A 72,089-nucleotide genomic window follows, 5' to 3' on the forward strand; every position below is an offset into this window, starting at 1 on the left:
ATGTTAAAGGAAGTAAATGTGAGAGACTGAAAAAAAATAAGCTATGACTAGCTGTTAGGGGAATAGCAAAGATTTGGAAACATGCCAAATTTCTTGATCCTTTTTCTGGCTCAAACTAGGGGCATGGAAATGAGAGATGTGTCCTTTGCTCTCTGGCTGCATTGGTAAGAGATAGACATCTAAGTAAAGTTTCTGTTCCTTAATGCATGATAGTGTCGGAAACATAGCAAGTTGTGGGTAGGCCTACTGTACATAGCCCAGGTAAAGACAACCCCTGCTGCGGAGAGGTAAATAAAGCCAACTAAATAAAAAGACATGACAGACTTAATGCGACCACTATGGAAAAAGTAATTAGTTCCAACTCAGATAATGGTCCACTTAGATAGAAAGCTTACTAATTAAAGCAGCAGAAAAAAAAAAGATAATGCAATTATCTAAATAGGGTCAACTGGTTGGCTGTTTAGCTTCAGCGGTAACTTCATAGCTGTTAGAAAATTATTAGCAAAGAAGTCTGATGTTGTTTTGCCGTAATAATGGGCATTATTTTCACTTTTATGTGTTCCTCCTACAGAGAAAATAGGCCTGATCTCTCCCTTTGTGGTTGCTCCAACTGCTCACTTCCACCACCCACACAACACATTTTCCCAGGCAACAATGTTCCTCCAAAGTTTACACACAATAAATAACGATATGCCCAAAGCAGTTAGCAGTGGCCCCGCTCTCCGTTTCCTGGCTGGAGTTGAAATGAAATGGTAATTTTGACTTGAGGAGGATTTCAAAGGGATGGCCTCTACTTTTCATCTTGGTGCATACCACGAGCTCGCCGACACATTCACGCTGGGATTTGAAGGGAAAAAAAAAAGAAGTGAATTTTAAGTTTTTCTATGAACTTCCTTCTTTCTTTTTTTTTTCTGCCATCTCCCCACAGAAAGAGAGATGTAACGTTCCTGAGATATCTCCCCCAGATGGACAGCGTTTATGTAAACAACCACCCCCGTTCAGGAACATTTGATTGATGTGTCATTGTCCAAAGATTGTTTCCAGGCATTTGAATAGATAATTCTGGGCATTTGATGTAGACATTTTTCTTCAAAGGGGCAAAGGTCAGCTGTGGGGGTAGAGCAGGAGTGTCCTCTATCTCCCATGCTATTTTTGAATCGAAGGCTCCAACCAGCCTGTCTGTTTGTCACAGGGGAGATTGACTGACACTTCAATCGTCCTTCTGCTCAAGATTACAAGGTGGTTTCCAGTGCTCCATCTAAGATCTGCTCATTCTTGCGTTGTGTTATGCAAAATATCTTTGTCTCAAACAAAAACCTAACGCTGGGCGGATGTGTGCTGTGTCTGATTGTTTTCCAGATCTGCCTGTGCTGCCGACTGTCTCGCAACGAGATTGGAGCGAGACCAAAGATGCAGTGGAAGGATGGCCGATGAACTCCATTATCTCAGCAAAAAGGAATGAGAAATGGAATTAAAACGCCCAAAACAAGGTCTGTCACACATCATCAACAAAGGCTGCTATCTTCCCCGGTATATAACATCTTCAGAAGTGCATCTACACACACAAAATACACACTGAAAATAACTGGATGAAAACAGCGACCCACTTTGTACAGTATCTTATTTCCTGCATCACAGCCATACCCCGTCTGACCCGCTAGCCAAAGCAATATTGAGGCTACACTTTCCCTGAGTCGGCCTATCACATTCCATTGTCAGTCAGCCATGAGGAAGTGTCAGGGTGACAAAAGCTGGGTGTGAAAAAAACGTTGGTGTCTTCATTATCTCCTAGCTTCCCGGCCCATGAACGAGGCCAGGGTTAATTGCTGTTGATTAAAAGTCAGCGCGCATGGTTGAGCAAGCATACAGATCGCATTCAGGGGGCCACAGAGGGAGAAGGGGAGAGGATGAGGTCGCTCACACACAATGATGTGAAATCAGTGTCAAGTGTTCCTCCTCAGTGGCTTCAGTTGGTCGGAAAGCAGATGAGGAATGTAAATGAAACATCATTTAGATTGTACTTTATCTTGCGTTGTGTGTCATTACTGTATCCCTGTTTGGGTTTTATTGTGTTGGTGCACAAATGAGGAGTTTCGCTCCAAAATGAGATTTGGATTTGGAAAAATGTGATGCCTGCTCTTACAAAATTATTGATAGCAAAAAATTAAAACGAACTATTAAGAATAAAAGGTAACTTGGTTAACAAAATTATAACACTTGAACATGCTGGACTATTCTTGTTTTTTTTTGGATATGTAAGTGGATATGTAGAGTTTGGAAATATAACTCTTCATATTTTATAGTCTTACAGCAAGTATGTGTAAGTCCAGCTGTCACTTTACATCTTATGTCAATTGATGCATCGATGTTTAGAAATTCACACCGACTTACCAAGCCAAAAGTTCTTGCTTGTGTGAAATGTAAACCACCAGCACTTTGTCAACAAAGACTTTTAGACTATAGCTGTTATGTCACTGAAATAATGTCTGTCTCTCAGTCAGTGTTTGAGTGTAACAGTTAAGTAAGGCTCAGGTCAATACTGGGTTATATTTGTCTTTAATGCAGGATTGTATCGCTTTGCTGCTTTTGTAGCCATAATAATCACCACTATAGAGGTGGTTTAGACTGAGGGAGGAGTGACAAGGAAACAAGGAAGGGCAAAACATTATAACCTTCACGCCGTTTGCAGAGTGAGCGCTTGCTTTGTTTAAATTTCCCAGATCAAAGGGTGCAATGCAAATTCCTGCAGCTTTCAAACCACCATTTGATGTTTCAGGGAGCCAAATTATTGTGGTGATTACAGTAGCCGTACACAACCGGTGGAGCAGGCCAAACAAGGGTCCTTATTGTGACTCTCAATTAGTGGTGTGACATCTCAGCACCCAGCGTCTGAGAGGCATCCCACAATAAGAGAGGCTGTTTGGGCTGATAAAGTGATTTGGCTTGGTGGGGCCCTTTCATCTGCGCCGACAGTGGGGTATTTGAGGCTTCTGGGTATTCTCTCTGCACATCCTCACACCTCCCCTTTATTGTGACAATAGCGCCACTGTGTTCAGTGTTTCAAAGAGGCTATAGGCAGACACTCGGTGCACTCTGAACAACTTAAGCTCGATTGATTTTCATATAGAGCAAAGCTACACTGACTTGGGCACACATTCTAGTATGAGGTGTGTGAAATTACCGGGGATATTCTTAAGAACTGAGATTCAAAAATACAAGTCTGTAGGGATGCTGTAAAGTCACAATACGGAATCATCACGGTTATATTATCAGCCTTTGGTTATGTTGTTCTTTTCTATTAGCAGCTTTACCCAAAGCAGACATCAGGGATGTCACACCATTAGCACTGCGGGTTCAAAGTAAAAAATTCACTGTGTATTAGTATTCTCATGTTGTCTGAATATTCAAACAACCAGCCATTTCTGAAGTTGACGACGCTGGCGTTATTTTTGTTTGTGTGTTATTGAAAGCCACAGTGAGTTGAAAGGATAACTTTGCCGGTGGGAAGGACAGAGCACCAGAGGATCAAGTTCAGCTGTATTTCTGATAACACTTTGCATTCTGGAGGCACTAGTGGCAGCTCTGATGCCTTGTGTTTGATTGTCTTCTTCATGTTCTCCTGCCTACAGTATAAACGGCACTGCTGGGGTGGAGGTGAACCAATGGCGAACGGACTACCGCAGTGGAGTCGAAGAGAGAGAGCTAGAGATTGAGATGTGATGTTTTTCTGCCAAGGTGATGGATAGAGGCACTAGAAGGCTCCAGGCTCTGACTCATATGTAGCAGTGAGTTGCAAAAGGCCCTGGTGGTAAACTCTGTCAAGTGCAATTAGCATCATGACACGGATGTTGTGCTGTGGACAACAGAGTGATATGTGCTAGCCCATGATCAAACGTGTCCTGTGTGAGATGAGATGAGAAAAGCGTTGGCTCACTGTGAGATGAGACACGGTGATTGGAGTCAGATGAAGCTTGTATCAAAAACAGGGTAAAGTTCACCATCCAGATACTGTGAGTTCTTTTAATTCAACATCGTAGCACACATCTCACTCTCCCACGCCAGCAAATGCAAGTTTAAAAAACTGGCAATGTCTATTTTCTCGTCTCCTGTATTCCTCTCTATGCAGGGAAGTGGCATTGTGGTGACCTGGAAACGGCTATTCACTGCTGTGAGAAAGAGGCCCCCGAAACGCTCCTTCTCCCAAAGAGAAAAATATAACAGTATTAGATCTAGTTTAATTACACAGGGGCTTGCGGATGGGCCCCTCTTTTCTCTCGGCGGTGAAAACGCTTAGCGTTTGTTGTCGGTTCAAGGCTCTCTAAAGGATGTGCTGGCATGTGTAGGGTTCTGGCAGAGAGGAAACTTGGGGTGGTGGGGGTGGGGGGTGAACTGTTATTGTTTGAAAAGCATGTAAGCGGCCTTCACAACACCGCATCCACGGAAATGAAGCAAAGACAGAGAGAGAGAGGGAGAGAAAGAGGGAGAGAGAGCAAGAAAGAAAAAAAAAACCCTCTTGCGCAGCTTTGACTGACGACTTAACAGGCGAAACCGAATTTTGTCTTTTGCCGGGAGATGTCAGATGCCTTGCCAGTGAGAGAGAGAGATGGAAAGAGGGAGAGAGAGAGAGAGAGGGAGAGAGCAAAAGCACACCACAAAATCTCTCCTGCGTCTTTTTCGCCCTCTCTTTTCTCCTCCGGTTTAAGACGGCTCGGTGAATGCAACAACATCAAAGGCCGAGCACTCAGAATGTACATTGTTGTTCCAGTAACCACATGAAACAGAAAGGGAGAGAGGGGGAGAGAGATGGAGAAAGGCTGGGAGAGATGGAGAAAGGGTTGTGTTTTTTTTTTTTTCCCTTCCTGTACATAAATAGGGAGCTATGGAGGGAATCGGTTTAGAAATGGTAGAAGATTAACTCTTTTATCTCTTCATTTCAAATGTCCTCCTCCGTCTCTTCATGCCTGACCAACAGCACTATAAAGCAGAGGTGTCTCCTGTATTAGGACACATAACTCCTCCACAAACAGAGCTGATGGGAGCAGAAATAGAGCTGTGGAGTTTTGGTGCGGAGGAGGTTTATATAGCTTCAGTCCTGACTCATTGTCATTAAGCAAGCCCTCTGTAATCGGAGCTAAACTTAGAAAGGAACAAGTTCTTACGCTGCCACAGACATTCCACATGTGTATAAAAGAGGGACTCTGGGGCTAACCTAACAAAACAGTCCCAAACTTGTGCTTCAACTTAACCGAGGCTTTATTCACGCTTGCCCTTATCTTTACACAGAGACCACCCAGGAGCAACAAGTCAGTTCTCACCTTTAGTCTGAGTGTGTGTGTGTATGTGTGTGTGTGTGTGTGCGCTTGGTACTTTAGAAGTACAAGTGTATGCCTGTGTCTGTATACAGTGAGCATACAGCCCTGTGTGTGTGTGTGTGTGCGACTGAATGTGTCTGTGTTTCTGTATGTGTGTGTGTGTGTGTGTGTGTGTGTGTGTGTGCGCGCTTCTACCTCCCACCATCTGGGCCCTGTTTGGAGAGATTTTCTGTAAAAATCACAGTCACGCCGTGGCAGGATTACCACTGTGAAAAGCAGCACCTGGAAGAAACTCGGCGCTCCTGCTCCTTTCCCTCAGATGCTCAAAGAAGGTTCTGGCTTCCCAGCTTGAGGCGCAGGATTTGTTTTTGACCTACATGGGCGTCCTAGGCCCCATGTTGCCTTCCAAAAAGCAAAAAAGCAAAAAACGCATCTCAAATTCACACTAGGTTACATCCAGCAAGGTTACAGTATCACCATGTTACAGTAGATAAACGTGTGTGTGTCTCTGTATGTGTGTCTGTGTGGGCGTGCATACTAGCATGTGTGTTTCCACCATATATATCATATTTGTGTTTTTTTATGGCAAACCAAGACACCAAAGGCTGATTATCCACACTAAAATATAAGCCCATGAATGAAAGAGTTCAATAATCCCAGATGGAAATTGAGTCGAAGCATCTTCACTGAAGATTTCCCATTAGAAATAATCTTAGTCCAGGATTAGCCGCAATCAAAACTGTTTTGATGCCCCCCCCCCCAAACCCCCACTCCAACATATACACACACACACCACACCCCACCCCATTATGGTAGCATTGCTATTATATAACAAAGAATGCTGCATCTCTAATTACTAAGACAACATCACTACAAATTATCACAGAGAGAGTGGCCGTTCAGTGGGATGGAGGGACTGTGGTTCAGGGTGAACTGGGGAGGGGTTGGACGTGCTTTACCCTCCCTCTTCAAGTCAGGTCGCCTGTATGCATGCTGCTTAGGTTATGGCCGGATAACGAGTCAGAAAATATGTAGTCAAAATAATGTTTTTAGTCTCTACTGAACATGGATATCTACTGAAAGGTTGTTTCCTCCTGTGAAGCAGACATTGCCCATCTTTCCTTGTTTGTTTTAATACTGCACATTGATTTCCTGACCCTGAGAGTCGCCACTGGAACTGTGGCCATTCTCCGGAGTGAGAGTTGGATAGGGTGACAACACTGTGTCCCTGGATTCAGGCCTGTGTGCTGACAGAATGTGCCGAATTCTGTTCCCAACCGGCCCACATGGTCGGATTATCAGATGCCATCACCACGCTACGCTAGTTCAAAAGCACCAGGCTGCTCCTCTCTCCTCTCTCTCTATCTCTGATCTGCATTGCCTTGATTCTTTCTGTTTGTATGTGCGACTCTGTGCGCAAGTATGTGTATGTTTTGCCTATTGAAGAGTTCCCAATCCCCATAGACATACACACACACACACACACACAGACATACACACACTCCACTTATGTCCCCCAGCCCCTCAACCCTTCATCCCCATGCTACTGTTTCCATTTTGCCATCCGCCCCCAGTTTTGACCTGCTGACCCTCTGGTTGGTGTCTGGTAGTGTCAGGGTCTGATGTTGCTGACATCATCCATCACAATGAGTCCACTGCCACCTCCAGCTCTACTGTCCATTGTGCGCCTGTCAATGAGCGGACTTGTTGTCCCCGAGGATGACGTTGGCGCGGCACGCTCCCTCTGCAAATGATGAAAGAGAGGCTTCTGCTGAAAGTGTGGGCCTTATTTTGCTGACCACATCGGACGCTGAGCTGATCGGAAGGGCGCCTCTTTCCCCCTAACAGTAACTTCTGTGATCTGCGGAGATAAAAAAGAAGAAAGAATGTGTTTGATGTCTAGATTTGAATAAATATCCTGATGCTAATCGTTTTACAGCGCTAATCACATTTGGCGATAACATAGCTCTTGGTATGTGTGTGTGCGCCTGTCTGTCTGTGCCGATGTGAGCGCTATTTATCCTGCATGTGTGCATGTGAGCCTGAGCGTGTTCGGATAATTAGTTGCAGGACAGTTTTGCATACATGTACGCATGACTGCAAGTATGTGAGGATTAATCGTTGTAACGTTTGTGAATATGGAAGTGCATATGTGTGTATTCAACAAAAAGGTAACAATGTTTCTGCAGGCCCTAAATTTTTATGACACTCCCATGTTTGTGTTGTCTTAATGATGTGGGTCTATTCTGGTTAATGGAGAGGCGGGTGATTAGATCTTCACATGTTGCAGCTTCAGCAACCGCATGCAATTAAGACCTTCCTTATAGAGCACAGAAAGACTTTGATGATGCTAGTCATAACAGATTTAAACCAGAAAAGTCAGAAGTCTGCAAGAATTCCCTGTATCTCTGCCACTCGTTGCCGGTGATTCAATTTGCAGGCTCAGTCATCCTAACCTGTTGTTTTTGACACATGTGAGACATACGTAATCTATCCAGTGGATGAACAGCTCAGTGGAGATAGTGTGTTTCCTGGAATTCCACAGGGATCCACATCTGGAATGGATTTTTACTGCCTTATGAAAGCTCCGGCTGCTGAGCTGAAAGCTGAAATGAATAGCAGCAGCTCAGATGTTGTGGTTTTACCCACCTCTCCAAGTCAGGTAGCCTGGAGACCAGCTTCAAGGTGGTAAACTTGTAAGCATCTGGCTAGGATATTCCCAAGCTTCTTTGTAATGTACAGGTCAGAGAATACATGGTGAAAATAATATCTTTAGTCTCTACTGAATGATTGTTTGAAGCAGATGCCTTGTCCATCTTTCATAATACTGTATGTTCTAATGTTGTATATTGATGTTTCACATATTAGATCTGATCTGTCTGTTTCATCATCCGTTATACCTTTGCCTGCTGAGACAGTTGAGGGTCTTTTGTCATGTAAATTCAACAGAGCCTCCCCACATCCTATGGCCCATGTTCTTTGAAGAACTGGGAAGAGGCTTAGACAGACCTAGACAGAGAATTTGCTCAGGAATTCACCATAGGTGTCACACATTTATCACCGAGACAGAGATTGCCCCCCTCCCTTGTCAAAAAAGAAGAATCTTGCTTGCTGCCACACCATATGGAGAATTGTCCCAATTTCTTTTCCTTTATATCAAATGCAACACTTTTCAAGTCAAACCTTTTGTTGCGCATACCACATGCGAATTGGGCTCTTGTGTGGCGACGCAAACTTTGCGACTTTTTGATATCTCGGTGAGTGCCGTCTGACAAGTTTCTGTCACTCACTTTTTTTCCCTCTTTCTCTTTCCACCAGCAAGTATATTCTACCCCATCGATTGATTAGCATACATCAAGCCCCTGTCGTCATGGCAAAACTTCATTTGAATCTTCAGTACGTTCCCCGTGTCTTTCAACCAGCAGCTGTCAGCCACATCAACACGAGACGCGCTCCGCGCCAGACAAAGTTAAATTGAAGCACACTCTAACACTATATATAGATAAAATGTCACTTCTTTCAAGAGACAAGGCACCTTCGAAGTCGTCAATACAGAGCGCTTTATCACGGGCAAAATAACTTTGAAACTGGAGGAGAGAGTAAAGATGAAACGATTATTCTCTCTTCCCACTTTATGCTTGAAAGAGGGAAAAGGCGCGATTATTCTAAAGTGGGTAGAAGCGTTTAAGGGGCTGGCTTTTTGATCTGCCTGTCCGTCAACGAAAACGATGAGCACCTCCTGATGCTTCTGATCGTTAGGTGTCCTCAAAGTGTCTCAAAGTCTCTTTGTTATCGCTGAGTGCGTCGATTAAAGAGAGGAATATCATTTATTCATTTTGCCATTGAGCGAAAGAAAGAGAGGATTCAAGAGCTTAGTGTTCATTTTCGTCAAACTCTGGAGGTGCGGTGATGAAGTCAGCTTTCTTTTGAGAGATGAGCAGAGTTGAGGAAAAAAGATGTGGAGTGAAAGTTTTTGCACTGCAGATTTTGAAAGGCCCACTGATCTTTTTGATAAAATAAGTGATGTTCAAACTTTATTAAACTTTTCCTTTAACAGCAGGCTGCAGGAAGACAGTACTGAGACAGATTCTGTCTAACAAGGTGTTACTGTTGGTTGTAGGTAATACATAAACATACACACACCATCAACACATATACACACAATCTCTCTCTCTCTCCCTCTCTCTCTCTCTATCTATCTACTGTATCTAATGCACAGACACACACAGATATACACATAATCTCGCTTTGTCTCTGTCTATACATTTATCTATATTTATCTCACATGCACGCACTCACCCATGCACACATACACACAGTCCTCCACACACACACACACACACACACACATACACACACACACACAAACACAGAGCATAGATAGAAAGCTTAAGTACATGTTTATTGGGATATGTCAAATTGATTTCAGGGATGTGGACGCACATAGCATGCCAGAGTCAACATACACTATATGTGTCTGGTTCCCCTTTTCACCAGAGGACAATGCCATATTCATCTCCGCTCCATTTTCCAAATGTGGTATCTGATTCTTTAACATGCCTCGCAGTCTGGAAGTCCCTTCCATTCCTACTGTTTCAGGGTTTTTTTTTTTTTTTTCAGATACTCAATCCTGTTGCGAGGTTTCTCTTAGAAGTTGAAAAGTTCTTTTCAAGCCTGAAGTTTTTGCCGTCTTCACTTTTCAACTGGCAAGATGAATATCGGTGGGACAAAGCATAGAAAGGAAAGGCTTTTGACAAGACTTCTGAAGGCCCAGGAGCTCGTCCTGTCTCTCCCTTTGCAGTTTTCCCATAACTGGCTTTCTCGCGTGGCTGCTAAAAAGACGCCGTATCAAATGCAAACTGAGAAGTCACAGTCTTTCAAGATACATCAGTAGGGCCCTTGTGGAGATGCTGCTCTGCTTAGGTTTTTCACAACTTTTGAAAAATGAGAAATTGGTGCATTCTCTCTTGTGTTATCGGAGCTGCTGACAGTAAGTTCATGTTCCGTATGTGCTGAAAGACGATGCCATGAATACATGACCTGAAGCGAGTCGAGTTTAAAGATGCAACTTGTCAGCCTATATCTTATATCTCATTTGATTTTCTTATAAGACAGACAATATTTTGCTGTCATAAATTTACTGAAGTGGTGTTTTACATTTTTATATTAAGCAGACTTCTTTCATTCATAAAAATCACAGGCAGAGATATTCACTGCAAGACACCTATGAAATGCTAGTACAGTTATGAATGGACAAAGGCAATTATGCTGTCGGGCCGCATAAAGGGACAAATATTTTCTTTTCAATTCAGATAGGCAATCATTGCAGTTTGTAGGTTGTGCTGTCTGCACAATCTGTGATGGATATTTGAAGTCTAAACAGTCAGTGTTTTGTGTTCACCGAGGCTGGGGGGCCCGTGGTTTAACACTTTCAAGAAACACTTTCTGGGGCGGCATTGCGGGGCAGCATCAAGAAAACCTGAAATAGCTGAAACTAGACCTCTGTGCAAATAATCACCCTAGGCCTCTGTAAACCATCATGTTTATGCATTGTAAATTGTGAAAAGGAATGCTTTAACATTGTGTGGCATATGTATTTCAAGGTTTTGAACATTGGATGGTATCCGAATTTCACCCACACAACCACAGGCTTTTGCTCTCGCTTTCTGACTGAAGTATCATTCAGATTCCTAAGGGACTAAAAAAAGGAAACCTTTTTTTGAGGCTTCCTAAAGAATGTGTCTGAAACCATTCCCAAACATCTTCCATGCATTTAACCATCGCTGCTGTCGGGTCAAAACTTTTCTCCAACATGTCAACTTTTCAGAAATTAAGAAAAACAACCTTATTTTTAGATTGATGACCATGCATTTTTGAAATTGCACAATAGGTTTTGAAAGGGTCTCCGGAGCCCTGGGGTCATAAAATGCTCTCAACCCATAGAGGACAGTATAATCCTTCAATTCAGGAAAAAAATATGAAAATGACCAAAATTGGACAAGATTTTCACTTACAACAGCACTTTGCTTGTGCTGCTTATACAAACACACAACACAACATATTTTGATGTTGCGTCAACCTCCCTTCCACCTTTTAAGGAGTTTGTAAGTGAGGTTTTTGGCAGGAGTGCAGTCGCCACACCGGTTATCTCCTCACTGTAATTCACCTCGTTCTAACACACCTCCTCCTTTGATCTGTGGTTTCGTAACCTCCTCTTTCTACCTGTTTACCTGCTAAGCCTACTAAGAGAGCAGGAAACGACTTGGTGATGTCATGTCACACACACACACACACACACATCTGAGTGTGCCCACTTCTTGCATCCTCTCCAGGTCACATTACCTACATCACAGGCTCATACACACACACACACACACACATAGACCTCCCTCATCCCATGGCTAGAAGAGGTGTGGGGGGACACCTGGATAGTGTTTCACCTGTATGTTGTGCCAAAACACAGCGGTATGCAGCGAGGCCATGGGAATCAAAGACAAACTGAGGACAGTCACAGACATGGGAGCGGAGGCACTGGCTCTACCTTTGTAAAAGGAAGTGAGTGTGTGGAAACATTGTGTCACCAAACTGAGCTTCCTTACCGTAATCAACCTTATTCCCACAGGGTGAGAAACTCAACCCGGAAGAGAAAGTACTGCCCAGTTATGTCCTACTGTTGTGTACCAACATGCACATCATACAAACGTCAGGAATCGGACAAACATAATTTCCCCAAATTTAAAAAACTTATTAGAAACTAATGGGCCTCAAGAATCCAGAGGGATATAGGTTCACATTTTAAGGTCATATATTTGCCCATATTTGATCCCAGAATCTAGCCTATAGGTAGCTAGTAGCTAACTAACTAGTACGCTAGCTAACTTCCCCGCTAAATTCAAATAGTTGTTGTAGTTTTTGTTCCCAAGATTGCTAGCGACTGCTACTGAACTGTTAGGTCTATCTAGTCCTCACTTATGTGTTGAAGTAATGCTAGTTTTTCATGCAGAGTGTGACGTAAATTCAACATTTTCTTGGAATTCATAGTATTCCCATGACACATGCATTTCCTATCAATATGGCGCTTTACAATACACACAGCTCATTGGCTGTGTTTGTCATTTGATTATAATCACCTGTTAATTTATTACAATCACCTGCTATTTTCCTACCAAGATGGCTGTGTGGTGATGTAACAGAATACTATGAATAAGGTCAGTGACTTCAAATTTGGATTCAGTCATTGACAACAAAGGTCAAACGGCGGGTCACACATTTTCAAAATCTTGAGAAGTGATAGAAATTCTTAATTATTTTTACCTTTGACATTTTACAGTAAATGTTACATTTTGTCATTTCTGTTGCTTGGACCAATCAAATGTGTGGAACCAACCTATGGATGCCTCTATGCTACAAATGCACAGTTATGGCATTCTTCCGGCACCAGGGAAAGCATTTCACTTCCTCAGCTCTAAAGAGATACAGTATATTTACAGAAGGGTCTATTTATGTATGTTCTTACTTGACAAGAAAATCAGTATGTGCAACAAACAGGCATACAATAAAAGTCAAACACAGAGGTCAGTTTGATGTCATCTCTCAAAACAAGCGACAGTCCAAACAAGTCTGTGAGACATAATTTGGCATCGAACTACGAGGCAGTTACGACAGGTGTGTTAAGATCTCAAAAACTCTGCACTCATGCCTTCTCCTGCAGCCTTGATCTAGCCGCGCTGACACAGACACACACACACACACACACACACACATGCACACACGTTCATAAACTCCCACACACATACACGTACATGCACATACACATACACACACACAAGTGAAAAAAGCTCTCTCTTTTGTGAAGCAGAGAGGTGATTTATATCGGGCAGAAAAGCAAGTAGGGTGACATTTTGGAACTTTGGAGCTTGATAGGGGCTTTGAAAGGAAATATGATAAGCTATGTCTGTGGAATGTCTTGGCGAGAATGTGCAAAGATTTGAACTCTCACCTCATCTGTGTAGCTGCTGAACTCCGGTTGCAATAGCTTGTGCATTCCTGTTCATTTGACAACATGTGGCTAGTATTCTTTTTTTTTTCTTTAAATGTTCAAGCCTGCAGCATATCACAAATTATCCCACAGCTCGCTGGGCTACATAGCCAGCTAGACATGAGTGTCACTGTGAAAACAACTGGTATAGTGGGACTTAGATAATATAATACTGAATTTTCTAAAAGATTAGGTCTGGATTTATGAAGATCAGGAGATTTGTAACATTTTGTTCATTTACTTTGCAATTATTTAGTTTTTGTATTTGTTTTTTTACAGGTGTCGGTTAATGTTTTGGAGGAAATACCATACGAATAAGGATAGAGCTTGCATGCAGCAGAGGGTAAGTACTTGTTTATGTGCTGTTGTGGCCTTTAAGTGCACTGGGGAAGTTGGAATGAGCGGGACGGTATTTGGGCTGAGCTTGTTATCAACGCTTGTCACCTGATTTGATTGAAATAGTAAGCTGCAATGATCATTTCTGCTTTTGGAGAATTAATCAGCATTATGATCCCCTTAAAATGAGGCAAGTGCCCATAAGCCCATGGATCATATGGCCTACATCATTGACCAAGCATATTATGTTTATACATGCAATCACACACACACACACACACACACACAGACACACACACACACATACATTTTAAATGCTTTATTTGCATCCACTGAATTAAGCTATAATTTATACAAATACACAGCCCTCCTACAGGTCTTGAGACGTTTGGGAATTGCACACAAAAGTGTGTAAATATATGGAAAAATACTGTTGTTCTGCAATACACATTTAAAACAATCAATGTAGTCTTGACACTCCGTCATTTGACGTAATGTAATATAATCCTCAGCTATAGACTGTGGTGGTCTGGTTGACAGTCCTGTTGCCAAGTCACGCTCAGCATATATCATACTGAACACCGACCAAAGCCTTGAAAGTTAAAATTAAGGTCTAGAAGAGGTATGGAATTTTGGGGTTCTACACACACACACACACACACACACACACACACACACACACACGCCATTAGTCCCCAGAGCTCCAGCTGCCCAAGGGCACTAAAGTCACGTTGTCCCAGTATGATTGAAGGTCCAGCTGGTAGGCCAGCCCTTTTGATCCCTTTCCCTTTTATGAGAAAGACAAACAACTCCTCGTCGTCACCCACACTGGAGTGATTGATTCAGACACACACACACACACACACACACACAAATACACACACAAACACACACACACACACACGCACACACGCGCACACACACATTGTAATAGCAGTTAGGCACACACGTATGTACACACATTCACACAGTGATCACAGATAGACACATGCACACACACACACACACACACACACACACACACGTTTGGTTAAAGGAATAGTTCACTCAAAAATGAAAGTTTTGTCATTATCTACTTGCCCTCATGTCAGTCGAGGTTTGTATGTATGTATGTATTATATTATATTGTATTGTATTGTATTGTATTGTATGTATCCGTGTCTGCCTTCCCCAAAACAACAGAAGTGAAGGGGCTCGGTTTCTCTAGAGCTCCAAAAACAGCAAAACATGACCATAAAATGACTCCAAACAGCATATTCCAAGTGTTCTGAAGCCAAACAATTGCATTGTAGGTCCAAAAGTCCAATATTTACCTCATTATCTCTTAGATTTTCCTCACTGACAATGATTCACCCTACAGTAGCAAACAGATGTTGCCTTCAAATGCTGATGTGAATAATCTCCTCTTCATTCTGCCAATGCAGAGCAAAGTAGCTCTGTACCAATTGGTTTCTAAAATAGTCAGCAAAAAAGCTGCTTTTGTTTCAGGTTCCATTTTGTTATTTCTGAATAAAAAGTACATGAATATGCAACATGTCGTATTTACAGCTTTCAAAATCAGAAGCAGGAGGTTACGAGGAGCACATGAAGGCAGCAAGACTCTTCCACCTGAGCTCTGCCAGTGGGGAAAATCTAGGAGATAATGAGTTAAATATTGGACTTTTGGACTCACAGTGCAATCGTTTGGCTACAAAACACTTTGAGTATGCTGCACGAGCTGTCTGGAGTCATTTTATAATCATTTTTTGTTGTCTGACATGGAGCTGCAGCTAACTCACTGTGTGTTATGTGGACACACAAACTTCACCAGCGTTTCGACTGACATGAGTGTGAGAACATAATGAGTGGATTTTTAATTTTGGAGTGAAGTGTTCCTTTAATGAATGCCCTCTCTCCCACTGTAATCACTCTGCTAATGACCTGTTTGAACTCTGAATGAAACCCAGAGGGCGAGAACAATAGGTGGAGAGAAAGAGAGAGAGAGAGAGAGAGAGAGAGTGAGAGAGAGAGAGAGAGAGAGAGAAAGAAGGAAAATGTGTATGCAGTGTGACTTGAAACCATGCTGAGGGTTTTTTTCGGGTGAGAGGAGTGAGTGATCATGAAGGTGGTTGGAATGACTCCTGTTCTCCAAATGTTATCTGCCAGACGTTTACATTAGAGTTAGGGTGTTAAGAGAGTTAGAATCTGTGATCAAGAGGACCTTAGTAGTTGATTTGAATTATTTATTTTTGTGATTTAGGAGTAGAAAATACCAGTTTCTCTAATCCTAACCTTAACCCTAAAACTGAATTCCCATGTATTATAATTATAAACTAATTTGATTCAGTTAATATTTGTGAGCATCAACAACAATCTCCCAAAGCTAGAAACCAGAGAACCAAGGATCTAATTGGCGATGACATCATGAGACAAAACAGGGAACTGCTAAATCAACAAGTGAACTGTAGACTGATTTTTGCGTACTCAAAGAATGTTTATCTGACATGTGTCATGCAAATGAGTGTTATTGCCTTGCAGCGCCAAGAGTTAAGAACCAGGAAATGTGCCCATATCGTTACAGGATCACTCTGGCCACTGTCCATTACAGCAAATGTGTCTCCTGCTCAATGCAAATGAAGCAGGTAAAGGGTTTGTTTTTCGATGACATCACCAAGAGAGTCTCGGCTCTTTTGTTCCCAGCTTTGGGAAAATGTTGTCCATGTTCACGTATCTAGGCTGAGCTGTCCAAAATCATAGGTCTAAAAATGTCTTACAAATACAGCATTTTAGATTTACTGACAGCTTGAAATTGTTGAGTAGACTCAGCAATGTTTTTCTATTGACTAAAACCTCTGTTACAAACTTGTAAAAGTTACATACATTCAGTGTTGTGCATCTGGCTCCAAGCTTTGCAAGTTTTAGTTTAATGTAGCCGTTTATTATAGGGACTCAGTTGATCCGCTGATAGCATAACAAAGCACAACAGCTCCAGCTTTAACCACGACAATCATCCTGTGATTTACAAGCTAATATCCAACCTTGATGTTTGAAGTTGTTTTCTGCACATCTCATTGGCACTCCCCCCTTTGGCAAACTAAGGGGACAATGGAGGGACAATAGAATGACAATAATAGAGAACGAGCTATAGGAGGGAGTGAGAGAGGGGAAGGAGGGAATGTGCAGCCGGATCTACACTTCCTGGGTCTCTGCTACCCCAGAGGCCATTTTAGGGCCTCCTTTTTTCCTTTACCCATCCATACGTGGGATTTGCATGAAACTGACTTTGATGGGATCTCCCTGCAGCTAAAGCGCCGGGACAGATCCCGCGTTCATATTCACAACTGGGTATTGCATGGTGGATGAGAAAGAACATCCGCTCAGAAACGGGTGTCGTCTTTTGTGCCACAGGGCGTCAGGATGTCTGAGTTTGTTGGGACTGTTAGTGTGTAATGAGAGAAAAGAGACTCATCCCTATACTTAATATGCTTTTAACTGTGCAGGTACAGAGAGAGAAAGAAAGAGAACACAAGAGAGAGAGAGGGGGGGGGGGAGTGAAAGGATGGACAGGATGAAGGACAAATAGAGGCAGAAACAGAGCTACTATAAATAAAGAGATGGAAAGAGAGAAGTGCAGTAAGGCAGACAGACTGAGAGATAAAGGAAAATGTAGACAAAGAGGTCTGGGGGAAAGGAGAAGGACGTATAAAGTAAAAAAACACAGAGATAGAAACATAAAGATAAAGCAAATGAGGGAGAATGAAAAATGAATCGAGATGGTGTGAGTCCTAGGGGTCAGGTTCTCTCTCTCTCTTTTATTTTTTCTTCTCCCTCTCTCTCTTACGGTAATCCCTCCGGTAGCACTGAGCTGTTAGGCTCCACCATAAATCAGCGTTTGTATGAAATACCAGCGGGAGCCAAAGGTCAAAGGAGAAAATTAGCAGCTGTCTTTTCCTCTCCTTTCATGTTAGCCGCGGGGCTAATCGCCAAGCGCGCCATCAGCCTCATTTCCACTTTAAAACAAACTCCCCGACAAGCCGGGGAGGAGCTGTTTGCCCGCTCTTACATTTTATGGCACCGGATTTTATTCTGAGAGGGAGGAGGAGGAGGGGGAGGTATGTGTGTGTGTGTGTGTGTGTCTTTCTCTCTCTCTCTATCACATCATCCTCAGGTGTGGGTGGGCAAACACTGGAGCATGCTCTTTTCACACTGCTTTGTTGACACATTTCAGCAGGGCCGGGGGAGTAGCAGCGACGGGCTCGGCCTTTGCTTTGGGAGGTCTGCTCCGCTCAAAGGGCCGCTACTCGTTGATATGACGCCTTATTGCACACTGGCCTGCTGAACTCTGATGACCTCTCCAGACCGGGGTTTTCAGTCGTTCCCCTGCCCCGCTGTCAGGCCTTCCTGGTAGCTGAAACACCCCTCGCATTTTGCGGATTGTGTTTTTGGCAAATATGGTTTTTATTGGTTTATGGTTTTTATTTTGGAGGATTGGAACAGAAAGTGACTTGCTGTTTACTCTCCTTCTCTTTTTACTTTACCCTTCCTCTATCTGTCTTTTTACCTCTCTTCTCTGTGTTTTTCTCTATCTCTCTATCTTTCTGCATAGGTCTGCACCTCTGTCTTTCTCTTCCTCTCTCCTCTCAATTTCACCTTGTTTTTTTAAGCATGACATGTAAATTCTGATGCTGGGTTCTGTGTTGCCAAAAGCATATAGACAGGGAAATAATGCATAAATAAAGGAACAAGAAAGAGAAACAAATCTCTCCTCTCTTTCTACACCTCTCTTCTCTCATCCCTCTTGCTGCCCCCGTGTCTGTAGCTTTGTCTTTCTCTCTACCTCTTCACTCCTGTCTATTTCTGAACCTCTCCTCTCTCTATATATACCTTCTCCCTCTGTCCCTCTCTTTCTCTCTCCTTTTCTGTCTTTCTCTCTACCTCTCCCCCCCTCTTTCTCTCTCTGTCTCTGTCTCTGTCTCTCTCTCTGTGGGAATGTTTTCCCTATTGGTTGTCAGTGCAGTCAGTGAGGTGCATAGCAGCAGTTCTGCTTTGTTGATGTTCCTTTTTGCCTATCTGGTGTGCAGTGTTTTGAAGCTCACCCTCCCTTTGCACACCTGCTGAGTAGCTGCATGACACTGGGAAACATCCCACTATAGGGTCAAAGCACTTTTATCTTAGTTTTAGTTTTGGATTCAGAAACTCTGTCAGGAATATATGAACAATAAACAGATGGCCGGGACTGGGATCCTAAATGATTGGTCTCTTAGTGTATCTGCAACTCCCTTTATTTATAGTCTGTGGGTTTTACTCTTCATCTAGTAAAAATATGATAACCTCACAGCACAAAACCATCAGCCATGGACCTCATTCCCACGGTGGCCATTATAAACTTACGTCACACTCGGGGTGGGAAACTATCCGGAAGATCAAGTAGCCTACAACCCAGCTATGTCCCGCTGTGTACCAAGATGCACATAATACAAACGCCGGGAATCGGACAAGCATTTACTATTTCACAGATTCCCGACTGAAAAACATAATAAAAAACGAATGGATCTGTAGAATCCAGAGGGATAATTCACATTTGAATATATTTGTCCCATTATAGATAGCTACCAGAATCTAGCCTATAGGTAGCTAGCTAGTGGCTAACTAGCTATTAATCTAGATAAACTTCCTGCTAAATTAATTCAGTTGTCGTAGTTGTTGTTCCCAATGGCTTGCTAATATGATAACTAGTATGCTAGTTTTATAGGTTATCTATAGTCTTCTGGGTAGAATTTCCCACCCTGAGTGAGACGTTCAAAATGGCCGCCGTGGGAATGAGGTCAATAAGGAGTGATTTGGTGTGTCTGTGTCTCTGTGTGCAAGAAAGAGAGGCATACTGTTGCTTTTGATGTTCTTTAATGTAACATCTCAAAACAAGACAGAGGGGGAAAAAACTAAAAACAAAACTGCGAAACCTCACCAACCTCACCACATGTACACACACCTCCATGCACACACGCTCGCTCACACACACGCACACACAGCAACAGCAGGAGAAAGAGGAGCGAGAGTGTGTGTATGAATGAGCATGTTTATGTGATTTAACCGTGTTCCTAAACAATCAATAGGAGAGCTGTTCTCAACTCATATCTAATCGATTTAGAGCTGGCAGAGCCGGCTGTATACCTTTATGGTAAATAAACACAAACCGCCTTCCCATTAAACATGATTGGCAGGCAATCACCTCATATGCCAAAACATCCAGTTGACAGCCACAATAATTATGGATTTTTTTGACAAGCATATCTGTTCCCTGCTGTTTTATAGAGGTAATTTGCATTTGCATACAGGATAATCAGTGGCATACATTGCGACATTTCTCAGCTATTATACAACAACCCCTTTTTCTATTTTCTTTTTTTTTATTCAGAAAAACTTTAAGGATCACTGTGTCCTCAACTGTCAACAAATTCATTGGAGAAGTTGGGGAATTAGTGCCTTGCTCAATGGCTCAACGGTAGTTGTTGAGGGATGGGAGAGCAAAACTCTTCACCTTCTTCTTATTTCCTGCCCAGATATTCCCATGATGTCCGGGGATTTGGTCTCAACCGAACTGAACTATAAGCTTAAGACTCCTGTTGCTATGTCTGCCCTGGGGTTGACCTGAATTTCTTTCACATCCACACACATGCACACACACACACACACACACACACACACACACACACACGCACACTCACTACACACTTAATACATACGGGGGGAGTACAAAATAACAAGAACACCCAACAAGTACCTAATAAGGAGTAGAGCCTCTTATTACCTTAAGAACAGCTTCAATCCTTGTTGGATTGAATTTGTACAAGTCCTGAACTGTGTGTAGTTGGATACTACACACACAATTCTTAAAGAAGGAAATGGCCTCCGGTTGTTTGAAGGATGAACGAGATGGAAACCTACTTCGCACTCTGCGCTCCAGAACTTCCCATAAAGGTTCAGTGGTGACTGGGGGAGGCCATGGAAGGTGTTTGACTTGACATGGTGTTCATGGTGTTTCTGTTTTTCAAGAAACCACTATTTTCTTAAGCAGTGTGTATGGGGGCATTGTCATCTTGGACTATGGGAAAATCATGATGGAACAGTGTGTGCACCTGGTCCTGTAAACTGGCCTCATATTCCTTGTGTGTTGTACAACCATGCAGAGAAAGCATCAGACCTAATGACTCTAATGAGATGGCTGACCATACCAGATACAGATCCACAACCATGTTGAACAGTTGATGACATTGTAGGTTGAAGGCATCCTTTGTCTTTCTCCAAATGTAAACCTGTCCAGATGTAGGAAAAAAGGCGAAAGATGACTCCATATTACTTTTTCCATTGCTCAGGGGTTGAGGTTTTGTGCTTCTTACACCAGGTTATGCATATTTGTGTGTTGGCCTTTGATATTGCGTTACGTTGCTTTGATATAAGCAGTTTATGAATGGCATAAATAGCAGCTTTGTGAAGCTCACAACACACAGTTTTTGTTGAGACTGTGTCACAGAGATGTTAATTCAATTCTGTGGTCATAGTTTTGTGGTGTTTAGCAACTATCCTGTCAGGTGTCAGGTGTCTGTCCATCCCTGTCAGTGAGCTTCCACTTGTGACCACTGTTCCTCTTTGCAGATGCGTATTTTGCCGTGATTTTTGAGACTGCTCCCTTGGCAACATCTTTTTTTTTTAAGTTTTTCTAACTGTTGCATTTGTAATTTGGGGATTGACTATTTGGCCTCTTTGGAACTCTGTTAGCTGCCTCATGTTACTTTGAAAATTCACATATGAAAGTGGTGATTGTCAGACCTCTTTCAAAGCTGACACACACTACTAATTGGCATTCATCTTAATATGACTCGCCTGCGTAGCTCCCTTTGTAATTGTGGTTCAGTTACTTCAAAGTTAAAGTCCTATTTCAAGTGGTGTTTCCGTTATTTTGTCCACCCTCTGGTATATAAACTCACATTGACCTCAGATCTTGTGATTGTTGTTTGTTTTCTCTTTTTTATTTGAACTGTTCCTGTCCTGCTTTTGCTCTGTAAAGTACTTTGTGACAGACACTGGGAAACAACTCGTGCTGAGCTACACACTGATGGAAAACAGTTCTAAAGTGACAGTGAAAACAAAACCTGTGTGTATCACTTCACACAAACAGGTGATAAAGACACTTGTCAGGTTTATGCTAATCACACACTGAAGTGTTTGTCTTTGCCATAGATTCCCACACTGTGTGTGGACATTGCAAACATCCCCACCTTTCTGTTAAGCGCCTGAACTGGCACGATGTGTTCAGTCGATACCCACAACAGCTGGCAGTAAATATTGTATTTTAAACAATGCCCCATTGTCAGTCTGCTGGTTTCATTGTTTCACTCTGCTGTCTCTGTTGGCTTTGCTGCTGTCTTGTCCAGAAGTTGAACACTGGATCATTTGATCAATAGGGCCAATTCATTTGCCTTATCACTGCATGGATTTGCTGTCAGGTTGAGCCTCAGAAGTACCAGAACCTGTTAGCCGAGGCCTTTTGTCAGTTTAGCCTAGAGTTGGTCTGTAACCAGTTTTGTTCAGCCTATTACAGGCTTGAGTACTGCTTCATATCAAGCACTTTTCTACATCATTTCTCTGATGCTCTTTAAGGATGGGCTACTGAGTTCAAAATAAACACGCAAGCATTTCTCTACTTTCAGAACCAGAACATGAATCATCTTATTTGTCACACACAATAAATATCAGGAATTTGTTTTGGTGACTACTGCAGAAACATATCTAACATAGTAACACAGTACATATTGGTACACATGATACAGGGCAACACTACCTCACATTCAGTGCAAGAAGACAGTGCAGGACATACAATAGTAGACTAATCGCTACACTAGTTTGCTTCCTATAGAAAGCCTAGTGCAAAGCTTTAAGGCTGGAGGCCTATGGACAGTGTCAGTGTAGATTACCAATTATAAAGGAACGCATGTAAAAGATTTGTAATTGCTGTCAGTTACACTATATTTAGCATCTCACGAAGCAAAGAGAAACACTTTACCAAGAGGAAGAGTTATTGGTCAACCATCCATGGATGGCGTCTGTCCATTCTCTTCAATTCATATCTTTCTTTTTTCTTTTCTATTTTTGCTGTATACAGCTTTGCACATCAAGATGCACCTGAAATACTGGCAGAGATAAAGAGAGAGAGAGAGAGAGAGAGAGAGAGAGAGAGAGAGAGAGAGAGAAGCCTATGACCCGGTCCAGGACGCACTCTGTCCGTCTGCCTGTCTGGCTGAACTGGCTGGCTTGGCAAACGTTTGCTCACATCAGATAGGGGTTTTGGTTACCACAAAGGTTTGCCGGGCCAAAACGGATTAGGCCAAGCATCACAGGCATTGTTTCTATACATTATTAAACTTTTAAGCCACCGCAAAACAGGATTATAACAAAAAAGAGGGAGAGTGGGAAGAGAAAGTAATTATTCATCTTCAGTGCTCACATGCACCCCCACCCCTCCTTTAGCAAATCCCCACTCAGGACAACAAGTTTTAAAAGATGACCATCAGGGATTTTTTTTTTTTTTTTCAGCCTTCTTGACACTTTTACCCGCCTGTCGCCCACTCTTGACTTATTTAGACTTTTTCTCAAAGTTGAAATTAAAGTTTATTTTCTCAAATTGGGCCTTTTAAAGGGAATGGTCTTAACAAGCCATAACAAGCGGATGAATGGCTGGCTTCTCAAACTTTAAGGGTGTTATGCACCATGTCCGACTTCAAAGCCCGTCTTAACTCCACACTTTAATTGTATCTTCTTCAAGCCTGTCTGCCTGACCGCCATCTGATTCTGCTGACAACTGCACTCCTCTCTCTTCTTCATGCTCATCCTTGTATCTCTCCATTCCTCCTTCTCCGTCTCTCTCCATCCGTCATGACAGATCCCCCCCCCCCCCCCTCGCTTTCCTTTAGCTCTTCTTCACAAGCTAAAGTCTCTCCGCTACAAGTGTCAACTCAGGCACGAGCCCTAAATTACTTTTTTTTTGGATGGGAGTTGACATCTACCACTCACCCCTCAGCTCATGCAAACAGAATGATGCTATTTGCCCCTCTTTCCCTCTCTCTCTCTCTCTCAACTCTATTTCTTTCTCTATCGTTCCTTTTTTTTTTCTATTTCTCTCTGAGCCTACAAACAGACATTCACGCTTCTCTCCATATGGGCTTTAATTTGCCATTGTCCCCCAAGATATTCCTCGCTCGGGCTTGAGATAAAGGGATAATCACTTCAAAGGGAAGCTAGGGGGGAGACTGCCCCCTCCCTCCCAGCTGAAAGGAGAAGTGGACAATACGCTAATTGAGAGGGGGAACTGATCACAGGGTCTGTTCAAAGGGACGCCTGGCCACGCCCCCTCCTCCCTCCGACGCACTTAATTTTATTAGTGTTTATGGTGATGCTTCAGCCAAAATTATCACTCAAACCCACCACAGCCTTTGAACTCCCAAATATTGGGTTATTTGCAATTATCCACCCTCTCCTCTGTTTTTCTGTGCTATTTTAGCACAAGTGTAGGATTTGAGCAGAGGAACGGATGATAAAATGGGCCGTATAGAATTTATTGTTGACATTGTGCGAAATATACTGTGGGCTGCAATATGATGCAAATCCAAAAGTTCAAATGAAAATGCAACAAAAAGAAAGAACACAGGCCTACTGTTTGACTGACGCAACTTGTGCCACATCATCAAAGACATCTGCAATACTGACATAGAATCATACTATATGCGATAGATAGATAGATAGATAGATAGATAGATAGATAGATAGATAGATAGATAGATAGAGAAATTCGGTTTAACAAATTGTTCCTGCATACTGTCCCAATTAAAAGTCTCGTCTAAGATGTCAGTTTCCTTGTATCCTCCTCTGACACCTGTGCTGAGAGCAGTGAAATGTATACTTTCTCTGTGTTGTTTTAATGCAGCCTCTAATTAAAGAGCAGCTTCATTTCCAGTCTGTCGTGATACGGCAGATGCCTTTAATTTCTTCCCAAGCACGAGCCCTCAATTAGCCTCCAGGTCACCCCATTTTATTGCGGGCTTAATAGCAAGATGGTGGTGGCGCTCTCATCCTGTATTGTGCTTTTAAAGCATTTGGATCTTCCTGTGAAATGGTTAGGGCCCCAACAAAGGGGTCAGGCCGGGGTCAACATCAAAAAGGGCTTCTCGTGGCTACTTTACAGCACCCTCTTTCTTTTGTCGCTGCTAAACAGAGGAGTGGGCATTCAAGGGTCAACAGGTGTGGTCACATGGGTTCAGCATCCCAAGAGATTCCCCGAATGAATTAAAACAGGCAGCATCATGTTAAGAACTTGTATTTTGGCTGCGTTTTGATCATCATTAAAGTTTTGGTTGTGGAAATTGATTAAAAACAAGGAAATCATGAATTCTTTAACAGGCTGAACTTCACATGTCATCAAACGCAGACATAGAATGAGCAAAGTATTAACGAAGCTTCCTGCATATCAGCAAAAAAAAATTAAACTGCAATCTCTGGACATTTTTTTTCATTTAGGTTTTTTTTTTTTTTTTTTGCGCAGTGATATGTGCGGCCTAATTTAATTTGAATGAAGTTAACATCTTATCCTGAATGTGAAATATCCCACTTTTAAGATTGTCCTCCACTTCAAATATTACATTTTAAGACCGCTCTGTATCTCAATTCTCCTTTCAAGACTGACTTTAAAGAAGTTGCTGCACAGATAACAATATGGTGACATATTTCATGGCTTAAATTTAGGCTCGCTGATCAAGTTAAGTGCCCCCCTTAACTTCATAGTGCCAACGCCACTGACCCATTTTGTGATTTTGTGTCCCATCTCACAGACAGCAGGCACTTCCCCATTCTGAAGCGTTGGAAGCTATTGTGCATTTTGGGTCCTGGATTGTTTGGATTTGTGGCAGCAATGTTTGTTTTACAGAGCTCTCCAGTATAAACAGTGGCTATGAATGACCTCTGCATATTCACACAGTCACACACACACACACACAAACAGAGAGAGAGAGAGAGAGAGATCATACTATGTGTCTGTTATCCTAGGGCTTTGTGATAACACCTTACAGTGAAAAATTCTTAAAAGATTAGGTTTGAAATAAGCTGGACTCGATTGTCAGACAAGCTCATAGCACATCCAGGAAGTGGTTGGCAGGGTGTCAATGTAATCAACCGGACTCTTATGCTGTACCAACAAAACAAGAAAGGCTTTTTTTGATGAGTGAATTTTGTCTCTGCACTGGCTCACCACAATTCATATTTTGGTACAAGAGTGTGTGAAAATAATTCAACAGAATATACCAAGGCTAAAATATACTATTTGGAAACTTGCGTCGACTAATGCAGTGGGAAGGTATGGAGCATCAAAATTGAAAATTATCATAAGGTTCTACTGTCACTGAACTGCTTATCCATGATAATCTTACTCAGCAGTCAACAGTGACCACATCCAGCGCCAACCCATACTGGATGCGATTACATTTTCTCCTCAGCCATGTAGCCAAGTGCTTGGAAAATTGGACATTAAGTGCAGATTTGGACAAACACTTTATCAGATGCTGACACAACAACAAATCCACATGGGAATACCTATACAGAATGCTAATTTCTTTATGTGTGGTACAACACGAATTAACTAACGGCACTTGCAGGCCTCGAAGTAGTTGGATTTCATTAGTTCCCTTGTCCTGTACCATCATGAGAGTTTTGTGAATTTGAATCCTCTGACTTATATAATTATATTTCTCCTTTAAAGTTGATTTTCAACATCAAAGGGACAATATAGCCTTTGAAGTACCATGGGATTGGATCACTGTCTAACCCACTCTTTAAGATTCTGTCACAATGACATTAGGGAAGTCATGTGAATTAAAAGACTACAGAACAGCTCTTGCCTTTGCTCTCTGTCCAATTTCAATCAAAATGTCATGCTATGCCATTTTCCTTGTATGTGGAACTGGCAAGTGTGTTAGGCTGACGTCTTTGTGGCTGCAAGCGTGTGACTAATATATAAATTATTTGACAGTTACACTCTATAGGATTATCCAATCAGGGGCTATACCTAGAAGAATAACTTTTAAATTATTGTGGCAATTATTTTTTAAATATATTAAACTCTAAATTATTGACTGTCACATCCCCCTTGCCTAAAAGAACCCTAGTAATCCTATAATAACGTAGGAATATTACAGGAATATACATAATGGCAGCATAAAAGGCAAAAAATACCATAAAGTGCGTTTAGGCCACCATAAAATCACTATAGGCTACTGCAGATACACTATAAGCCCATATAGGAATAATATAGGAATACAAGGGGAAGTTAAAATATACCACAAAGTAAAATAAGGTCACTATAAATGAACTATTGAGTACAGCAGACACTCTACAAGTCCCTATATGAATATTATAGGCTAATGATTTTTGTTAGGAATTTAGTTATTATTATGTTATTTCTTAGTTCTGCCATTTGAAGAAGCCAAAGGCAAAGGCAGCTTGCTCTGTGTCTCTGTTAAAACTTTATGTAGTAACAGACGGATTGTAAGAATAATGCTATTGGGGCGGTAGATCACTTACTTCTGACGCTCCAAAGCCTCGGGGAGTTGGCTCTAGATTGCCTGTCTTTGATAAGGTCCTCGCGCGCGAGTAAAAACTTTCCCGCGTTATAAAAGTTTATTAAATATTTATAAACACCTAAATCTATCGGATGGGTGGATGACGAGCGGGCGAGGGGGGTTTATGAGGCATATTCGTGCTGCTTCTATTCGTTTTTTTTGTTACGGCAAAGACGAGTAGTTGTTTTTTTATCTATCTTCCGGGACCAGGCCAGCGGTTCTTTACTTTGAAGTCCACAGTTAAACCTTCAGCCCAGTTGGTTTAGAAACAGCCTGGAGGAGATCTACCGCCTGCCATGACTTCTTGAAACACTACCTGGGGAAGAAAGTCCGGGTTGAAAACGCTTCTCTCTCCTTTTTTTCCCCCGTGGTTGTATTAAAATTGTCCTATGTGATAAAACATTAGGACGCAGAACAACGCCGGCGCAGCCTGTTGGAGTACTTTACTTTCCCGTTTATAATAAGGGAGGCTACTCGGGTACATGGATGGTAAGTTGTAAGAAAGCTGTTCCACAGGCCCCCTCTCTTGGCCGCTTTGATGTGCTGCTGCTGAGCTTTGAAGTTGAGAAATGTGGGCTGTGTTTCTTGTTTGTGGGCGAGAAATACGGTGAGATAGATAAGGAGCTTATCAATTGTGTGTATATATGAATGTATGAATGTGTAGCCTAGATAAAAACCGAATATTTGTTGGGTGGTGTGTCTCTTTAGCTGGGAAAAAGTGGGATGTATTCTTTAGTAAGAGCCCCCCCCTCCCCTCCCTCCTCCTTTACCTCCTCCAGATTTTGACACCCCCAGTGATCTACATAGGGACTGTGCCTGCCTACTCTGAGGTCAGTTGTTGAATGGGACAGGGTACATTAAACTACATTGGTTGTTTTGCAGCGAGATAGGACACATGTGGCACGGCATAGGCTTTAAATAGTCCGTCGTCGCTTTTTGTGTTGGATTACCATTTGGAGAGTTTTGGATTGGATACAGTTCTACGGAAAATGGAATAACAGTTCAACTTTTTTTTTTTTACGGGCTTTACTCTGGATGAATTTGCTCTGCAATGGTATGTGATTGCATGTATGTTGTGTTTTTTTTTCTTTACGCACGAGACGTTTATGTAGCAGTCATGTAGGATTTTAGCATCGGTTACAGTATGATATGTGATTACATTGTTGCACGCCTGTTGAGACTGTAGTAACCATTATGTAGCCTTTGTAACAGCCACAGATATACTTTTCGGCATTTTCGCTGCGTATCATTCATGGTAAAATATAATATTTCAGTCCCTTATGATTTGGCACTGAGTGTGTATTTATGGCTCAGGCTAAAATCACTTCTGCGATGAGGTTTATTCGCAGTTACAACATGTCTTTTTTATCGTGTTGGTAGTTCAGACACGTTGCCGGGGCTGTGGCTTTAATAATGTGCTGTAATATCCTTCTTTGGCTGATATTAAGGCGATTGATCGCTACCAGTTACGCATGAGCGACTGGCTTCTCCCGCGGGGCTTTTTACCCTCGTACATTATAACGTTAAGGTCATTGTGGTGCAGATCTGATGCATTTCCACTCGTCTGTGCATCTCTGGCATGATGAGGACAAGTGTGGGCTACGTGGGAAACGAGTCTCTGTGTGTAATGCAGACAGGAGTAGGGTACGGTCCTCCGAAACAGATTGGGAATTAATTGGAGTTGAAGCCTGTGACATGGACTCGTTAGGAAAACACGTGTAAGCCACAGTTATGAGAATACGGTTTTGGTGAGGAGTAAGGCGCTGTGCGATGATTATTCTTGTAAAATGTTTTTTGATGTGACAGATCAATGCATATTGAGAATGTAGGCTGCAGTTGATCTCTCATTTAGATTATAAATAGATAAATGAAATGAAAAAAGCCTTTCATATTTTCTTTCTCTGTGAACCCGGCGAGGGTTTTTTGAAAGGGACTGTTTACTTGATGTCTGCCTTTGAAGTTCAGCAGGATCTGGCTTTGATTAGATCAATACTTTGTGTTTCAGAGTGAAGAGGAGCTGAGAAGCTCCCCCGCTGCTTTTAGAGAGTGAGGAGGATTAGGTTGGAGCTCAGAGGAGGCACGACGGCACTCTCACACGGCAACCGGAGCTGGAGCCATGAGCAGGGCGCTTACGGAGCACATCAGCAGTAGCTTCCGAGAAGATGCTCCTCGTCCTCCGGTACCGGGGGAGGAGGGAGAGGCGTCATGCTACAACCCCAGCAAATCTGCCAAAATGAGAGCCCAGAGCAAGGTTAAAGATATCCCCGCCGCCGCGCCTCCCGGATCCACACCGAGGAGGAACGAGGATGGACTCGGGGAGCCAGAGGGCAGCGCGTCCCCGGACTCGCCCCTAGTCCGGTGGACCAAGTCTCTGCATTTTCTCCTGGGCGACCAAGACGGCGCTCACCTCTTCAGGACCTTTCTGGAGCGGGAGAAATGCGTGGACACTTTGGACTTTTGGTTCGCCTGCAACGGCTTCAGGCAAATGGACTTAAAGGATACCAAAACGCTGCGAGTTGCCAAAGTTATTTTCAAGCGGTACATTGAGAACAACAGCATTGTCGCCAAGCAGTTGAAACCCGCCACCAAAACCTTTATAAGGGATAGTATTAAGAAGCAGCAGATAGACTCTGCGATGTTTGACCAGGCGCAGACGGAAATTCAGTCCACCATGGAAGAGAACGCGTACCAGATGTTTTTGACCTCTGACATATACCTCGAATACGTGCGCACCGGTTGCGAGAACGCGGCTTACATGAACCACAGCGGTCTCGGCAGCCTCAAGTTGATGTGCGGATACCTTCCACCTCTCATGGAGGAAGAGGAGTGGAGTTGTAATGACCTGAAGGCAAAAACGTTAGCGTCTGTGGTTGGACTGTCTGCGAAAACCCTGAGGGCTACTGCTACCATCCGGACAGCATCTGAAGTGCTGGAGAATGGATGCAGGTAAGAGCTGCACTCACCTAGGCTGTTACCCTCCCGGGCTGCGCCATGGGAATGCATTTGTTGCTTAATGTTGAATTTTGTGTTTTTGAGCATGCAACTCCCCTCATCGCCATTCATTCATTAGTTAAACTACAGGGTAAAACCGCATATATGGCAATTGGCAGTTATTTCACAAATGCCTGCGAGAGATAAAGGCACTTGATCAAAGGGTCTCGGAGGAACATGCCTGTATGTTTGTGCCCTCTTGCCTCGCAGTTAGTCAAGGGGGATGGAGGGGTGGTGGGGCGGGGTGGGTACAAAACATCAATGGATCTGGTCCTTCCTTTTAAGTAAATGGTGTCTCGCAGGCAGCCCTCTGCTGGCTTGCTCAAGTTTCCTGTGCTTTGAAACCCTTCCTCCGGTTCAGGCATGAATTCAGACACCGAGCCTCACGACTGCTGCAGCTACATGAAACTATATGATGCCACTGTAAAGTTATGCAGCATTTCTCTCTTATTCTTACTTACTAAGCCTTATGGTTATTGTAGCCCAATGCAAAATCTCCTAACTCAAAAGAAATGCTAATACAGAGTTAAAGGAACTCACGCACTCACGTCTTATGCCAAGCAGAGATATTGCTCTCTTGGTCAGAGATGAAAGTGGAAGTGTTTGTGGAAAGCATTTGGGCTTTTATCTTAAGAACTCGTCCCACATATTGTCCAACAGCTGAAATCTCTTCAAGCCAGGAACATTTTCAAAAACTGGATTTTATGCATGAGCGTGCATCAAAGAGCACTTTCAAAGTTTTTACTGAACCGCTCTGAGTATTGTCCTCACATCTGGACGCAATTATTACTGAGAGGTCTGACAATGTCTTGTTGCTTTGGTGTTGGTAGGAAAAGTGCGATCTGCAGATAATCCACACTTTTCCTGTCAAGTTACTAAAACATTTTGTGAGATTAGGGATTGAAAATTGTCCCCAGCATGTCATATTTAATAACGCCGTTAACAAGAAAATGATTGAATAAGTATATTAGTGTACGCACTAACTCAAGTTAAACACTCCCTCAAGAGTTTTAACCTTCATAAGAGTAGATTTCAGATAACGCCATAACTTGTTTCCATGATGTGTGAAAGTGTCCATGTTGAGCTGGGAACTGAAAAGCACCGGAATTGTTGACATGAGGGCATCTCCTCAGTTTCCTGGTGTGATCCCCAACATTCTTGTTTTTCACCAAAAGAGAAGCGGGAGAGAGAGCCCCCTCTCTCTCTCTCTCCCTTCCGTCACCCTCTCTCTCCCCCTTTCCCCCTGCCCCTCGCCATCTCTTTAGGTCAACCAATTTCCATCTCAAACATGTGGAACTAATTTTGCCACTGCACAGATTCTTTTTTTCCCTCTCCCATTAAAAACCTTCAGCACTTTTCCTCCAAACTGATAGAAAAACACAACAACAACACATCCTCAGCTCAGCTCAGCTCAGAAAGCCTCAACCACCGTTCCCACTTTGCCTTAGATTGTGCGTGCATGTGTGTGTGTTTCAGTGTTTTTCTTCCACTTTCCTTTCTATCCAGCGCTTTTATCTCTGCTTTTTGAAAAATCTGTCTGACAGAGACTAAGCATGCTTTGGAGGGAGACAGAGAGAGACAAGAGGAGGGGAAGGGGGAAAGACAGGAAGGGGGGGATCATGAAAGAAAGAAAAGAGATGGAGAAAGAGAGCGGGGGGTGCAGAGAGCCCAGCTGTGCTAAATACCTGACTCTTTGCGCGGACCTTCCAAAGGTCAGGTTTGAGCTTGGGGCCTACGGCTTTAGTCATGCTGGGGTTCTCCTCTCAGCACTCCCGGCAGTAGGCATTCTCATAAAGAAAGGGGCCCTCCTTCCCCCTTTCCCTCTCTCTCTCTCTCTCCCTCTCCCTCCCTCTCTAAAGCTCAAGTTCCCCCCTCCCCTTCTTCCCTCCCTCTTCCTTGTCCACCCCCTTCACTACTGGAACAGGAATGCAACACAGCAGGAGAGAGTAGAAAGAGAGAGAGAGACTTTAGAAAGGAAGGGGGGGTTGTTGGAGGGGGGGGTAAAGGAGGGGCCCCAGACTGAAGGATAGAAGACATGAGAGAGAGAGAGAGAGAAGGGGGAGAGAGGGGAGGAGAAAACACTCCAAGAAAAGAGAGAGAGAGTGGAGTTTCAGAGAGTGGAAAAGTGCGGGAGTAGGGGCCTTGCCCAAACAAAAGGGTGGAGAGATAGCAGGAGGGAGAGAGAGAGAGAGAGAGAGGGAAGAGTGAAGTGCTGTTGTTCATTCACATACAGCTAAGGCTGCTCACTTCACTCACTCCACCCTTCACCCCTCCGCCCCCCACACAACCCCTGTATGTTAGGGGGAAGGGACATGAAAGAGAGAGCGAGAGAAAGGAAAGAAAAGAAAAGAAAAAAGAGAACCCACAGCCCCAGCTCTGATACTGTTGTCACATTCCTTAGGCCCCAAAGTCTCGCGAAAGTGACTCTAATTACAGAAATCTGCAAAGAACTTCAGCAGAACAAACTCCAAGCTGTCACGTTTGCTTTTAAAAAATCTGATGAAATGAACACCAGAAGGAAACCCAGAGCAAATAAACGTCACCCAAATCTATCACGTCTATTCTCTGCTCACCACAACTTAGGAAGAAATCACATGAAAAAGGCGCCAACCTCTTCCTGTGTCTCTTCCAGGTCTCACCGGCGAGGAGACCCCGCCAGCCCCTACTTTGTCAACTCGGGCTACATCTTTGCCCCCGCCACCAGTGCCAACGACAGCGAGATCTCCAGCGATGCCACGACGGACGATTCCATGTCCATGACGGACAGTAGCGTGTAAGTGCTTCCTCTGATTTTGGTTCCTATTAAAATCAAAAAGTGGGGGTCAGTTTCATTTCAACTCGGCCTGCTCCGGAGATGATATACCAACTTCAAACGGCTCATTTCCATTCAGCTGACCCCGGCCAAGGCTCTGTGAGTTTTAGAAGTTCCATAGTATCTAAACTTTCCGGGATCAGAGTTCAGTCAACACCTTTCCAGGAAAAAGACGAGGGGTGAGAAGAAAAATATTTGGCCGTGCAGTTCAAAAGACTCCGCTTTTTTTTCTTGGGGCCAGGGGATTGTGCTGTTGCGAAAGAATGGCCTGTAATGTATTTTAATTATCCTCCATGATTGACTTCAGGTAATTCTATTAATGTGTAGTTGTTGCTATGGCCTCCAGGGAGATAACTCTGGGAAAGTCATTATGTCTAAAGACCTTTTGAAGTTTATTCTGATGCGTTACAGGCTGGAGAGAGGGGGAAAAAAATGAGAGAACGTCTTGATGTGGGTGGGGGCGTTGCCTCATTTTCCTCAAAGTCGAAATGTATCCATCCCACCCACCCTTCTGCCACAACAGACTTGTTTTTTTTCATATTATCTAATCGCTTTTTCCCTTTGAAGAGCTGGTGGAGAGGGGGAGAGGGAAATAGCCATTCGGGCCTCAAGACAAACTCATTGAAAAATGTTGGCACCAAATGAAAGGAGGCTTACTCACATGGTGGGTCGGTTTCCTGCCACTGGCCTCTGCGGCGTGCTGAGATCATGTGTCTGCAAGGCTTTCACAGGGGTTACTCATTTCTGGACCTCGGGACAAGGCATGAGGAACTCCCACTGGCCAGACTGGGGCACCCCCAAAAATCACCCCCACCCACCCAAACCCTCCACAGCCTCTCTCTCCTCCACCCTCCAGAGCCAATAGCGGGAGTGGTGAGGCTCGAAGTGCAAGGGAGTGAGAAAATAAAGTGCACAGAGTATAAAGGGCTTAACTGAATCGCTTTCAGCCTATTGTTAGGCGAGGGGAGCTTAGGGGGATAAGAGGGTGGCTGGCTGCTTTGAAAATGACTTGCACAACTGAATAGGAGATCCCCATAAAGTAAGGGCCCATGAAACCATGAAAGAGTCCATGACTGTTTTCTCTTCCCCAACCTGCACAAAGGGTTCAGCCATCACATGGTTTTGCCAGGGTGGGGACAGTTTGGACTGATAAAAACACAGTTAGCGCGAGGTAGATGGCGAGATTTGTTTGGGAATGATGTTTTGCTGCTCAGTTTGGGGTTCTTGTTAGTACACAAGTTCCCCATGGCGGTTGAGTTTGACTTTTGAAGAGTTTTCTGTGTTTCTTCCCGCGCCTCGGGGGATCATGGCTTGTAGTCTCAAGGGTGCAGTTTGTGAAGCATCGATTTTGGTAGCACGCCCCACTTATTAGAAGCTCTCTGCAACATGGTTGATATCGGCAGCTTGGCACTACACTATCTGGTTCCTGTTGATTATGTCACTCAAACACTGTGATGTGATTTGCAGACAAAAGATGGTTTTTTTTTTTAGAACAGCCTGGCCAGAATGATATCATATCTTCATTATTAAACAGCATCATGTCTCAAAGTCATATTCTCTCAGTAGTCCTCACCAAGGTCTTTGACACAGGCCGCTCTGCTGTCCTTGTCCCCTGCTCTCGTCTCTCTCCACCCCTAACCGATTTTAATAAAAACCCCAGCTTCTTCCTTTCTCATTCAAGGGAACAATTTGATTAGTGGATCCTTTTATAGTGGTTAAAAGGCACACTGCAAATTTGAATCTCATTTCCCAGATAAAGAACAAGAAGAGGAGGATTTGGGGAAGGGGGGGTGGGGTGGAAGAAGGGGTGGGGGATTTTTTTTTTTCTCTTTTTGCTTATATCTTATTTATGGATTTACTTGGACGCTGGGGAATGCTGCTGCACCAACTTCAAACATTACCTTATCTTACAAACCAGCCTTTTGATGTTGCTGAGATCAGAGGCTCACAGCAGAGCGCTTGCCAAACGAAGATGGCAGCGGGTGCATATGTGCATGAGTGTGAGATTTCAAAGAGGCAGCGGAAAAACTAGCGTTTGGGCTAGGTCAGACACTTCTGAGCAGCCAAAACGGCCAAGATAATTGGCCCGGCTTAAATGGCAGCTGACTGGAAAAGCTAGCAGACACAGAGAATGAAAGACGGAGAATAAGATTCCCCCAATAAATGCTTAATTGTCCGGAGACTAGTATTCCTAGTTACATTTTTTCCTATTATTGTTATCATGTCAGTGCTACAAAGCTAGTAGCACTTCAGCGGCATTACCCGGCCAGCTTTAGCCAGTTTAGTGTCTGACTATAACTAGCTGCTGGGGGGAGCGCTAACTCTCTTCTACTTTTAAAAACAGACACTTTTGGTGTTGACAAGGACTGATGTAAACTTATCAGTGGGGCTCTTCTTTTGAAGCCCACACTGGGATGTTTAGCATATCTTTCCCATTGTCCTGGTGTGTTTTGTTATGTGTGTTTTTGTTGCCTTGGCTTCAAGGGCTCCTCAGTCCTTTGATTTAATTGCAATGTGCCTGGTGGGTGGTGACTGGGTGGTGTTATGTCGGTCACTTCAATGATGAACTGCCTGTCTCCACAAAGATTGGCTACTGGTGCTAATGCGCCAACAGTGTTGGTGTGGGAGTACTGTGACCTGTATGATGAGAAGCAGTAGGTTAGCAAAAATAACATCCATTAGATTGTTAGCTATTACAGTTACGTGTAATTGCAGATGAGGTCATTTTGACTGGCCTATGACTGACTTTTGGTGTCTAAGTGTATATCTTTTTTTTTCCTTTGCAGAGATGGAATACCTCCATACAAGCTGGGCACCAAGAAGCAGCTCCAGCGAGAGATGCATCGCAGTGTCAAGATCAATGGCCAGGTTTCGCTACCCCACTTTCCTGTAAGTTCTACTTCCTTAAGTTCTACTTCCTTTCTCAACGTTTCCCTTTTTTTTTTTAATCTGCTAAACTCAAACTTTTACACGCTGACAGACAACTGGGTCCTGATTCCCTCGAGGAGTTCTGTTTTATTTTATTTTTTTCAGAGCGCATGTTGTGACAGAATACTATATTCCATTCCCCCGCTCGTTTTCATATAAAAGTCAGGGTAAATGAAAGGCAGAATTTGCATACCACTTCACTTTTTCTTCTGCCGTCTCAAGCCTCCCCCTCCCATCCCAGTAGCTTCTGTAGGGCTGTCAAATATAAACTTGTGTTGCCTTCTTTGTATTCCATCTCAATAGCTGTAGTATGATATGTAGCGTTATAGCTTCATATGTTTTAGGAAATCAGTGATGATAGTCATGGTGACAGCAGTGGTGATGCTGATCATGACAGTGATAATGTTAATGATGAAGTTGAGGTCAAGATGAGAGGGCAATACCTCAGTTACTCTTTAAACTAGCCAGCTGACTACCAAAACTGCTGCTTTAATCCTTCTGTCAAACTTCCAACAGTGCCTGCCACTCAATTGCTTTTGTCACCCTTTCCCCTTTCCCCCCGCCCCAGCACATTGTCCCGTTACCACCCTCCACTCCATAGGGCCATTTGGGGTCATGTGTGCATTGGATCCAAGGTTTTGTAGACCTTCGGTTTTTGTGGCACCGTTTAAGGGCCTAGGTTAGAAGAGATTGACACGAAATGGTAGGGGGGGCGGGGGGTCTCTTTGAGGCAGGAAAAGAAATATGAAAATCTTTCCCCTTCCTATCCCAAACACAGGTATGTGTATGTGGAAGAGTTTTCTCTGTGTGTGTGTGTATGTTTGTGCATGCGTTTGAGTGTGCTGTCTGCTTCGCCTTTTTTCTCTCTCCCTCTCTCTCGCTCTTTTCTCTCTCGATCTCTCTCTCTCTCTTCCTTTCCCACTTGCACTCCTTTAATGTCTCCCTCCTGATTTGGAGATGGCTCTGTCTCCCATGATGCACCAGCCCCAGGCAGCGGGGGCCCCGTGCAGGGCTGGCGCTCCTTTGCCAGCAGCCCCGCTTGCCTTTCTTCTCCTTCCCTTCATCGTCTCTACAAAGAGATGAGAGGAACAACAAAAAAAGAGTCAAAATCAAGAAAGCCAGTGTGCCAAATAACAAAAAAGTAAGAGAGGGAGAGAGAGAAAGAGAGAGAGAGAAGCCGGCGCATATAGTTAAAGAAAAAGGAGGATAATGTGACTAGAGTACCTCTGAGCTGCCCTGCGTGCAGTCGGGAAATAAATTACTACTTCCCCTCAGATCTCCCCGGTATTTGACTCCGCTATCCTCTCCCTCCCTCTTTCTCCTCCTTCCCAAACCCTCTCTTTCTCTATCTCTCTCTCTCTCTCTCTCTCTCACACAATTGCCACTCCACAAACGCACATCTCAATCCTCTCTTCCTCTTTTTTTTTCCTTCTTGCTTTTAATTTTGTCCCCCCTTCCCTTTTTTCTTCCCCTCTCCTCTCCTCGCTCGCTCTCTTCTCTGTCGATATCTGGCTTTTATTCGGAGATTTAAAGCCGCGTGTCCCTCCCACCCCTAGTGTGCGTTTGATGTTTGACAAGGGCCCTTTGAAGTGTGCTGACTTCAGAGGCTGCCTAGCTGATGGCTTGGTCGGGCTACAGAGGGTGCAGGCAGGGGGCCTCCCCTCCGAGCGAGACCAACTGCTACCCCGCCACCGCTACCCCCTTCTCTCCCGCTTGCCCGGCGGCCTGGCACTGCCAAGGGCACTGGGCATGAGAAGATCTGGGGAGGGACGGGGGGGGAGGAGGGGAGGGGCTGAGAAGGTTCAGGTTAGCTTGAGGGCAAGGGCATCTGGATTAGGCCTTTTGGAATAGTAGCAGGCTTTTTTGGAACAAGCTAGGATTAGGGCAAGGGCAGTGGATTAATGCACCATATTGCATCCGTCAGAAACACTAAGCAGTCACACACACATACACACGTACACACTCTCTAATGTGTCCTTCCTCCCGTGTTGTGTGCCCTACAGAGGACATACAGGCTGCCTAAAGAGATGACCCCCGTCGAGCCCTCGGCCTTCGCTGCCCAGCTCATAACCCGGCTGGAGAAGCTGAAGAGGGAACAGGACACCATGAGTTCACTGGAGGAGAGGCTGCAGCAGATCCAGGAGGTACGGACACACACACACACACATTTTTCTAAGCAGTCTCACACTTCCACCTTCCACCAACATTTAGCATGGCCACTGCTTGGAAACCCTAACTTGTATTCGAGTAAAAAGTTAGCTCGGGAGAATTATTCCATATTGCGACACGGAGCCTTTATGCCAGCTTTAGCATGTTTAAGAACAGGGAAAAGACCAAGGGAATTGGAAGTCTGCCTCAGTTTAGCTACTTCTTCCCTCTCCCTCTCTGTCCTCCACTATTTCATCTGGAGGAAGTTTCAAACTTATGTTTCTTGACACACTTGAAGTTCCTTCAAATAGTTAGCACTTAGCAACTCTCCAGTGGCACGTTTGCTGAGTATGTGTAGTGCCAGTTTCTTTGTGAAGCACAGGCACACTCTGCATTATAGATGAAGCGCACCCAAAGCCTGTTAGCGAGGATAACAGTGCGGCAAAAGGGAAACTCAAATCAAGTTATCCAAGCGTTTGCTCTTGCTGACTTCAGAGGACGATAGATATAAGTTGGTGTTAGATGAGACATAAATCCACATCCTCTGCTTGCTGGTTCAAGGAGTGTTTTCCACATGTGACTGTTTTCTGATAGTTTGGTCAATTGTCTAAACTTTATTTCTTTATTTTGTGTGTGTTTGCATGTCCAGGAGGAGGAAAGGGAGGAGAGCGGCGACCTGGCCTGCAGCACCTCCCTCCATCACCCTCTGCTCCCCTCTGGCAGCCAATGTGAGGAAGACCCCCAGGCCATACTAGACGAGCACCTATCCCGCGTGCTGAAGACGCCCGGCTGCCAGTCGCCAGGCGTGGTTCGACACTCACCGCGCTCGCGCTCCCCAGACCGGACCGGTGCCTTGGTGCCCTTCCTCGGTGCCTATCCCGGGGCCTCCAAGGTCCTGAAGACGGGCAGGCAGTCGACCAAGCACATCCACCACCACTACATCCACCATCACCACGCTGGGCCCAAGACCAAGGAGCAGATCGAGGCCGAGGCGGCTCAGCGCGTGCAGTGCCTCTGCCCTCCAGGGGGCGCCGATTACTCCGACTTCACCCCTGCGTAAGTGGAACTTCTGATCTTTGCTGACACCAGTTGTCATAGCATAGTACACTAGTAACGACAACTTGAGATACAATCAGTTTCCCCACTGGTAAAGCTGCTCTGTCTCTGGTCCTAATTTGCCTCTCCTGCTTCCTCCAGTCGCTGCAGCACTTTGTCCACACGGCCGGTCAAGGCCATCGAGGAGGGCGTGTCTCCGCCACACCTGCCGCTGGACGCCACCGACCGCTCTCAGAATGTTTGGCAGTGGATCCTAGAGAGTGAGAGGCAGGGCAAGCACAAGCCCCACAGGTAGGTGTCCGTCAAAAATCACTAAATCTCTGCTGTGACCGCGGATCGGCCCCCATGGACACTGTTGATTCACCAATCGATTTCATTGCTCTTATTATATATCAACCTTTTCACCCCAACAGCACTCAAGGCCTAAAAAAGTCCAATCCCTTGGACTCAAAGACGCTGCCCGGCCGGACCCACTCCCCCTGGGGTGGAGGCGGCATTGGCAGCGGGGGTCACCTCCGCGCCCACCACCCCGGCCACCCCTTCATCCAGGACCCGGCCATGCCACCCCTGCCCCCACCCAACACCCTGGCACAGCTGGAGGAGGCCTGCCGCAGACTAGAGGAGGTCTCCAAGCCCCCTAAACAGAGGTACGCAACAACACTCATACACAAAAACACACATACAAAACTCACACTTCCAATCATGCATAATCCCCATCTTCCACATTTGAGTTGTCCAGTGTTTTCTCTCTTTGTACTGAGGTGAGTACTGATTAGTCACTGATCTCTTTGTGATTTTGACAGGCATTCAGCAGTAGCCAGCAGCCTTCAGAGAGACAGGAGTCATCCTGCAGCTGCCTTCCCCACTGGAGGCAGCCCTCTAGCCAGTCCTGGACTTCAACCAGACGAGTAAGGATCCCTCTTCTCACTTCTGTCTCTCTCCGTCCTCCTGTGCTAGTGTTTCTCCGCATCTGTAACTCATTTCTTTCTTTCTTTTTCTTGCCTTCGTGCTTGCTGTCTTGCTTGCAGTCTTGCTTTCCCGCTGTCTTTTCTCATACACTTGCACGCATACAGACACACACTTACTGTTGGTTTTTTGAGCTTTCCCTCTCTCTCTCTCTCTCTCTCTCTCTCTCTCAAATCGTGTTTTCACCCGCTTCTTCACAGATTTTCTCACTCTTCCCTTCAAAGAGAGACGTTGTGAGTCAGCATAGCTATGGCTTTGAACTCCTCTTCTCTCGCGTTTTAATCATTTAAAATTAAACATGCTTTAATTCAGTATCTTAACTACCCCCTCCCACCCCCCAACACACACACACACACACACAGACACACACACACATCACTGCAACCCAAAAAAGATGAGTTAAGTAGCCCTCGGTAACTCTGAGTTTATAGCCTCCCTTCATCCATTTGTTGTTGAATGGGGTGGGTGTTTGATGTTTGGCCATAGCCACCTGCGAGGCCTCTTTTAGTTTTAATTGGTTGACCTTCGGTGAGCCAGCTGTCTGTTGGCGTCCCCTAACTGAAGTACAGACCACAAAAAAAGCCCTGTGTGTGTGTGTATGTGTGTGTGCGATGGCTAACAGAATCTTTGTCCACATTCGACTCTCTGACCCCTTCCCTTGCCCTTTCTCCTATGAGTCCAGCTGTTTAAAATCCATTTTTATTCTGCATCCCCAGGTCCAAAGAGCTGGTGGTCACCTACTTCTTCTGTGGCGAGGAGATTCCTTACCGCAGCATGATGAAGACCCACTGCCTCACCCTGGGACACTTCAAGGAACAGCTCAGCAAGAAAGGCAACTACAGGTGAATATGCAGCACCAGCAATGGCACATAGGTCACACCACACCAACACACACCTGGAAAGAAGCGTATTCAGCTGACATCAAACCTGCTTGGTTAGGGTTCGTCCTACAGTGGTGTTAGTTATGTATGTGTGTGTATTTGTTATTGCATATGTGTGTGTGTGTAAGGTTGGTTCATCTGCTGAGTGTGAGTGTGAGATATTGGAGCCCAATAGTCTTAAGATGGAAGAGGAACTGTGGGCTGATTCACTGTACTCGGGGCTTACAGAGAGGAAGAGGGGGGGGATTTTTTCTGTACTTGAGCGATTTTTTTTCTCACATCTGGTACTGATTTCCATGGTAAGGCAGCCTTAATAAATATGGCTTTGAAGCCCGGGCCCTTTTATTTTGTGCACAAAGACCATTGCGAAGGCCTTCAAATTCCTCCTCCACACTATTGCATCAGGCATCTGAATCAGAACCGCAAGCACCTTCTCCTGTTAATCACCGATAGCAATCCGCGCCGGTAATTAACACAGCAGAAATACCTACTGTTATTCAAAGTGTCAGATGTTGCAAGGGGAAATTCCAAAACAACGCTTGGACTCGTTAGTTCAATTAAACTATAATGGCCAATCAGTTGAAAAGAAATCTCACATCAGGAGGCCCTCAGCTAAGTCCAGGCTTACTGCATTAAGTAACCTTTGCAGTACTGCGTAGGTTGTGGGCCATTGTAAAGACATAAAGCTGGTATGCCCATGACATCAACATTAGGTTACAGCCACATCTGCTTGTTAGGCAAGAGAGAGAAGAAGAAGGCCTGCAAACAAGTCATTGCACCCCCGCTATCCCATAACTCTTCAGCGAGCAAAAAGAGAAGGAGGGAGGGGGGGCAATTTGAAGCGTCTGGCTTTAATGGCAGCAGAATGTGTGGAGTTGGTTAATTTGGACATGGCAGCGGTACAGCGGAGAACAGTACGGCGCGGCTCTGCCAGACGATATTGGTGCCAGATGTTGCGAAGAGAGAAAAATCCTGCCACATAAAACATGTTCCAATGGAAAGACTCCTTCTTCTTTCTCTCTCTCTTTCTCTCTCTCTCCGTCTCATTCTCTGAAACAAAGCGATGACTTTGAACTATTTGTCAGTGAGGATGTAGCATTTTCTTCTTCTTAAAAAAAAAAAAGAAATAACCCAGGCGCAATTATATCAAGGAGGCTTTTATTTGGTCTATATTAATGAAGATGGTAATGGCCGACTCCTGTCCACCAAAGCTTAGATAATAGGGAAAGAGCCTCCATTGTTGTCGCTTGTTGAAATGCACCATCATAAAACAAAGCTATCACTCGTCCGTTCCGTCCCGTGGAATATTTTACAACTGCATATTCAAACAGAGAGCCTTGCAGCTGTGTAACGCACCCTCCACATTCTCTAAACTTGGCCAAACATTTCATTTGCGTCTAATTACAATCAACATGGAAAAGAAAACTGTATGTGTGTACGTGTTTTTTTTTACTCTCCCCCCTTACATGTGTTGTTTGTACGACTCTAAGCTGAGTGATTGCTCATAAAACACGGAAAAGCATTTTTTTTTTTTTTTTTTTGGAATTCCTCGGCGCAGGCACACATGGGCAAAATGAGGCATTTTTCCATTACAAAGCTTATCATTAAATCCCCTCCCGCTGATCTTTTGCTGGGTTTAAAGTAGAGAGGAGAAATCATTAGGAGCTCCGGGAGACTTCACAGTCACCGGGACCAGCCTAACCCTGGGAATTATCTCTGTTTGAGAGAAGAAGAGTGGGCTAGCTAGGTGACCCGTGACCTCCAGGAGACTGTCTGAGTGGTCGCCACCCTCCCCCCTCCCGGGGTTTCGCCCCTCAGGCTCGGCCTGCATCCAATCTATCACACCCACTCGCCCAGCCAGCGAAGGCCTCCGCTCCGCTTTCTTCCCTTCCTGCTCCTTCTTTTCCTCTGTTCTCAGTTGGCGATCGGAAAGCTGCCCGAAGTGTGTGTGTGTGTGTGTGTGTGTGTGTGTGTGTCGCCTTGACTGTGTGTTGATTTGTGTGTGTGTGTGTGTGTGTATGTGGGCGCACTGGATTGTAGGACTGTGGACTCATGCAGTCACAGGCAGACTCTCAGGCACCTGAAATGTCAACCTGTGTGACAGAAAGGCCCTTCATTTGACAGCCAGCCCAATTAGAAGCCATGGAGACACAGAGAAGGCCAGGGGAGAGGGAGGGGTGGGGGCCTTAAGACAGCCTCTAATTAACCCTTCAACTTTAATAAGACCTTCCAGGACAGATAGGCATCTGTAGAATGGCCAGCAGTCAAGATGAACAAGTGGATGAGGAGACAAACACACATGGATGCACACACACACACACACACACACACGCAGGCTGTTCCTAGCAGCTTGAATTATCACAGGGAGTGTTTAAAGGGAGGGTTCAGCTCTGTTTGTGAGGTGGTGTGATGTGGAGTCAAGCTTTGCCTTTGAAGTGTGGAGGGATAGCATTGAAGGCTATGACTAAGTTGTTTTGAGCAGGATCCATTTCTGGCTCTCGGAGTGTGTGTGTTTGTGTTTGATTTGGACTAAAGGGAGTTGTGTGCGAGCGTGTATATGGAAGTAGTGTGTAGGTGCCTCAAAGCGGTTAAAAGACGCAAAAATACATGAGATACGCTCCCCGATGCCATTCTGTCAGGTTTTGTTGTGTTCAAAATTTTTTATTTTTTTTTCCGCTTAACACCTACGCTCAACGTTTACTAATCACGGACCTCTCTCCTGTTTTTCTGCCTCAGGTACTACTTCAAGAAGGCCAGCGATGAGTTTGAGTGTGGTGCCGTGTTCGAGGAGGTGTGGGAGGATGCCACCGTGCTGCCCATGTATGAGGGCAAGGTCCTGGGCAAGGTGGAGAGGATGGACTAATGCCACTTTGTTGCCAACCAACCAATGCCCTTCCCCGCCCAACTAAAATGCCAAACCGTCGCTAAGAAACTTGAGCAAGAGACTCGATGAAATTAACAAAAACACTCTGGACTCCTTTTTTGTTTTTTTGTTTTTTTTTTGTTTTCTATTTCTTAATATTAAGCTAAACAGAGTTAATATATCCAGCACAAGAGGAGTGATTGAAGGAAGACGAGCCAATGAAGTATGCCGAACCCAGAGGAGGCGCCGCCCCTCCCTGACTTTCTCAACCAATCAGCCTTAGAAACACAAGGGAATGACACGAGAGACTTAAAAAAAAGACAGTGATGATGATGATTGGAGGCCAGTGGGGGGGAGACCCCGCCTCTTCTTGAATATAACCACTGAAGATGCAGATGACTGTTTTTGTGATGTGAGAGACTGACGGTGCGTTGGCGCCGGCTTCCTGGTGCCTGGTCAGCGGACTGACCGGCACTGGAGAAGCCACCGACCTGCTCTTAACGTTACACTCTAACATTGCTACAAAAACGTCTGTACGTGTGCATATACATACATGCATATATGTATATATACATGTATTATATATATAGATGCTTTTTGTCATGAGTTGAAAGTTTTTATTGAGTATTTATTGAAAAAAAAACCACCCAACCCCCTCCACCCTTTCCCAAGTCATCTTAAACCTGTGTCCCTCCCCCCTCCCTCCCATTTCCAGCCAATGGGCAAGCTGCTTTGAGTGTTGGGAGAATACTGTGGTGATATTGTTTTGTGTTTGTTTTTTGTTTTTACTTTACACAAAGGACATGACACTAGCCTAGCACCCCCCATAGCCTATAGCCCTGTCTGACCCGTACCAACAACCTTAGCAGTGGTCTTCTGCGAGGCGCACTCCCTCCACTATTGTAATGGTCAACCCCAGTCTTATATGCTGCTGATAGTTTGTAATGTTATGTTTGTCACACTAGTGTTTTCTCTCTCTCTCTCTCTCTCTCTCTCTCTCTCTCTCTCTCTCTCTCTCTCTCTCTTCTTTTCTCTCTCTCAGTCCAGCAACAGAGCTCAATCTTTTTTGTTGTGCCTTTGTTTGTAAACCAGGCATTGCACAGGGGGGAAAATGAAACTGTTGCAGAATTCATACAGAGAGGGGACCTGGAGCACAAGTTGTACCATCTAATAATGGCAGTGTTTACAGCCCGCACACCAAAATAACTTGCGCTAACAAGAACCAGTTTGGGTCACTGAGAAACGACTTCTTGAGGAAGTCAGCTAGCGTGTCAAAAAAAATTGAACATTGAAGAAACGTGGCTCCGATATCTTTTGAATGTTGTTACAGTAACACCATATATAGCAGAGCTCCTGTATACATTGTAATTATGCATTCTGAAGTATGGATACTGACACACATGACACACGCGTAGAGCACACACATAACATACAGGCACACACATGAACACACACAAACAAACACACTATCGCTGGTGTTTTATGAGTACAGCACCTGTGCCTACATGGATGCCATACCATGTGCTACCCTGTTTCAGGGTTTTAATATATATCCCTTGGTTTTCAGAAGGGTTTTATGTTGAAAAGATATTTTTATGCTTTTAATAATATCCTGTAATCATGTTTTTTGTTTTTGTTTTTACACCATGGCCTTTTTTTTGTTTTGTTCATTCTATCTAAACTGTAAATTATACATTATATAAAGAGTTTCATTTAAAGATTTACATGGACCTATAATTATTGTAATTATTGAGAGATGTAGCCTTTATTAAAGTTTTATATTTTTCAAATGAAAGCTTTTGTGCCTTGTATTGGTTTGTCCAATGTCCTGAAATCAATGCTTCTTTCTCTTTGAAAACTGTAATACGGTATACAGTTTTTAAAGCATATACTTATATGTTTTCATGTCATTTGCCAGTTAGTACTACACAGCAAATCTTCCACTGTTTATAAGTGTTTATTTTTCAGTGACAATTAATTGGAGTTGACAAGTGTTGATTAGAGAGTTATTTGTCCACTCATAGAGAAGATATGGCTCTGGGGCAGCTGTTCAAAACCATCTGAAAGTGTTAAATTAACTCTGATAGATGTGCATAAACACTGGCATAGTGTTGATTTTTACACTCAGTTAAATTAAGACTGGCGATTGTGGTGTAATACTGGTGAGATAGAAACAATACCTTAGTTGCTGAGGCCCTAAGGTCATGGAAAACCTGAAAAAGTGACAATTGTGTTTTCTTGATACAACCAAAAAGTAAAAACCCTGGATATAGCACGTATAAGTCAAGTGTTTGACATCAATCTTGGGTGCTGGTGTTATTGCGTATTATTCCTTTGAAGGAATAATAACCCATATAATCAAATATCCTGACATAAGTCCCATATGATGATAGTTAAAGCCAGCAAAAATATAATTTAGGACATCAATATCAGCTGTTAAACAAAAATTGTAACACTTGAACATAAATGATAAATATTAGTCACTAGAAATTACACCCTACACCATGCAATAGTCAAGGAAAAATCATTAAATTTGCTAAGTGGAAAATGTGTATGGAACCTATTGTTGGTTAATGCAATACTAGCAAACTGGCATTAGTCCTGTCAGTAATCAGCCGTCTGTGTGTATAAGGCTTCATGTCTTCCTCAGTGATGAAGCATGTCAATTCTTATTCCTCTTCTCCATTAAAGGGGTATAACGGCATAGGACAGTGGGCACATCATACAGCTGTTATTCCAGTGGGATGCTGGAAGAATGGCTTCAGTTGGGTCATTTGTGAGAACCAAATAATAGAGATTTATTCTTGTGTAATCATTATTATCCAGGTTTAAAACAAACCTGAAGAACATCACTCACTGCTGACAAAAATAAGCATTCATGAATGCAAGTAGTTAATTTACACAGTAAATAGAAAACACTAAAAGCCCGTAACCTTTTGATGAGTCGGGGTCCTTAGCCCCTCAGTGGTTAAAAGTGCGGGTTCTGTATTCAGCGCTTAAATGGGAGACATTAGGGATGGAAATGGGGGCATGGGCTAATTGGTCGATTAAAGAGCAATGAGGACCAGCGCTACTCTCTGACAGTCAACACAAACATTTAATGAAGCACCCTGCATCCCCTATCAGAGGGCTTAGCCATATTTGCTTCAATTATCTGGCTTTATTTCAGCAGTGGGGAAAAAAATCATTTAATACTCTGAAATTATTCAGGGGTGGAGAGTGGGACGCTGTCCGCTGCATGCAGACTCCCTCACTTGTGCGGCTCAATTCAAATTGTTGACATAAAAAGAGATTTGCAATTGCCAAAAAGTAGAGGTAGCCATATAACAAAGATAACAACAGTCATTACTGACAAGCTTTCACTTCCCACAAAATGATTTTCTCATTCCTTTCTCCCCTGGTAGCTGTTTCTGGCAATATGGCAAAAAAGAGGAAGAAAAACAGACAAGCTGCCAATGCTTGTCACATCTTTTATGAGATACTGTAGGTTTTTCTCTTTCTGAAAACATACACACACTCCATTGACTAAATTCTTGTTTTCACTTAGTATTTTTTTAACACCACAAGTAGCATATTAATTTCCCTGACTGTTCTCATCAAAGGAAGTGAAACTTCGATGCAGCATCAATACATGAAGTATTTCCCTAACCTTGAAATCAATTTCCCCATGGTTTTAATGTTAAAACGAGCAGGGCCTAATCAGGCTGAACCAGCTAGTTTCTATTGAACTGTCTGGAACGGGGCAGGTGTAACCCTCCACCCTTCACCCCTCCACCCCCCCTCCTCCTCCTCCCAGCTCTATTTTTACAGCCTCTTGGGGCTCCGGCTTTGAAGAGAAACCTATCCAGGAAAATTGCTTGCATTTTTCCCCACCAAAGTGTTGATAGATGGACATTGACTGTCGCATTCCCTCTCTCGCACATCAGGAGCTCCGACTTCTCCTTCTCTCTCTCTTCCCCCTCCTCCTCCCGCTATCTCTCTCAGCCTTTCTATAGCATTCCTTTCCTAATAGGTGCTTTGTTTAATTGCGCTGCAGGTTAGACACAGGTTCTGAAGTTTGGGCTTCTTTTTTTTTTTTTTTTACGGAAAGACAACTTCCATTTGACGCTTTTCGACTCCTTAACTTAAATTTGAATTCAAAGCACTCAACTTTTTCACAGTTTCTGTTTCTTTTCATCGCTGGAGAAGAAAGAAATAACTGTGGTGTAACTTTGATTTCATTGGCAGCGTATGCTTTTCTCACCCCCCCTCCCCTTGCCCCATATGCCCCATACACCCCTACCCTCATCCCTGTCTTTTCTCTAAACAGTGGCATTCATTTCTCCTTGCATTGTGGTAATTGGCATAGCATGGTCGGGGCTATTGTAAACATGCCTGTGTGAGACTGGTATAAAGAGGCACCAGTCACTCCCCAGGCTAAGCTAGTGCGCGCGGCAGGCAGGGGCTGCTGCATTCGGCCTATTGTGCTGCCGAAGCCTTTGTAGATTTGCAGTGGGCCCCTTTTTAATCGTCTTCTCATACACCGCCTGCCGACTCGCTTTGCATATTTAATTGCCAGGTAAAATCATTTTGTCGACAATCCGTTTAATTATTTGATTGTACAGTAACCGTAAAGAGTGAGCGAAGGGAAGAGGAAGGGATAAACGGGATAGAGAGAAGGAGAGAGAGAGAGAGAGAGAGAGAGCAGCAGGCAGCAGAGAAAGAAAGAGGTCTGTTGCCAGAATAGACATCAAAGCTGTGCCTTGATGTTGATGTTGAATGGGCATTAATGGTTTCTGAAGGCAAGAGATTGCACAGGAAAAAAAAAAGAAAGAGAGAAAAGAAAAAAAAAATAAACCCTCCTTTTTCTCTGACAATCCCGCCAGCAATCTCAGTAAATGCATAAACATTGGAACCCTGTGCCAGATAGAGAGGGTGAACGGAGAGAAAGAAAATGAGAGAGAGAGAGAGAGAGAGAGAGAGAGAGAGAGAGAGGCTGGTTGGATTGTTCACTTTCATTTCCAGTAATGACCGAAGGGCGAGTGGTAATGGAGAAGAGATGGGTCAAACGGGCTGATTGGAGGCCGGCGGTGATTAGGAGGCTATCACCACATTAAATCTTCAGGTTAAAAGACCAGATGAATCAAATAGATGCCCATTTACTCATCTTAAGTCACAGGGTCCTGAAAGACCAATAAAGCAGACTATGTCCTAATGTCTCATCCTCACGACTGTAACGTTTAGCAGGTCCCCGTTCCCCAGATGCTGGGAATCTCCTCCTTAGGAAGCACTGAGCAGCATTTGAACTTCCATTGATCCAAACACTGGATGGATACCCAGTTAAGTTTCACTGGAACCAGTACAAAGAAATAGACTTGTCCAGTCTTGATTTTGCTTATACTGTAGCTTCTATTTATTTTATCTATTTATTTAACCTTTATTTAACCAGAAAAAGCCTCCTTGAGATTAAAGAGAATGTCCTGGCCAAGACAGGCAGCAGTACAATTAACATGTTACAGACAGACAAAATGTAACAGAATACAGACAATAAAAGTTACAAATTGCACAAATGAACATAAGAAATCACACTCTAAGACATTAACAATAGCTTCTAATGATATCTAGTCAGTAGTAGGTGCTGTTGGAATAAAATTCAGCTTTGAATTTTTATTACATGTAATAAACAGAGGATAAAAGCCACGTTATATCATTATACAGTATACCCCATATCCCAATGTGAACATCAACAATCTTGAATTCCTCTCCATATAGGAGGGTTTTGTCACCATATACTCACAGGTACATTTATGCAATGCAAATCATCTGTTAAGGTGTGCAAAAATGAGTGGATTTCATTGTGCATTAAGTAGGAGAGAGAGACACAGAAACAAATGCAATATGAGAATACAGCTTGCACAGGGTGGAGGATGGAGAATACTGCATTTGCATTCTTCAAACGGCCGTCACTGTCCTCTCTGCTGTCACGATACACCCTCGGTCTCAACCAAAATGTTGTCTCGCGTTTCATTATGTTTGTGGTGGGGCTTGGCATTTGCGTGTGAACGGTCCAAGCTGGGGGCTTTAACTGGAGCTTACCTCTGAAACTCATCCAAAACCACCTTGATCCTCTTTGGGCTGGCACTGCTGGAGATTCACTCTCTCTCTCTCTCTCTCTCTCTCTCTCTCTCTTTCAGTCTGTCTGTCTGTCTCTCTCTCCCACTCTGCCTCTCTCTCTCTCATGTTGTCAAGTTTACTTATCTTTCCAGCTTTCCTGAACTATCTTGTTTCTCTGTCGTTCTGTTGTGAGAGGGATGCATGTGTAGGTGTGAGGGTGTGGTGTTTGTGTGTGTGTGTGTGTGTGTGGGATGGGGGGTATCTGGTATCTGGAGGGAATATCTAGATTCAACATAACCTTGACTAGAATGCATCCTGTTGAGCAAGCACATGACGCGGCTCCTTTTTTCTGACTTTACCTGTTTCCGTGGAATTTATAAGTGATGTGCACACGATTTTAGGTTGAACAAACAGAGATAGGAACGGGCTTCGTCTTCAGTGTCAATAGAAAACAGTTTTTCTATCAACCTGTTATGCTGCACTCATTATTTTTCATGATGTATGCATGATAAATTGATAAACGAGCTGGAAATGATAATATCCATTATACAACTGCAAATACATACAATAAAAACAATAGAAAATCACGGTTGACAGCAAGATGTCTTTTGGGATGAATGCCTGCCACTCACTTTCACTGGGCCGGTTTGTTTTGTTCACTTGTGATAAATGTACAACAGTCATTAGCTGCTCCAAACCCATTAGAGGGTTGACAACGCTAACTAAAAGTGAAAGAAGTTTATTGATGCTCAGAAAATATATCCCTATCTAAACCTCTGATCTGAACAAATACAAAGATGGTCGCTGCCAGAAGACGGCATATCCTGTTATAAGCAGATTCCCTAAGAAAAATGTGGACAGCACTGATCGTCTGCGGTCGGCAGTTTTGCAGTTACAGAAACCACAAACTATACGATTGGCCACAAGATCTCAGGAAAAAAAAAAAAAAAAAGACAATATATGAGCTTCTAGCCATCATAGCTTCTGCCCCAACTTCAGAGGAGTCGTTTTGGACGTTTGTTCATTTATTTTGGGCGCATCCATCCTTCGCTTTTCCCTTTCTCTGTACCTCCGCCAGCTCTGTGACAGCAACGGATAGACATTGTCTATTTATTTTGTCTAACTACCCCCTGTCGAGTCTCAAACCAGCCCCCAAGGGAAGCCTGTGTTCCTTGGGCAAGATAGAGCTTTGGGCCCAAACCACTGTCAACAAGGGGAACAATTTGGCTGGCAAAGGCCATATTTACAGATTGGTGAACCACAGCTGTATTTAGCAGTGTTCTTTCGTCAGTAAACACCGCAGGACGGTGTCTCTCTCAGATCTTGAGAGGAGAAACAGAGATAGAATTATGCCATGCAGCCCAGAGTTGGTCTATGCGGACCGCCAATCGGGCCGCCATTGTTTAGAACTTCAGAACGGCCAAATGATCCGATAACACGAGTTTGTCATGGCACGCAAGCCCGTCCATATTCCACAATGACCCAACGGAATGCAGTCCCTCGAAAGGCTTCGCCTGTGGCCTCAGCAGACGGGTGTGTGGTGTATTTTGAATCCATCAAACTCTTGTCTTTTCTTGTACAATCCTGGATATTGGGAGCGGCATTTCTAAAAATACAATGATTAAGGCGTTGTGGTTTTTCACTTGAATGCCTGAACAAAACTCCCTTCAGGGCATTGTACACACACAAAGTATGTTAATGTGTCAAGATATGGCAACCTAGAGTCTTGTTAACACTTTGGCCCACATTACATTGTGGGCAGCCTGGTATGCAAACAGAGAACTGGTTTGGAGTTTGGGGTCAGAACAGGCTTTGAAGCTAAACATACTCCTGTCATAAAGTTATATCTGGGACAGATGAGACCAATAAACCAGCACCACACTGTGGCCCTGGAAGTCCGGTCATGAGGTGGTGGCATAGACAAGTGGGAAAGCTGAAACCCACTACAGATACAGGCCGCTTCTGTGAGTCTGGCTGCCTCTTTGGTCACATGTGGCCAAGTGACGCCTTATAAAATTATTACTTTGTTGTCGGAAGTGCAAATGCTAGCTTGTTAGTCTAACAGCTAACTTGAAATGACTGCTGGGATCAAGGTGAAGTTGGCGAATATAATTGCTAGTAAGCTAGCTAAGGAGAGGAAGCCGTTAAGATCAGGGGTTTGTCTGTATGTTTAGATTTAAGTTGATATGCCATAAGACTCCAGGATTTGTTAAAATTTTGCTGTTGCGGTTGTTGTTGCTATGGTTGTTGCTGTTGTTGGGTGTGGAGGCAGAACATGGAGCCGGCTACCCAAGCTATGATTTAGTTTTATTATCATCGTACTATCAGTTCAGTTCAACTCAGTTCAACTTAACTGTCATTCCACCTGACTAAAGTGCACAGTGAAATCGATTCAATATTAAGTTGATATCGTAATATCACTCACATGCGCGCGCACACACACACACACACACACACACACACACACACACACACACACGCACACACAAACGCACACTCATACTAGCTTTGGTGCTGTGAATGAGCCTACTTTGGTCTGTGGGGAGAAAGTACCGAACATGAATCAGGTTTTACCGGAAAACAAATCCATAATTGATTAGCACAGCTAAAATTTGATATTTGATCAACTTTTTTATTTGTTTAAAAACCTCCCAAAGGTTAACTCTGGCACTGTGTGTTTCACCAGCGGCCCTGACCTCTCCCTTGAAGGAATGATGTGCGATCCAAGACCCCAACATGAGCGAACCACAGAGAATTTGTGTACACATTTAGACACGACAACATGGAAGCTTTTAACATTCACTTTCACCAGACATTGTCATGCATACATTTTGTCTCGCTGGGTGTGGCCGCCATGGACAATATTGAACTGAGCTCTTTTTTAGAACTGGGGAATTTCTCCGCGCTTTTATCTTAAGACAGCCATAGCGCTTCAGTGTTGTGCCTCACACATACCTTCAGGTCCGCAGTCCATTCCCCAGACGGCTGTGGGAAATGTGGTGAGGCCACTCTGGGTTTGGAGGCCTCCCAGGCACCACAGGGATAAAAACTAACCTCCATCATGTGACGCGGTCATGTGACTCAGACTCTCGTGGAACTGGAGTTATATTAGGAGGAGTGGAAAGGAAGGGGGAGGCAGACAGAGAGTGGTACAACACAGATGCACTGAGAATGTTCATTGACTCGATCAATATAACAAGGTAAAAGAAATTCCACTGTGCACCCATCATATACCTTATGTCAGGATCCCATGATGGTTGAGTCTCCTCCTTCTTTTGCAGCTAAGATGGAAACCAGATTCCTCTTTGCCAAAATCATGTGGGTTTGTCACATGGTTTGGGAATAATCCTGACAAAAAGCGCATAAATTCTGCTTTCAACTATAAGTTGTCATTTGAGATTATTAGGTAGACTTCCACATCATTTAGAGGCTAAAACGATCTGAACGTTCCTTGTTTTTTGGGGTTTTTTTTTTTAGTTTCACCATATAAAACACTTCAAGTTAAACCATACCAAGAGTTTACACATGCCTAAATGAACCTCTGAAAACCACCTGGGTTGTGGGTGTGTGAGCCCTCAAGCCGAACTGGTTCCCATCGTAGACACTCTGCCTGGCAAAGCTTGGGGCTTAGCCGCCATTGTTTACCCTTTACCCACAGAGCCCAGCACCTGTTAGAGATTGAGCTGTACACAACCCAGCTGCAAGCCATTTTCAGCTAACACCCAAGAAGATAACTACCCCCAAAGCACAAACGATTAGGCTAATGCTGGCCTTGATGATGGGAAGGGACTAAGTTGGATGAGAAGGTAGAAAGTTGCAGGCGCAAAATGGCGGCCACCGTTAGGAAATCTGGCCATCTCCGAGCAAGGGGACGGGACGACCGATGGGGACTGAAGTGCCATTGTCTCTCCTTGTTTGTGTTCTTCATCCCACATGCCACTTACTGATGGGGCAACACGGCCCCCCTGGCGCAACAAGAGGCCGCCATTGTGAGGAAATGGCTTTGGAGTCTGCAGGAGCCCACAGCAGCCCCGTCTTTTTTTTCTACTGCCTCTCTGTCGCCAGCTTGTCCCTCTTCTCCTTTGCTTTTCACACACAGGCAATTAAGTCAGTTTCCCAATGCTGTGATCCCCTCCAACATTCTTTGTTCTTGTTTTTTTGTTGTTTTCCTGTTCCTTACATTTTTTTCCTCTCCCTCCCTCCCTCTCTCTCTCTCTCTCTCTCTCTCTCTCTCGCTCTTTCTTGCGGGTTTGTTTCTTGGGTGAGGAGGTCGTAGGCTGGGGGTTGATCAGAAAGAAGAAGAAAAACGAGGGAGGGGGTTACATTTGCAGCTTTATGACTAACCACATGTGTTTCTGGGTCTTTGTATTTACATGTTTCTCATGGAAAAGAGGCTGGTGGAAGGGGATGATGGGAGAAGAAAGACAGGCATATGGTTCTTGTTTGGCGAGTTAAATTCAGAGCTGGGCTGTTTGTTTCCTGCGATGAGCAGAGGGAAATACATTCTCATAATTATCTTCAAATTTGACTCCTCCCCAAGCAGCGATGAGGCTTTTCCTTGAAATCAGGGATGTATGTACGTAAATACATAAAAAAAACAAGCGCATAGCCTCTTGTGTTTTTATGTACATAAATATATAAAAACAAGGGCTTGTTTGATGAAGAAAAGTCCCAGTTTGTGGTGCTTTGAAGGAGATTCACTTAATTTGATTGTTGAGTTACTTTAATTGAAGGGTCTGTAAAATGAACATCTTCTCTACATCTTCTCTACATCTCTCTCTCTCTCTCTCTCTCTCTCTCTCTCTCTCTCCTCAGCAGTGGGCACTCCCCTGCTGTAACTCATTCACTCTGCACGCCTTGGGCACCTCAACTCCTGGCACTGAGCTTGCCATTATAAAGTGTTCATGAGAACCAGAACCAGGTACATTGCTCCCCTGCTTTTTCCCTCTTGTGTCTCTGTGAGGTGTGCCAGCCCGGACTCACATAAGTCTGAGGTTGTCCAAAAGCCTTGTAGGGGTGTTGGGGGCTGGATTTGGGGCGGGGGGGGGGGGGGGGGGGGGGGGGGGGGGGGCATTCCTTTCCCCTTTGCACACCTTTGGCTTGTAATCTGCTCAAGACTAGACTTTACATACACTGTGGGAAGTATTTGCGTCCAAGATCCCTGTAATTGCCATAGATTGTGCATGGGAGGTAAAGGTTTTGTCACTTTATTGGACCTATTTGGTGTTGCCTTAAAGGAAAAATCCACCCTTGTATACTCTTACACTGTTATATTATCAATTTGTAATGTTCCATGCATTCCAGGAGTTATTTTGTGATGAAGTTTTGTAATTTGGTTTTTGCTGTACACACTTTCCCTTAACCTGCCCCCCCAGTTAGTGATTTCCTACATTTCCTAGAATGACCTACACCCCCTTCAAAATGTAACAACTTATGGCTGCATTGCATTGGCATTGTGGTCTATTGAGGCTACTGTCAGTGGAGAAATTGGTATCTCTTCCTCTTCTGCAATAGATTTTTCTCTATTTGATTGTTGAACCTCAGTGCAAAATGGTGAGTCTAGAAAGGAGCCCTTGCTATTTGATTCTGGTGGACTGACATTTACTGTTTTAGATACAAGTTTCTGCTATCAAACTCGATAGCTGTGCTGGAAATATCTCAATGTGTCACGCCATGTGCATTTGGCCAGTTATCTGTGGAAAAAGAAAAATACACCATCAAACAACAAAATGGACCCAGAAATGTACATCAGCAATAGCTGTTTTTTAATGTGTTACAGTGTTTAAAGGTGGATTATTCTTTTCCAAATCCAAATCCAATCCAAATCCAAATTTATGTATAAAGCACATTTAAAAACAACAACAGTTGACCAAAGTGCTGTACAATCAAAATAGCAAAAACCATAAAACAACACAATAAAACAAAGACCAGTTTAAAAGACAAAAGGACAATAAAATAATAAAAGCAATAATAAGACCATAAGACTCAGACTTTTAACACACAAACTAATTAGGCTATTTCAATATCCAGTTTTCAAGAACATTGTTCCAATGCATTAAATTTGTTTCTTATAGATTAAACGTTTTCATTACAAGGGATTGCAATCAGAAGTAAATGAGAAGACAATAGAGCTATAAAGACATCAAAAACCAGACGTCAAATAGACATGTTCATTTAAAACAGTTCAGTTCCAGATGAATCGCAGACATCTTTCAGTTTCCTGGAGGGAGGAAGCCCCGCGGTTTGTCGAATTGGGACACTGGAAAAGCAAACAGATTATTTATTCATGTGTTGATTTGGTGGTTGTTTTTGTCCCCCTTGTCACACTCCCATTTCAAATGTCGGAGGACCTCATTTGGGCTGTGTCAAAATTCGCCACGCGGAGACGGAAAAGAAGCCGTCGTTGCTCCCACCGAGAGAGGGCAGTTTCAGACTTCTTCATCTGACTGTGGCATTAGTTGTAAACTCTTTGGAATCGTCTCCTGAAGTTAAATGAAAGGAATGGAGTTTAGGTTCTTGATCTTGTCATCCACCTGGCCTTGGGAGTGCTGGAAGGTGAAGAAAAAACAAAACAAAAACAGAGCATATACAGCGAGAGACGGTGGGAGGTCATTTGTGATGGCGGAGGGAAGCAAGCCAGAAAAGTGAGAGAGAAAGATAATCAACATAGCTGTATTTGCCAGGGTGTAGGCTGATGTAAACAAACGCAGAGCTTATGCAAGCTTTTGATCTCGTGAACCGTGAAATCTTCTCGGTGAAAACAGGAAAATTAGGCCTCACTGCAGGGAGGGAGGAGGGGCACAGCAGGCAAAGGCTCATGGGAAAAGATATTTAGTCTGAGATGGGGAGTTCCAAGCTATTAAATGAGCTTCCCCCTTTTGACTTAATTTGATACAGCTTAACACTGTTTTTCCCCCAAATGTTTAACCCTGAGGAACTCATAAGGATCGGTATTGGTGGAATTATTGTTCCCTGATGAAAGTGGCAGAGTTGTAATCGAGCCTTTTGTAGTTTAATTGTCTTTATTCAATGACAGGTCCTCTTGGTGAAAGACCATTCAGCTGGGGCATACTTTGGATAACAAGCCACCAATAACTAGGCGATTAGTTCATTTTCAGCCATAGATGGGGCACGTAATGATAGTTCCGGAAATCTGTGCTGAGGCGCTGTTCTTTTCATGTGAAAATCCCATTGAGCAAGCTGATTTTCATCAGAGGGCCACATTCCCATCCCCAATTTTGTTGACATTGCAATAGGGGCTGGAGGGGATGGGGGGGGGGGGGGGGGGGGGGGGGGTTGGGGGGCTACTTGAGAGAAAGAAAAGAAGAAATCAGATGCTTTGCCCATGAGCTGCGCTTTTAATTTTTTCCCCTCACGTAGCTCCCTGGTAGGATGTGTGAGTTTGGTACAGAGGTGAGCAGCTTCCCTCCCTCCCCCCTGGAAAGCTTGTGCCCAAGAGCTATCCATTTGAACTTCAATGAGAGGCAGCCTTCTTGTGAGGACTTGAAACAGGCGTCTTTGGGAGGCTGTTAGAAGTGCCCGGGCATGCCTTCTTTACCTGATGTGATGTGAAGCTTACTTTTGTTTGATGATTCCATACATAGATACAAACCGGTAGCCTTGGCTGGAGGAGAGCTAGAAAGAGAGGGTGCGATGGATGAACGAGACGGGAAGATGGGAAAGGGACAAGAAGGGAGGAGATGCCGCTCCTCGTTTTTCAAATCTCGCGGAGAGGATGAGCCAAGAGAGGAACGCAAACAAGACTTAATCTTCACCTTGTGATTGGAAAGCGTGATGGAAACTTCAGTATGAAAAATCTGATGTTCCTTTCCGTCTTTCGACATCCACTGCTGTATCCGTCTCCTTTCTCAATAACCATTTGCAATTCCATATGTCTTCAATTTCTCTCAGCAGATACTGAGCTGATTTCTCCACCAGATGTGTAGCGGATACTTCAGGACTCAAAGATGAATACCCCAATTTCACAAGACAACTGAGTTTCACATTCTGACGTTTCTGGCCTTTGTCTGCCTTGGTTGCGATTCAACTTTATATATCAAAGGTTTCCCAATCTAAGTTTGTTTGCTTCTTGAAATTCAGTCTTTGTTTAAAAAAAATATTTTTGAGAGCAAAGTAGTAGCCCTAAGATGACAGGCATCATATTAAAATGGCCAAGTAGCAAAAATGTCACCAAAAAGCACATTCTGCATTACTTTTGATGGAGATCCGCCTTTTAACAAGTTCCCTTTTAAGATCTTTTCACATCAAGAAGGGAGAGAAAGGGCAGAAGACAGCAGACAAAAGAACCCAAATGCAGAGGCTTCACTTTCCCCTTGAAGATGTTAAAATTAGTGTCTTAAAAAAAAATCAAAGGCCCAACATTAAACGGCGAAAGATGCTTGAAATGTCGACACTGCAGTGTTTTAGAAAAAAGGACATAAGATGAGAGATACTTGCGACTGACTTTGGTGTCACTTCAAAGCCTTGACTTTAAGAAAGTGGGCTAATATAATACTGATAGGAGGATCTTTACCTGGCTCCGCTGACCCCGTCTGAGGCTTCTGACAGTCCAGCCACAGATCCTGGGACCACGCTTTCACACCATGGGGTAAGGGGGGCTGGGAGGGTCCACGGGTCGCGGGGGCTAGGTTTGACGTGTAACCCTGGAGGTCGTCTTTGGTCTCTCCCTCTGTGATGGCCTCTTTCTTCTCTTGTTATGCCCAGAAAAAGATGGCCGCCTTTGAACTCTACAGTAGCTATAGAAACGGCTGGAGTTCCTCCACTTTAGCGCTTGGCTGTCAGTGTCTGACTGGGCCATCGTGATGGGTCGGCGTCATTAGAAGCCAGCGCACACAGGACACACATTGACACATTTGCTGACACAGGGTATATAAACAAGGCCCTGTGGAAGTGTGTATGTGCGGGTGTGTGTGTTTTTAGGGGGGTAGGGGGGTCATTTTAATTGGCTTGGCCTACGAACTTAGCAACAGAGGCCTGATGTGTTTGGACTACTGAGAACTCACTTTTTGATATTGCAGATTTAAGATTTTACTTTGCTAACAAAATAAAACTTTGACATCTGCTGTTGACTTTACATGCTGAATCAGGGACAAAAGCTCATGACAATATAGTTCCATTCTTCATATGGATTGCCGTGGAGTATTTCCAGTCTTCATGGTTGTCATTGTTGCCTAAGGTAAAAGATCAAAGGTTACTATCTGCTGTGTGGCACAATTATGAATAACAAGATTATTAAAGTCATTTATCACTGAGTACTTGACATCTTCTGCCTTGTGTTTCCTCACAAGCCCACTGAATCATAAAACCTTTCTCTTCCTCTAATTTTTTGTAAAGACTTTAATTTTCCAGTCTCTGGAACTTCAAAGAACCGACGAATCGCAAGTCCACATCCCTCCAAGCAGTCCATGATTCTCCATTCTTTCATTCCGACGGCCCCTTCAGTAAATATGTGCAATCGCCCCGCTTTTCAAACAGATTCGTTTCCCATGTATTTATTTTAAATGAATATTATTAGCTGGCCTGGCAAGAAAAGGTTCTTATGCTAATCCAGAGGAATCGCAGGCATTTCCATTTAATGCCTACTTATAGGCCATTCTTTAACGACTATTTGCCTCACAGTCTTAGCAAATGAGCTCTGCACCCCAGACTCCTCTGCGCTCATAATTTCATTGGAACGAAGAAGCCCCCCCCTTTTACTTTGATCCCAGAATGTGTTTTTGAATCTGCTGGTTGTGTATTCGAACATCAATGGAGACGCGGTCGCAAGTGCTTGCTTTCATTATTTTTCACAGAGATAAAACGAAACAACAGAGGGAGGGGAGGGGACTGGGGGAGGTGGGGAGGGGGGGGGGGGGGGATGATGGGAGGAAATGAGGGAGGGAGGGTGACTGTCCGGGACAAGCCTCGCATTGCCAATGAGGCCATGTGTGTCGTGGGCAGAAAGTCATGTCTTTATCAGATTGTGTGTCCTGCTTATTAAAATTGCTGACCTCCCTGCAACCCCTCCCCTAACTCCTCCTGTCTTCTCTGTAGCCCTCTTTCTTTTCCATACTGTCCTTATCTCGGGGTTTGCCGGGTAAAGAGACAGAGATGTCAGTGTCTGAACGCTTTCATATGAGGGCAAGGTGCTGCTGCAGCCTCAGTGCAGCCAGCAGTCTCAGCATTTTTGTCCATTGACAAGTGCACCAAATGTTTTCAGTCTTTTCCGAGCTCAAGATTCACACATTGGAAAATTGTATTTCCATTCTGACAAACAGTGAGACTGGAATTAATATTTTTACCTGGAAAAAATTACATAAATCAGAGATGGGTATGCCTAGAGACACCGACAGACTAATGGGTAATAGCCAGCTGATATATGAAGTAGTATTAACATGTTTGATTTCCATGTGCAAGTTTGATGTTTGCCCATTGCAGGCTGATGCTGATAAGTCACCTTCACCCCTGCACACCCTGTCCACCCCTGGTGTGGCACCCTGTGCTGTGATTGTGGGGAATGAGGATGGAGGCATCCCACCAAGGTATAATGAGTGGTGGGGGCTTCTTTGATTCCTAGAAAGCTTTCATCTTCAGTGAAGGCCTCCACTGGTAGACTGCACTTTCTCTCTTCCCCCCTTCCTTTGTCTCTTGCCTTGATGTGAAATGGTAAAGATAGAGAAAAAATCTTTAATATAGCCCCCATTCGATAGCTGTTACCACTCTTCCCACTGTGATGTTCACATCTCATGCATCCCTTCTCCCTGTGTTCATGGTTTGATAATTGGGATACCATCACTGAACCACAGGAACCAATTTTGCCTGTTTTCAGCATGTGCTAGAAAGTTAGCGAGGCAACCTTTTGCCTATGCAAAAGCTCAAAATCATTATGACTTGGGTTTATAAAAAATCCTCTGAGAGAGGCTTTTGGGGGGCTTTAAGAGCACAGCAAGTCACTTTGAGGCAAAAAAAGATTGCAAGATTTGTGGCGAAAAAGAAGCAAACTTGAAAGGAAAACAAGAAAGAAAGCATTTGTTCTTTCTCTGCGCTTGCACCCTCAGTCTAGGGTTCTAATCTCTTATTGTTTCAGACCCAAACAGAGATACAAAGGAGTCGCAGATCAAAACAAATGACTATCAAGCTATCAAACGAGCACCACCCTGCTATGATTCCGAACGCTGACTGCGGGAGAGGGAGAAGAGAGTCAGAGTCAGGCGGGTCGCGTATTGTTTCCAGTCACTTTGATGCAGAACTTAAAACGCTGGCAGGAAAGAAAAAAAAAATCAAACGTCTCCCATGAAAGAAGGAGAGAGGAAAAGGAGAAGAGAGGGAGAAGAGAAGAGAAAGAGGGGGCGAAGCGAAACATGCTAACACCCTTTGCGTATGTGCACTCGCCTTTGTTTCATTAGTGGTCCGGCTGATAACCTTTATTAAGCCTGATCTGAAATTAAACCCGTGGACCGGCGGCGCTTTGAAGCTACAACTGGCTCTTTTCCTGTTTGCGCTGTAAATGCAGGTTGTGGTGCGAAGATAAAGCACTTCTGAAGGATATTAAGACTTGAAAGTCCCATGGCTATTCACTGGTACATATTTGATGTTGTTCTTTTGCTCCTTGGCCAAATTAGCATATCTTTTTCAAAGCCCCCCCCCCCGACAAATATAATCCTCTGCCATCATGTGTTCACTAAAAGTCATAAATGATAGAAGTACACTGTGTATACCAGTGACACATGAAAGTACGATAACCCGATTAGTGATGATGACTCCAGTTTGTTTTCTCCCCTCCCCTCTATTCTCTTTCTTCCTCATCACCATTATCAGCATCCTTTTGCTCCCTCCCGTATTTTTGTCTCTTTCATTTCGGCGCACATCACAGTCACTTTTTCTAAGTCGTCTTACCAGTTGCGGCGGGGCGAGACAACCTCTGCCACAGTTTGTTCACTTTCATTCAGTCTCTCTCTAGAAAATGTTATCACTATCTAATTTTAGTAGCTATCATATCATCTCTCGGTGTGACAGCTCTCTCTTATCCCTTCCTTTTCCCTTTCCAAATCGAGTCATGTGCGGCGGGTGACAGGGCAAACGTGCCACACTACTGTAGATGAGCAGTAGACTGCAAGTTAAACTGCAAGGCACATTCTCTGCCTCATCACAGTGCACACATCAAAACAAAAGGCGGTGACAGCCCCATTGTGATCTATTATTTAGCCCCCTCCGTATTTGATCACTAGTGCGTGCCATACTGATGATCATGCAGATTAGGCCTGTTTCTTCCAGCCGCCCTGCTAAACTCCTTTCCCTTTATTGTTTTGGGATCATTGTTTTTGCCTCTCTTGCAAGTCTTGTTATGAGCCAAACTGGTGATTTTCAAAAGCGACACATTCCCATGGGGGAAGTTGACATTCCAGGTCATTAGGCGGCACCTAATAGGCAATATTTTGGGGCACGATCAATAATTGAGGTGCATGTTAAAACTGTGTACACACAAGATGCCTACGTCTTCTTCAGGCATCCTGTGAATGTGATCGACCCACCTAGTGTGTGTGTGTGTGTGTGTGCACGCTCGTATGTGTGTGTGTGCCCATTCATGTTTTCATGTGCTGTACGAGAAAGGAGTGTGTGCTGATATAATTATTGGCTTGCTGGTTGATGTGTGATGGTGAAGGAGAGGGAGCTTGCTGAGATGGCCTCAGTCCGTTTCCCTCCCTCTGTCTCCCTCACTTCCTCTCCTGTCTCCTCTCTTTTTTGCTCTCCCTTTCTCTCTTTCCTTCTCTCTCAACTCATGATTAATGAGTCACTAACAACAGCACCCATTATTTACTAGGCCGGAGTGCTGAGGAAAGAGAGGCAGTAAGCCATCCACTTTGTGCACAGGAGAAAAAATACCTTTTATTGTGTGCTATTCTGCCTAAATTTAGGTAAGGATAAAATACATATGCCCACACACTTATATTGTTAACATAGAGGTTCATTTTACAGTATTTGTTATATTCCCTTTCATACTAATTCCAAAAAAGAGAAAAAATGAGCTTGCTCAGGTACTTTATTAGACAAATTATTCCTGAGGGGGCTGAGGGACACACCAATCAGGGCTAATCTCGTTTGATTCCAAACTCGAACGCTGCTCCCTTTAACCTTAACCACTCGTCCGTGCAATTGTTCACTCGGTAGAGAGAGCAACTCTGTGTGTAATTAGCGGAAGACCCCTTTATGAATAGAATTAGCATCATCTTTGTCCTCTCACCAGGAGTATAGCCCTAATTATCCATCTGCATGTTCCAAGGGAGGCCATACACAAGGCAGAGGAGGACAATTGCATTCTGGCCCTTCTGCTGGCCCTTGTTCGCCGAGCCGAAAAAAAAAAAGATAAAAAAGCATGGACTTTTGTCGGGCGAAATGAGGGCAAACTCTCAAGTGCTAATTGAAGTCTGACTGCAGATGGGTCTCGTTAATTTTCCACCATCGGGTCACACTGTAACCCCCGGCACGGCCCTTTGTATGACTGAATGTGTGTGTTTGTCTTAATGTGTGTGTAGCGATGGTCTTTGTCTTTGTGTGTGTGTGTGGTGTGTGTGTGTGTGTGTGTGTGTGCGCGCGCGGCCAGTGTTTTGGGCTGGATCGGGGTAAGGGGAGAAGTGGGGGCGCCCTGAGATGAAAGTAACAACCCCGCGCCGGGTGCCTGCACAGCGCCTGGCCTAGCCTCTGATTAAAAATGCTAATGTGCCTCCTTTGTGCTTTGATGTGGGACTAACAATGGTGGCGGCGGTGGCGGGGAGGGGGGGACGTTACCGTGAGACGATGTAATCCTTTATTTGTCGCCGTGCAGTGACACCCAGCTGAGCACTGTGACAGTCCAAATCAATCATGTCACAGGGAGCCGCCATGAGTCCGCCAGCTAACTATCCCCCCTACTCCTCAACTTCCAAGCCTGCGCAACTCTAATTAGCTTCCCTCTCTCAACATGGTTCAGCAGACAGAGGACCCAAGAAAGAGATGAAGAGAGAAAGTTCTCCAGTAAGAGCATGAAGTACAGACACTAAATACACTCTCAGGCACCAGCCATGTGTGATGCGCTAGCAAGCTCGGGCGTCACACCGACACCCGAGCACACCGAGCAACCCCATCAAACTTTAGCAGAAAAGAGAAGTCATATGAAACCCTATTGTTCATAAGATGACATTATTGGCTCTGATGGATCTGTTATGTTGATCTTACAATAAAAGTAAAAACCATGTTACTGCACACGAGTAAGGAAAAATGAATCTGAGCTCTGCAACCATTAGAATTTATACTACTCGCAATAAAAAGGCAAAAAGACGCAGAAAATTATTTTCATTGCATTAATGGTTTGATCATTATGACCATGAGGAAAAAGTGCTTGGTGAAAATCAACATTTTAATATTACATCATCCTCAGTATCTTACATGCATTACTACAGGGCACAACTGATGCAATATTGAATGTTTGTCGAACTTCACAGAGAGCCTTCTACACTTCAGCACTTTTGACCAAACATGGCCAAGTAAATACTGAAAAAGAGTTTTTCACGGCACAGTCAAGAAATGAGCATGAACTCTGAATAGCAGATTGCATGTTGTGGAAGATTATGTTCCTCAACCACGAAAGAATTGTTCCTCAAATACAAAAGGATTATTTGACAATAGCACAAATTGGATTTTTTAGGATTTTTTTAGGCAGGTAAAACAACTCCAGCTGAGGTTATGTTTAGGCAACTAAAACAATTTGATTAAGGTTTTGGATGTGGTTGGTTAAATAAAAAAAACAAATTGCAAAAAATTCAAACCTCACAGTGGAAAACTTCTCCACAATTTATGGGAATTTAACCAGGTTGTCGGAGTAGAAGGCAAATATATACACCCATCCACCACCTCGACCACAACACCCTTACTTTCTACTATCTGTTTCTAGTCGTGCCTCCTTCATGTAATCCTTTCATGGTGGGGAAACATATTTCACTTACTTGTTTTTTGCACGGTGCACATATTTGAATTTTAAGGCATAAAAAAATCCTGAAATTTAGTTTAAAATTTTAGAGTCATTTGTGCCAACTTGCCAGGTTATAATTGTGGAACTGATTACTAATTACAGAGAAGGACTAAATCTAGGTGTAATAGTCTCCTTTTGTTTGGTTTCACCATAATATTCCAAGATAATCAAACTCCCATTCAAGCAACTCACCCACAAACTGCACATTTTAAAGCAGTGTACAGTAGACCACTGTCAGGCAACAGTGGATAGAGACTTTTTCACTTTCCAGACACCCATATCCTCCTATTGCATGCTCACTTTCAGAGTTTTGACCAAAATTTCCTGGCATGTTTACCATGTTTACTCTACTTTCATCACGCCACGATCAGGATGTGACACTGCCGTGACTCTGTTTCAAGACGTCTCCGCAGCTTGAAACCATCATCGTTGTCACACCCTGGCGATCTGTCGCTCAGCTGCACGCGCACAAAGCTTGAAGATATTCTCTTCAGAGAACCCTGTGTGTGTGTGTGTGTGTGTGTGTGTGTGCGTCTGAGAGAGAGAAGAGGGGGTGCTGGGATATGAAGTAGGAGGGCTTTTATCAGTCTCTGAGTTGGAAGTCTTTGAGGGCCTCCTCAGAAGCTCAGCATTTCTTCCATTGTTCTATTTCCATCCCTTCGCTTCGCTCCTGTCACATGTAAAATTACAAAAGGCCTCCTATCCCCCCCCTATACCCCTCCTCTTCCCTCATATCCCACCCCTTTTCCCCATGTTCCAACGTCGGTGAGGCATATAACCCACTTAGATTATTCTCAAAATACTTCACAACTTTACAGTGTTCCCGCCGCAGATTGGAGTTGAGGGAACGAAACTGGAACTGGAAAGCTGAGGTTGTGAACTTTGGCTAGAAGCGTAGAAGTAGATAACCTAATTTAGCTCAAACCATTCCCTCACATGGGAAATAATAATAACACGCCTATGTGTGTATACCATGTCCCACGTTATTCACACACTTCCTATCAACGTCATGCCGTGTTGGTCTTCAATCAGAAGGCTAAAGCAGGCATCAGGAGCAATAATGTGACTGGTGGGTCACTGGTTTGAATGCAAGCTGGGAAATTTGGATGAAAGGAGTGAACGACACAAGCTCTGCCTTCCCTCAACAGGGCATTTAACCCATAACTCTTCCATTGGTTGACGGTAGAAGATCGAGGTTGAACAGTGTTGTGAATGTGTGCATGTGTGAAACCCTCCCTACTCCCCCCAAGGCTGCTGCTGTAAATAAAAATGTATTCTTAGTCAACATGCCTGTTTAGCTTGGTATCCAGCAGCTATGGTAAACGTGAAGATCAGTGCGGGTTGTCTGGCATTGGGATAATATGAAAGATACACCTCACACCATGTTAAAGTAAACCTGTGCCTAAGGGATGGGTGGAGAGATTCTACCTGGTGTCAGGGAGTGTGTGTGTGTGTGTGTGTGTGTGTGTCATCCTCGGGCAAGACGCTGTGTTTACTGTACACGGTGAGGTGAAACCCTATCACAACGGCAAGGAGGGAGCTCACACACAGGTCTCCCGCGTGCACACACACACACACACACACACACACACACAGAAACACACTCCCCCGACATCTGAGACCTTTAAAAGCCTGCCTGCAGGCCTGCACCCGTTAACAGGTGATGCCAGTGTCACATCTGAGCTAAAAGAGACAGAACCTCTTCCCCTTGCTCTCCTCTCTTCTTCTTCTACTGCCCCTTATTTTTTTTTCCCTTCATCCTACCTCTCTTTCTTCCCCCCCTTGCCCTTCTTTCCCCCTCTCTCTCTCTCTCTCTCTTGCCTTTTCCTGTTCCCCCAGTTCCTTCATTCTGCTCCCCCTCCTTTCTTTCCTTGAATTCTCTTGCCCTTCTCTTCCCTTTCTCTGCCCCCCTGCGCCCCTTTCTGCCCTGAGGTGCGCAGTGACTAGGTTTCAGAGGTAGACACAGGAAAAAAAGGATTAGTTGGCCATTTCCCTAAACATAAACTGCAGCAGGTGTATTGGAAATCCCCCCCGTTCGGCTTTTGTAAGGAGGCGGAGGTCAGCTTTGATTTTTGAGACACATCGCCTGAGAGCATGTCTAGGTAGTGGGTGAAAGCCGACTACGGGCCAGGGGGATGCAAATGGAGTTATGTCTCTGTCACTGATACGTTCTAAACATTAACCGTGCGTCGCCGAGCTATTATGTTTACGCCGAGCGCCTGCCATCCTCCCTCCCTCCTCCTCTCCGCAGCAACCCACCTGATCTCCTGTCCGATGTAATCAAATATGACACCGGCTTGTGCAAACAACAACTTGGCCATGTTATCTGTGCCATTTCCCTCCCCTCCCCTCTCCTTACCCTCCCTTCTTTCTTTTTTCATTCCTTCTATGGAGATAACGAGAGGTGATTTCAAACTCTCATGTGCATTTAGATGCCGCTGGAGAGCCCGTTCCTCTGCGTGTCGGCGTGCTGTGTGTGTGTGTGTGTGTGCATGTGTGAGAGGTCACGTGTGTGTGTGTGTGTGTGTGTGTGTGTGTGTGTGTGCCCACGCATGTGTGCGAGCGTGCGTGTGTGTAAGGTGAATAAAGGTATCATTGTTGGTTGCAGGTGTGTGCTTGTGCCAGGCAGGCTTCAGCGGAGGATCCGGAGAACAATGGCCCTCTGTTGGAGGACACACCTGAGTCAGAGAGGGGAGGTGAGAGGGCCCGATCGCAGGGAGATTACACAAGAGCAGACTTCATTAAACCTGATGGGGGCAACGGAGGGATGGCGGGAGGGAGGGAGGGAGGGAGGGAGGGAGGAGAGAGATAAGGAGGCAGAGGAACGTGGAGGGAGGGATGGAAGGAGAGAGGAACGTGGAGGGAGAGACAGAGGGACTAAATACCAGGGGGAGGGTGAGAGGGGGGGGGCTTGGAGACACATGGGAGAAGAATACCAGAGTGTGAGATAGAGTGAGCTTGATATGGAATGACAACTAACGTAAGAGATGAGGAGAACTGTAAGGGTTACGGTGGTTGCACACCAGATGGAATTTCACAAGGCGAGCATTTCACTTCCATTTAATATCTATGAGAAACGTGCGCACGGCATCATGGGATAGGTGGCGAAGAAAAGTTGAAAACGTGTAATATTATGCTAATGAGCATGGTGGTCACGGCACAAGAACCAATTATACACTCTTCTACTCTACTCGTCATTTTTTTTTTTTCCTAGTTCCACTTTGAATTGAAGATGTAAGAGATAATTATTTAGACTGTGTTGGGATTTCCCAAATTATGTGACCAACCTCTATCAGTTTATAAAGGCCTTGACAAACAAATAATGTCTTCCTGGTGTGTAACATTAACTTTAGGAACTTTATTGAAATCTTTACAATACGATTACATGCAAAATAAAAAGGTTTCTCTGAGTCACAGTCAAAAGTCAAAAGATGACCTTGAGATGATCTTCCCTTTAAGCTGTGCTGTTAAAATAGTTGAGTGTCACAAGGTTGAAATTTACAAACCAGCTCTATTTGCTGGTTCTGTGCTGCTAATCTAACGCAAAGATCTCTATAATCTCCTTCCTCTTTGATCCTGTATGTCTGCCCTCATTTGTCTTATATAAACACATGTATGTGAAAGGGGGAACGAATCCAACCACCTCATCCATCGAGTGAAAGTTTAAACCGAGACACATCGCCGTCACCGCCCATTCAAATGCCGTATTTATACAAGGTAAATGCGGCACCGAAGGGAACTCCTATGCGACCCTCTGATGTTGAACGTCCATCCGCATACAGCCCGGGGGATGTAAACATAAAGCTGCGCTCCGTATGGAGAATGTAGAGCACCAGCTCGTAAATGACAGGCTTTAGAATAACACCAAGGCTGCCGGGGAGTGACGCGGCAGAGAGCGTGCTCATATCACATACAGTGAGACATGGACTGTGGCTGTAAATACTTAGCGTACACAGTAAAGGTGAATTTGATCTATGAAGAGACAGCGAATGCCAAGATGTGGGACATGCGTGGCTGCATTTGATCAAGTGGAATGCTTGAACGTGCTTCATGAATAGCCAAACCCTGTCATTGGGGTTATTGATATGGAGTGGCAATGACAATGAACACATGTTTTATTGATAAAAGTTTTATTTCCTGAGAGAGAGAGAGAGAGAGAGAGAGAGAGAGAGAGAAATGTGAACCAACTCAAAACAAACAAGAAGAGATAAACTCCACACATCGATCTCATATCGATCTCTCCCTTCAAGATAATCTCTTACATTATTCAGCCTAAGAGAACAGCAAATTTGGCTTCTTGTAGCATTGTAAGTGTATGGTGAAATACTCTGACAAGACATGACACAAGCTTTACCACTGTTGGATTACAGACAATGATTACAGAGGAAGAGGAGGGAAACTCATTCCAAGGCTTTTGTCACCAATTTATGGCATGTGCATAGTAAAGTTGGATAAGCAGGAGGAGGAGAAGTGGTGACAGGATGACAAAAGAAAAAACTGCAATGAGAAACTTTGAGTAATTTTACTCTTCTTCTCTCCTTTTCCATCCTTCAATCATCCCTCCCTCCCCTATCTCTCTTTCTGAAGAGTTCAGAAAGTCAAAGCGTCCCTTCTTTCAGACGGGGTGAACGCTGTTTCTGTCTCAACTCCTCAAACATGAAACGCAAATGGTATGTAAATGTCGTCTTTGATTCTGTTTAATGTATCCAGGGTACAAGGTGCGAAGAATAAAAGGGTCTTCTCCGCTCTGCCTATAAAGCGTTGCAGCACACCTTTGCAGGACAGTGGGCACCCTGCTGTGAGGATAATAGGAAGAAATTGTTTTGCTATGAGATGAAGTGATAAAGGGAAAAGTATGCTTTTTCAAAGACTTTGCCGTTCCTCTTCAACCCCCTCCACGCATTCCTTTTGGAGAGCATGAGAGAGAAATTGTCGAGCACTAATTGAGTGATAGCTGATTGTTGAAGTGCTCATCTTTGATGATTTTACTTTCTCTTTTTTTTTTTTTTTGGTGCATGTAAATGAAGCATCAAGAAAAGCGGCTGAAGGACGCTTGGTGGGGAATTAGAATGAAGCTGGAGTTTCAAGAATGATAGTCTCTGTATGTGTGTGTGTGTGTGTGTGTGTGTATGTGTTTCTGCATTTGCATGTTGGTGCATTTGCGTGTGTGTGCGCACTCACATACTGTATATGAGTGTGAGTGTGTGTTTGTGCATGTGTGTGTGCCTGCATGAATGTGTTGCATATGAATGTAGCCTGAGCTTGTCTTTTACACTTATGTCTCTGTCCTGTCTGTGTCTCCATTATACAGATGCCTGAGTGTGAAGTGTGTGTGTATGTGTGTGTGTGTACACATGTGCCTGCATTCATGTGTGTGTGTGAGCTTCCATGTGTGTGCATGTATTGTAGGACAGGCTGCTGCTGAATGAGGTGGGGCACACAGAAAGCCTGTGTGTCAAAGAGGGAGCAGCAGCCGGCTGACCTCTGTCAGGCTGAGGCTCCTCGCTTGTTTTACACACATATGAAGGGCCTGCTGGTGCTCCCATCTGTGGCTGGATGAGGAGAGGCTGTCATGGGGGCGGAGGAATAGGAACAGTGAAAGCAAAGGGCTGGGGATTGGAGGGGTGGGAGTGGGAGGGTGTGTGTTAAGGGGCTGGGACTGGAGGGCGAAGGGTGGGGACTGAAAGAGGGTTTCGGGTGCTGGGTAACACCTGGCTCATGCTTTCTGTGTGGCTAGATCCGCACAAGCTCCGTATGAACGCAGACGTGCCATCGTCACACCCTGGCATTCATGCTTCTTGCACTTCTCATGATGACGAAAACCTGAAAACTCTGATACTTTACTGACACTGTGAGAAGAGTCAGCTCTCCACACCCCCTACAAAAAGAAAAAACACCGGAATCGGCCAGTGCGTGGTTGCCACTCAAGTGCGGCAAATCTGTGCCAACTCTGAGAGCAACTGTTGAGAAAAATCAAATTGTGTTCCCTTTTTAGCTATAAGAAAGTGCAAATGACGTTCTAGCAATTGTTTGGAAGATTATGGTCTATCTACAACATTTAAGAACGAATAGACCGCAATGGTTGTTGAACTGGAGGGTCTTTGATGAATGAGGTAAACTAGCATTGCACTTCTGAGTACTCTGAATCGTTAGAGTGTAGATTATGGAGGAGCTATTCATTTTATTATATAAGGAGAAAAAAGATCAGGAACATATGATCTGTTGCAGAAGAGCAATGAATAGGGGGTGGATAAGACTGAAGCCAGTGGGCCCCAGCTATATATCTGCCACCACCAAAGAAAGTGCACACACACACGCACACACACACACACACACACACACACACACACACATGCACAGACAAACACAAACAGAGACTCAACTCAACAACTATACAAGTAGTGTATGAGTGTACGGTTGTCCGGATGTCTCGTTGTGGACTAGCTAAACCCCAAAGGTGACAGCCATGTTAGCTGAAGGAAGCAACAGACTCTGAGAACAAACAAGTCATGATCATCAGCTAACACACCTCCTGATTTCACCATTAGTGATATATCATGGGTGCATACAATATTTGGTTCTTTGCAGAGAAGGAAACCCACTCACTTACTTTGTCACTACAACTCCAACCAGTCTTTCTTAAATTGCCTGACAAATTTACATAAGGTTTAAAGCAAAACATTTCTTACCTTCAGTATCCCGAAACCCTGCAACATGATGTCAGTAAACTGCACACAGCATGCTCATGTTTACCAAGCCGGCCGGTCTGTGATGCTTTATATCAAAGGATACCAAAGGGAAAAGATCTAACGCTGGTGAGTCTGGCTTTCTCTGGACAGTGTGCTCGCTCTCTGCTGTTTAGGAGACAGTTTTGAATCTCGCTCTGAAGTTTCGATTCGTCATTTCCAGTGGGCAGAGAAAGTGTCCATACCCAACACCAGAATTTAATTTGGGTAAATAGAGCAAATTTACGGTGTCTCAATTAGAGTGGATGGGACGCTCTTCTCTATTGCAGCCCTGC

The 72,089-nt window shown here is 44.1% G+C and overlaps 1 protein-coding gene across 3 annotated transcripts; it reads left to right on the forward strand.

Moving 5' to 3' along the window:
- The first annotated feature begins 13,629 nt into the window (after positions 1–13,629).
- LOC139925661 (axin-2-like) lies at positions 13,630–45,766 on the forward strand. 3 transcript variants are annotated; one of them, XM_078282520.1, is made up of 11 exons: positions 13,630–13,693; positions 29,332–30,272; positions 32,950–33,090; positions 35,916–36,018; positions 38,061–38,201; positions 38,855–39,261; positions 39,403–39,552; positions 39,675–39,908; positions 40,065–40,169; positions 40,944–41,069; positions 43,845–45,766. In XM_078282520.1, the coding sequence occupies exons 2-11, from the start codon at positions 29,443–29,445 to the stop codon at positions 43,969–43,971; spliced, it is 2,364 nt and encodes a 787-aa protein (XP_078138646.1). In that variant the 5' UTR covers positions 13,630–13,693; positions 29,332–29,442; the 3' UTR covers positions 43,972–45,766. The 3 variants fall into 3 exon arrangements, with proteins under 3 accessions (XP_078138646.1, XP_078138634.1, XP_071773229.1); XM_078282508.1 differs by lacking the exon at positions 13,630–13,693 and adding an exon at positions 27,598–27,815; XM_071917128.2 differs by lacking the exon at positions 13,630–13,693 and adding an exon at positions 28,179–28,380.
- The last annotated feature ends 26,323 nt before the right edge of the window (positions 45,767–72,089 follow it).

The sequence above is a fragment of the Centroberyx gerrardi genome, chromosome 3, assembly GCF_048128805.1.
Source record: "Centroberyx gerrardi isolate f3 chromosome 3, fCenGer3.hap1.cur.20231027, whole genome shotgun sequence".
Taxonomy (NCBI): Eukaryota; Metazoa; Chordata; class Actinopteri; order Beryciformes; family Berycidae; genus Centroberyx; species Centroberyx gerrardi.

Excerpts from the sequence above, each read along its gene's own strand:
- LOC139925661 (XM_078282520.1), top strand. The coding sequence starts at position 29,443 with ATGAGCAGGGCGCTTACGGAGCACATCAGCAGTAGCTTCCGAGAAGAT. Across the intron at positions 39,262-39,402 it reads TACTCCGACTTCACCCCTGC|TCGCTGCAGCACTTTGTCCA; the intron begins GTAAGTGGAACT and ends TGCTTCCTCCAG. Across the intron at positions 39,553-39,674 it reads GGCAAGCACAAGCCCCACAG|CACTCAAGGCCTAAAAAAGT; the intron begins GTAGGTGTCCGT and ends TCACCCCAACAG.